This window comes from Cenococcum geophilum, assembly GCF_001692895.1.
Source record: "Cenococcum geophilum 1.58 unplaced genomic scaffold K441scaffold_45, whole genome shotgun sequence".
NCBI lineage: Eukaryota > Fungi > Ascomycota > Dothideomycetes > Gloniales > Gloniaceae > Cenococcum > Cenococcum geophilum.
Genome location: NW_027137603.1, coordinates 180,055 through 230,789, shown reverse-complemented (window position 1 = coordinate 230,789; position 50,735 = coordinate 180,055). Strand labels below are relative to the sequence as shown.

Genomic DNA, 50,735 nt, shown 5'->3' with positions numbered 1-50,735 from the left:
TAGTTTAATTCTCTACTGCGCCCACCTCCTATAGGAGAAAAGGAAGTGCTGTATTAATTCTATAAGCCCGTAGTTGTATAACGCCGTCTCTAATACATTAATTTTATAGAGATATTTCTTTAGAAATGACTTGCCGGTCTATAGCTGCGTAAGGATGGCTACTTCGGAGCTGATTAGCTGCTAGTATAATCCTACCGCCCTTCTAAGGTGGAGTACTGCGTCAATCTTCCTTATAAATTTGCTAGTATTAGATCTTTCTAATAGAAGCGGTCCTGTTATTATCTCGGCTCTTTTTAAGGCTTGCGTTACAAGGTACTATAGGAGGCCGTCCCTTTGTAGTGGCTCCTTACTCTCTAGTCTTATCGCTGCTTTAGTAAGCTTGTCGGCCTTTTTATTTCCTACAAATCCCGAGTGGTCTAGAATCTAGTATAGCGTGATATTGTTTAGCTAAAGCTTCTTTAAGATCTCTGCGATTACTTCCTAGCATACTCTAGCCCTCTAGCTCTATACTAATAGCAACGCTAATTACAAGTTGGAGAATATTCTTATACTAGAAGCAGGTATTGGAAAACCTATTTAGTTGACAGCCGTGCACGTAGGGTTCTATAGCTAGTTAGCTGCCTCGCTAATTGCTAGAAGCTTTATAAGGTAGGCGTCGGCCTAATTGGAGCTTGCTACCGTTTTCAAAAGCATTACTTTAGATAGCGTAGTATACACGCCAACCCCTGCCCTACTATTATGAACCGATGTATTAATATATATATTAACCTGTCCTGGCCCTCTATCTCGACGTATATATATATATATATATGTTCTATTATAGCTATATACCGTCTAACTTAGGTATAGGCCGTTACTAAGCGCTAACTAGAGTAAACTAATATGAATTATACCGGCTTTAATTTAGTAGCTAACTATAAGAGCTATTTCTCCTTCCTTTAGCGCTGTAATTAATATAGGAAATAAAGGAAAGTAATATAATACCGTTAAAGTATAGTAAGTTAGAGTACTATTTTACTCTATTTTAGTTCTTCTAGATCTTAATATAATCTCCTATAAGCCTAAATAAACGAAAACTGCGTGTATAGTTTATACTTCGCTAATCCTATATAGAAGGATAATAATTATATTTAATAATATAGCTTATATTATAAGATCTAATAAGGTTTACAATAGTGTGCAAAAGTCGTATAAGACTAGTGTTAGGGGGATTTCGTGTAGAGTAATATAGGTGCTAGTTATAAAAGGGGCTTAACTTATTTTAGAATTGGCGTTCTAGGTTATATATAGAGAGGATAAGTAATAATATATGTGGTAAGCGGCGCTGTAATAGAGTAGTCACTGGTACTAGTAGGGAGGCTCTAGAAGTATATAGTATAGTTATTAGTGCTAGTAGTGTAGAGGCTAAAGATTGACGAGGCTTCGCTAGCGGTAATAGTAATATTAGGTAAGAGCAAGACGTAATAGTAGCGTATAAGGGACGGACAGGAGAAACTAGGCGAGGGAAGAAGGGCGATAGCTAGGTAGGTGTATCGGTTAAGGTAAGAGGGGAAGGAGTAGTAGTAGCGTATTTTAATGGGCGTTCTTAGAGCGGGCTTATAAAGGGTAGTAGTAATAGTGGCGATAATATTGGAATATTATTAATTATATTGAATATTGTATCTACTAGGAGGCAATTCTCCTTATAAAATTTAAGGAGGTTATTGTTGCTCTATTCTCCTAAAGTAACTATCTATTATATACTTATTACTTTATTATAGACATAATAAAAGTAAGTGTTTTTCCCAGATTTTATAGAGTAGGAAAAGCCGTATATCGCTAGCTGCTGTAGAGGTAGATTTATATATATCTATATTAACAGATAGTTTTCTAAGCGTCTTATAAGGTTTCGAGATAATATAGAGGTATTAGATAGTAGTTATAACGCGCTTCACAATCGTTAGGACGCATTAGAACGTGATAGTGAGTTGCTTTAGCTTGCTGCTGGTGATAACCTAGGCGATAATAACGGTGCGAAGCGGTTTAATGCTACTGCTGCTGCCATTTATACTATAAAAACGTATATATTACCCTCTATCTTAACAAAAGTATAGCCAGAGTGGGTCGGCTACCCTCCCTACTAGTAGTGGCAATATATAACCTAAACTAACCTTAAACTAATACCTTCTATATACTCTAAGGGCGCTTATATACTAATAGATAAAAGCTAATCTATAACCTATTAAAGTACCTTACCTATATACTGTTTACTACTATACGCTAACTAGGATATATAAATAATAGAGTATTATACTAACCTTATACGCGCGCATCTTATAGGAATAAATAGCCTTTAGCTATACTGCGTTTCCTAAATTAGAGACGAATAGTGCTTAAAGCAAGTAATAGTAGTAGGATACTCTAGGCTAAGTGTATATTTATATCCGCTACTTGCCCTTTAATATAGTACTAAAGCAGCTTTGTATTATTGCTGTTAATAAAAAGGAAAAGCTAGGTAGTATACGCTGGTTAGTATATTGGGGTGCTCCTTTCCTAGCGCCTTCTCTCTTCCCTTTAGCGCCTACTAGTTTATCTCCTCTACCGCTTTACGCTTTCCCTAATATTATAGCACTGACGCCACAATGCTAGTGCTTATTAGGGTATAAAGATTATTACTTTCTACTATTCTCTCCCTGGTTGTTATCGCTTTCATTGCCATACTCTTAGCTGTTTATAGCTCCCCTTTATCTATATATACTATATAGCGTTTACTTAGTAATTACGCCTAGTTTCCTAGTAATTCTTTATTAGCTAGTTCGCCCTCCAATATAGACTTAATGTGGGGAAGTAGCTTCTAGCACTTCGTCTAGTTCTTAAATCTCCCGTTAGGGAATTCTCTTACTATTAATATAAAAAACTTCTATCTCTATTACTCTACCTTATTAAATGACAATAGCTAGACCCTTGTGCAGAACTGCACTAACTAGTGTATTTCGCACGCATCGCTTTCTAAAGCTGCTATTACCAGCAAATAGGCACGTAATGTATCTAGGTCGTTATTAAACTCGCTATTATTATTATTGTCCTTGTCCTCGTCCTTACTCCTTTCTATTACATTAGTTAAATAGCTGTGCAGTACTAACTCTAGAATCCCTTGCGGGTTAAAGAAGCTTATTAGTGACAATAGGTTAGCAGTAAAACGCCTCTCCTTATAAATGTGCTTAAGTAATATCTGCCGGGTAGTTATACGTCAGGTAGTTTTCGTATCCCAGTTTCCCTTAATGGCCTCCCTAAATAGATAATCGTATTGCCTAAGCGAAGGTAGTAGGTAATGTAGTTATAATATAGCCGGCGTATTAATGAAATTTTTTTATTACGCTAACTTCGCACCCTAGCGAGTATTAAGTAGTTTATTAATATTTATTTAATAGTACTCTTAAAGGTGACCTGCCTTACTAGGAGAAGGCACTGGAGTGAGAGTGCCGCCATTAGGTCGATAATCTGGCGCGCTTTCTTTTTACTTTAATACGATAGCACTTAATATAAGATAGCTTGTTTTTAATAGGTATGTAGTAAAAAACCAGCTTTTGCGAGTTGTATTAAGGAGACTTTTATATAGATCTAGTTTTTTAAACGTCTAATAGCGTGCTGTAATCGTTAAAAAGGTAAAGGAGGCGATTTAAAATAGTAGAGGTGACGACTATAGCTAAGGCGGAGGGCGTAACGATGGTATAGGTTTTAAGGCGATATAAAGTATTAACAGCGGATCAAATTGATTAGAACTTGGCCTTAAAAAGATAGATACGAAATTCTAGCGGTGATCTCTGTGCTTCCATACTCTGGCTGCGTGGAAGCACTATTTGGCTCTTAATTAATAGTAAGGATCTAGCTATAGCCCTTATTTCTATAACTAAGCCAGCTACGTGGTTTACTGGCTTGGCGTTTCAGTGCCACGCAAAAAGGCTGTTACCCGTCTACTTAAAGCGTCTCTTCCCTTTAACAGGCGTCCTCTTAACCGTTTAGCTCCCAATCTAGTACCTAGGTTTATTATACTACGCCATTCCCTATATGCCGGGGATAAGCGCTTAGCCTTTCTAGCGATATATCTTAAAACTCCAATACCGTTTTGCCAACGGTCAATCTATCTAATATTAACGTCACCGCGCTGGAATATAACACCATACTAATATTAGTTAACTATATAGCCCTAGCCGGATTTATCGCAAGTAACGCGGAGCTTACTATTTATCGTAGATTTAATAGCAGCATAGCTTAAATTCTTCTCTATTTACAGAGCGAGATATAGTAAAACTAAGATCTTTTAAATAAGCTCAATCGGTATAATATAGGGGGGAAATCCGCGGCATTGCTAGTAAGTTATTGGGGAAATATGAATAATAATAATAAGACTATCGAGTCTAAAAAGAAAGCACTTCTCCTAAGTATAAAGATACTAATAAAAGATTACTGTAAGTAAATGCAGCATTCTAGTACGGCTTTAAAGATAATAAGACTAATAAATATTATAGATGAGATATTAATCCTCCAGAGCTAAGTTCTAAAATTTTAGCCGCTAGTTAAACGCGCTATATAAACTTTCTTCTAATAGCTAGACTGTAAATGCGCTTCCTTACGGTATAGAACTAAAGTGTTCACTAAGCATAATAAGGCAGATATAATAGCATTAAGACTAGCGGAGGGTGATAATCCGTTTTTATGTTTCTTGAGGGATAACTTTAGTAGGGTACTAAGGGTAAGGCTACAGTACCTATATATAGTTAATGGTTAATACGCTAACCGAAAGGCAATATAATAGAGAAAGAATAACAACTCTTAAAAAGACACTAAGCTAGATAGAGAACTTTACTATATTCCAGAATCTCATATTATAAAGGTTGTGACGGTAATAAGCATCGCTATTACAGCTATTATACTAGTGGCTGCGATTATATTATTATACTATGTAAGCTTACCGGGAGCTAGGCTAGGTATAGTTACCGCCTATACGTTGGTATTTGCGGTCAGTATCGCTCTATTCTTAACTATATAAAGAGTAAAGGTTTTCGCGGCCACCGCAGCGTAAGTTAAGACTTTAATTTAAGTATAAATATCTCTCCTAAAGTGATTTACTAATTATATATCGGACTTACGCAGATTTGGAGCAATCTTAGTAGTTTTTATAAGCGGGAATTTTGTAAATCTAAAATAGTAGTAAGCATTAGTATGGGCTTGCAAACTTAGTTGGACAGAATGTAATCTATTTAGTAATTAATTTAATATGCTTTCTCCCTAAGTAGGGGTGCGGACTGGGTAATTATAATATATATATAACACTTTTATTTTATATTTTACGTATTATTAATCGATTTTATAACACGTACTAATTTAATATATAAAATAGACGTTCTAGACAGGCTTTTAATGTTAAGTTTAGTAGTAATAAAAGAGATCCAATTATATAGTAAATTAAATAGTAGGTTTATTAGCTGGCGCTTTTTTAACTTAATGTAATCTTTAGTAATAATTACAGCCTCCTAGTTAAGCCTTTCTTAATCGGTAAGCTGCCTGTGACGGTGCTAGGGCGCGTTACCTGCTATATTGCCGTTTTAGGGCAATTTGCCGCATTTCTGGGCAATCTGTTAGCACTACTTATAGAGCTAACCAATTAGGATTTTCCATGCCCAGTATGGAAAATCGCCATTAGCTTACTTACCACTAGCGCCTTAGTAACCCCTTATATCTTATTAGTCTTCGACAGTCTTCTTCTCCTTCTTCTCCTTAGCTTAGTATTCTTATATAGTAGTAATCTACAAGCTTCGGTTTAGAAGCATTTATATAAGCCCGTTATACTACCCCTAGTTAAACGGTTTGTAAATATATGGGCCAAACTTAGCATTACGTAACCAGATTTAACCTTCTTGCTATAATTACTTAATACTAAATCTCTATTGAATTTAAATTCTATAATATATAATGTAAATGTAATAAAGTGGGAAATACCGATTTTATATATAATAATACGTATTAAATCGCTATTACTATATAACGCGTACCCCTATCCCTAAGATATATAGAAGAATTAAGGTATCCAGCCTAAATGTATCTAATACTTAAGAAAATGCATTATATAACAAAGCCTTATAGGAAATACTACGGTGGACTTGTTAATAGGCTAGGTATATAGGTAATTAAACAATTAACAAGAATATAATATAATTGGTAGAGTGGTTGCCTAATAGATTAACTCTAATTATATTTTAAGATTTACTACAAAGAAGAGAACTATCTAGGTAGGGACTGTGGTCCTTTAAATACACATCCTATCTCCTAAGAAATGCACTTAGTATGTTGGTACGTTAGGTACGTTCGCTACATAAGTATATTCGCTACGTTTAGTACATTAGGTACGTTCGCTATATAAGTATATTTGCTACGTTTAGTACGTTGGGTATATAAATATATAATGTCCTATATAACTTACTTAGCCCTTATTAATCGCTTTAAGCGCTTCCTATATTGTAATAACTAAGTTATCTAAGTCTCTTCTTAGTAGTTCCATTACTGCCGTTATAAGGTCCGTAATATATTAGGTACTCTATATAAATATATCTAAACGCCTAAGAAATGCATTAGGTACTCTATGCAAATGTATCTAAACGCCTAAGAAATGCATTAGGTACTCTATGTAAATATATCTAAACACCTAAGAAAATATATTAAGGAATCTGTTGTATTTCTTCCTTATTAAGGCGTAGTTTTACTTACTAAGGACGGTATATAAGTATACACAATAAGGGAGCAGTCGTGCGAGTATATATAGTTGGCTAGTGTGATTAGTTACGCAATATATGCCTAAAAAGTGACATAAACTTCGCCGTTAAGGTACAATAGATCTTTGCATAGCCATCTGGCAAAGAGTAGGGTTTTATAGCAAATATAACACCCTAGGCCCAGCCTCCTATAGGGGGGTTAAAATGAAAAATTAGCAGGGTACTGGAATTTGCAATAGGAAACCGCTTTTCCTAATTAGAAAGGCGGTCATTTGGCAGTATTTTAGTGTTCTGTTATACATCTTAGATCTTCCTAGGCCCTTACATTAGGGCGTTCTAGGAATGTAGGTGTCGGTATTATTAAGCCATTAATGGCTATAACACGTCCTGCGACGCTATAGAAAGAAATTTCTGTCATGCGGAGCATGTACGTTAGTGGTAACCCGTCGAAGCCGAACTGGGCGGCAATACGCTGCGTATAATTAAACCCTTGTCCCGGAAGCGACGCGGAGAGTCAATTAACGAGCTGCCACGACAAACCGGCGGCTAAAACTTTGCCGTTTTCCCCGATCAACCGTTGCACCTCTATGAATCTAGGGTAGTCCACGCCTAAATCCGTCTCGAACTCACGATAGGTATAAGCGGGCAGCGTCCTAAATGGGCCTCCATTATAGCGGCCACCGACCTACAACCCTAACCCACTAGGTGGACCGTTATAACCTAGTAACCTACGTTAGAATTCAACCAAATAGTCGCCTTAGAATTAGATTGGAGCTTTAGATCGACTCCATTTTAAAGCCCTTATTTTAATCTAAACTTATAACTAAATATACCCTTAAATCAACTATGCCTTACTAGCTTCTCTACCTTCTCTCACTATCCTCCCTAGACTTTTTTATTGTTTCTTGGCCTACTTAGGCTAGATAGAGATAACTTACCCATTTCTCTATTACAAAATATTTAAAACTTACCCGTTTCTCTATCGCAAAAGATTTAAATTAAGTATGCCTTACTAGCTTCTCTACCTTTTCTTACTATCCTCCTCTAGTTTATTTGCCTAGCCTACCCGCATATCTTTAATATAGTGGTGTACTTTATAAAGGAGGAGACGAGTTATTACCCCTATTAGGAAAAGCTCGGCCGCTTTTTTTGCTTCTCTATATCTAAAGGTCTTAAAATCTACCCTAGAGCAATCTAACTTAAACTTATAATATAATCTAGCGAAATTGGGACTAAAGATTGAACTATCTATTATTTCTAGCGAACAATTAACTGCCGAGGGTTATAATATTCCTGCACTACGTCCTGGCGCCCAATAGCATTCGCCTAGTTACCTCAGCCTACCCCGCACATTAGATCCTGCATGAAGCCATTTTAGGGTCCCACCCACAATCTAGGCCTTTAACGACTTTTCCTTAGGATATAGTAATCGCTCTCTACAGATACTAAGGGTGTGTTTATTTTCATTTATATAGAGTACCTAATACATTTTCTTAGGTGTTTGGATGTATTTATATAGAGAACCTAATATATTTTCTTAGGTATTTAAATATATTTGCATAGAGTGCCTAATGCATTTTCTTTAGTGTTTAGATACATTTATATAGAGTACCTTAATTCTTCTATATATCTTAGGGAGAAAACATATTAAATTAATTACTAAATAGATTATATCCTGTCTAACTAAGTTTACAAGCCCATACTAATGTTTATTACTATCTTGGTTTTGCTAAATCCCCACTTATAAAAACTACTAAGATTGCTCTAAATCTGCGTAAGTCCGATATATAATTAGTAAATTACTTTAGAAGAGATATTTATACTTAAATCAAAGTCTTAACTTACGCTATAGTAGCTATAAAAACCTCTACTCTTTATGCGGAGAATAGAGCGATGCTAACTACAAAGACTAATATATAGGCGGTAACTATGCCTAGCCTAGCTCCCGGCGAGCTTATATAGTATAATAATATAATTATAGCCACTAGTATAATAGCTGTAATGGCGATGCTTATTACCGTTATAACCTTTATAATATAAGATTCTGGGATATAGTAAAGTTCTCTACCTAGCTCAGGTTCTTTTAAGGAGTTATTATTCTTTCTCTATTATATTACCTTTTAGTTAGCGTATTAGCCATTAACTATATATGGGTACTGTAGCCTTACCCTTAGTACCCTACTAAAGTTATCCCTTAAGAAACGTAAAAACGGATTATTACCCTCCGCTGGTCTTAATGCTATTATATCTGCCTTATTATACTTAGTGAACACTTCAGTTTTATGCCGTAAGGAAGGGCATTTATAGTCTAGCTAATAGAAGAAAGTTTATATAACACGTTTAACTAGCGGCTAAAGTTTTAGAACTTGGCTTTAGAGGATTAATATCTTATCTATAACATTTATTAGTCTTATTATCTTTAAAGCCGTGCTAGAATACTGCATTTACTTATAGTAATCTTTTATTTATATTTTTATACTTAAGAGGAGTTCTTTCTTTTTAGACTTATTAGTCTCATTATTAAAAAGATTTTATTTTTGCTATATCTCGCTCTATAAAGAGAGAAGAATTTAAGCTATACTGCTGTTGAATCTGCGATAAATAGTAAGCTCTACATCGCTTGTGATAAATTTAGCTAGGTCTATATAGTTAACTAATATTGGTATAGTGTTGTATTTTGGCGCGGTAACGTTAATATTAGATAGATTGGCCGTTAGTAAAACGGCATCGGAGTTTTAAAACATATTACTAGAGAGGTTAAACGCATATCCCTAGTATATAGGGAATGGCATAGTATAAAAACTATAATAAACCTAGGTACCAGATTAGGAGCTAAATAGTTAAAAGGATGTGTGTTAAAGGGAAGAGACATTTTAAGGAGTAGATAGGTAACAGCCTTTTTACGTAGCACTAAAACGCTAAGCTGGCAAACTATATAGTTGGCTTAGTTATAAAAATAAGGGCTATAGCTAGATCCTTACTATTAATAAGAGCTAAATAGTGCTTCTACCTAGAGTATAGAAGTATAGAGATCACCGCTAGAATTTCATATCTGTCTTTTTAAGGCCAAGTTCTAATTAGCTTAATCCGCTGTTAACACTTTATATCGCCTTAAAACCTATATTATTATTACGCCCTCTACCTTAGCTATAGCCGTTACCTCTACTATCTTAAATTACCTCTTTTACCTCTTTAACAATCGTAGCACGCTATTAGTTATTTAAAAAGCTAGACCTATATAGAAGTCTCCCTAACGCAACTTACGAAGCTGGTTTTTTACTATATACCTATTAAGAACGAGCTATCTTATATTAAGTGCTATCTTGTTAAAGCAAAAAGAAAGCGCGCCAATTATCGACCTATTGGCGGCACTTTTACTCTAATACCTTCTCCTAATAAGGCAGGTTACCTTTAAGAGTAGTATTGGATAAACATTAACAAACTACCTAATACTCACTAAGGCGCAAAGTCAGTGTAATAAAAAATTTTCATTAACGCACTAACTATACTATAACTATATTACTTACTGCCTTTGCTTAGGCGATGCGATTATCTATCTAGGGAGGCTATTAAGGGAAACTAGGATATAAAAACCACCTGACATACAACTACCTGGCAGGTATTACTTAAGAGAAAAAAGTAATAATAAGGATAAGGATAAGGATAATAATAACAATGGCGAGTTTAACGACGACCTAGATATATTTACGTGCCTATTTGCTAATAACAGCAGCTACGAAGAGCGATGTGTATAAGATGTACTAGTTAATGCGGTTCTGCATAAGGGTCTAGCTATTGTCATTTAATAAGGTAGAGCGATGGAGATAGAAGCCTTTTATGTTAATAGCAAGAGGATTCCTTAATAGGAGATTTAAGAACCGGACGAAGTGCTAGAAGTTGTTTCCCTATATTAAGTCTATATTAAAGGGCAAACTAGCTAATAAAGAATTACTAGGGAACTAGGCGTAATTGTTAAGTAACGCTATATAGTATATATAGACGAAGGGGAGCTATAAATAGCTGAGAGTATAGTAATAAAAGTAATGACGACTTAGGGAGAGGATGGTAGGGGGTAATAATCTTTATACCCTAGTAAGCACTAGCATTATAGCGTCGGTACTACAGTATTAGGGAAAGTATAAAGTAATAGAGGAGATAAACTGGCAGGCGCTAAAGGGAAGAGAAAAGGCACTAGGAAAGGAGCACCCTAATATATTAACTAGTATATACTACCTAGCTTTTCTATTTTATTAATAGTAACAATATAAAGCTGCTTTAGTACTATATTAAAGGGTAAGCAGTGGATATAAACGTGCACTTAGCCCGGAGCATTCTACTACTATTACTTGCTTTAAGTACTATTTATCTCTAGTTTAAGAAACGCAGTATAGCTAAAGGCTATTTATTCCTATAAGATAGTTTATAAGGCGCGTATAAAGTTAGCATAATCCTCTATTATTTATATGCCCTAGTTAGCGTATAGCAATAAGTAGTATACTAGTAAGGTTCTTAAATATATTATAGACCGGCTTTTATCTATTAGCGTATAAGCGTCCTTAAAGTATATAAAAGGCGTTAGTTCAGCATTAGTTTAGGTTACACATCGCCACTACTAGTAGGGAGGGTAGCCAACCTATTCTGACTACACCTTTATTAAGGGTCTACTTCCTAGGATTAAAGAATAGAGGAAATAGGGGAACTGTAGTTGGTGTTAGAATAAACGGTCTTAAGTATAGCGTTATGGCGGTAATGCACTACCTCCGCTGCTCGGCGTTTAGCTTAGCGCGGTTACTAAGTCAACTAAACTATACCAAAACCCCCAACCTATATCCTCATCAACGGATACACATTAAAGGTATAGGCGCTCCCGTAGGCGGGTCTTCCATAGGGATTAGCACTAGCCCCATAAATTCGGCGTGGCGTCTCGTCTTAGCTAAGAGATGCATTATATAGATGCTTGGCGTTTTCTTAACTTTGCTAGTAGATAGGAAAGCTATACGGAAATTTTATCGCTAGATTGGGATTTTTTACGCCATTTACTTAAAAGGAAAAGTAAAGGTTAAAGATAGGAGCGAGGAGGGTTCGGGGGATTAAGTAAACCCTAAAAATAGAGTACCTAATTTTAGGCGCTCGAAACATCCAAAATTAAGACCCTCTTAGAAGCTAAAAATAGCCCTTCATTTATACCTAAAACTAAATACTCAATTCTCAGAGCTTACTTAATCCCCCTCTTTCTTTCTCTCCAAGTCCAGGCAGCAGCCTTAGATATAACTTACATAAAACAGCACAGGGCAACTTATTAAAGCATAAGCCAGTAAGGCTTAGCAAAGCGTACCAACCAATTAAAAGCCGAGAAGCTGAGGACAAAAATAAATCCTAGCGATTCGCCCATTTATAGAAGCCCTTGCGGTACCATTCCCTTACAGTTCCATTCCCCTAGGGTTCCATTCCCCTAGGGCTTTATTCCCCTAGGGGTTTATTCCCCTACGGGATTATTCCCCTAGGGGATTTTTCCCCCAAGGCTTTTTTCCCCTAGGGGATTTTTCCCTCAGGGCTTTTTAACCCTAGGGCTCTTAATCACACCTACACTTTTAAATTCGGCGCCATTAACGTATTTCAGACTAACCCTTTTATTTATAGCTGTTGGAGCAGAGTTCCTCTAGGCTTCGCGGAGCTACCTCTAGGGCAATCTCTTATAGGAAAGCAAAAGCTGTACAGGAATACAAGCCGCAGGGGATTAGTTCCTATAGGGCGGTAGAATACATAGGCATTAGCACCCACAGGGGATTCGTTACCGTAGGGGATTTGTTACCGCAGGGGATTTATTACCATAGGGGATTTATTGCCGCAGGGGATTTATTACCGCAGGGGATTTATTACCGCAGGGGATTTATTACCGCAAGGGAGTAGATCCCGTAGGGGAGTGGATCCCGTAGAGAATTTGTTAAAGTAGGGGATCATATCCCGTAGGGGATTATTAGGAGTAGGGGATTAGTTCCTATAGGGCGGCGAAACACGTAGGCAATAGCTCCCGTAGGGGATTTGTTTAAGTAGGGGACTTATTTAAGTAGGGGATTAGTTAAAAGAAGGGATTAATTCTCCTACGGCCTCTATTTAGGCGGCACAAGGCGGCTTCTAATAGGCTAGAAAGTGGATTACATATTTTATAGAAACATAAAGCCTATATAGGATAGTAGGGTATAGAGATCTAATAATTTGGCGGAAGATTAGGTTATCCGCTTTCCCGGGTTTATTTAGCCCAGGCAACTCGCCCTACGCTATTTTACATACGTTTTAACTAAGGCTGCTACCTAGCCTTAGCCGCCCAAATCTCTATAAAACTTTAACTTATATAGTAGAAGACTATAGGACAATAAAATGTTATTTTATCTACTCTACTAACACCTCTAAATCCTTCTGTACTTACTAGAGAATATCTTTTATCTAAAAATAAAGCGCCCTATCTTCCTTCTCCTACCTACTATCTATTAGGAAAACCACCTTCTACAGCCTATTAACCTACGGCTTTAGCGGTTAGTAATAGGGTATAAATACCTCAGCTATATAGTTAAGAAAATAGCCTTCTCTGCTTACTAGGCCCAATTTTAACTTAGCTAGCTTTATAGTATTCTTATAATTCTAATACTTAAACTTAGTTAGACCGATATCTTTACCTAACCTATTATAGTGTACGTATATCCAGAAAAGTACCTAAAAGAACAACTCCAGATTATACCTAAAGGAATATTTCTCGCCAAGAAGCACTCCTATAGCCATAAACGCTCTTATACTAGTCTTGCCCTATACTCCCAAAGGTCCTTCCCGCTTCTCTTTAATCGCAAGATTAAGATTAATTAAGAATAACTTCTAGAAGGGATTATCGTCTTCCTCGTTCATTAAGAGGTTGCCTATTAAAACGTCGTATTAAAGGATGCCGGCCTACGTATATAAAGACTCATATCCTTCAATAATACCCTCTAGTATAGCAAGCATTACAGCCTAAGAGCTTACCTTATAAAGAGCCTTCCTATAGTTATAAGTAATAACGCGTTAATATACTCAATTCTATATAGGGAGCTTATTCGGAGAGCTTAAACACGTACGCTTACTAGGCGGTAGCTTAGTATAGCTAAAAGATCTCTTTTTACTAGAACTTCTACCTTTCCTTATACTAATTTATACTCTAGTTAATCTTAGAGGCTTTATTAAGCCTTCTAGCTTATAGTTTATCACTTTTATAATATCCAGCCCCTTATAGATATTATAGATATCATCATCTTATCCACCTATATAAACTGTCTCATAGTGATAGTACCTAGCCACATTAACCACTTCTTTCCCCATCACTTTACGCAGCAGTTTACCTTCTTCCTTACGCTCTAGGTACTACTACAAGTCTTTAATAACAAAGGGTATCTTAAAGGTGTCGCCCTCGCGGTATACTTTCCAGCAAGTAATCGCTTAACCAGCGACACAGGGTACCCGCTTTATAAGTTTATTAAGGATAAAACGCTCGGTTTAATCATTATATATAACCTTAATATATTATTTACCATCTAATGTTAGAATAGTAGGGTTAAACCTAAGCTGCTCCTTATTTATTTAGAGAAATCCTAACATCGCTAAGGTAAATTATAGTCCGTCTTTATTAATATCAAATAATAATAATGCAACGCCTCTTACCTAGTTATACTCCTATAACCGCATAATAGATCCATAGAGGGTAAAGCCTAGAATAAAGTAACAACTATCCTAAGCGGCAAATACTTCCCTTATATATTTCCCTAAATCAAACCATACTTTCAAGGCTATATTAGTATTTAAATTACTCTTTAGCTCTCCTAATACAAGTATATACAACTAATAGCATTAGGAGCTTTCGCCGGTTATTAGATTATCCACAAAGCCAATATCTAGCTTTTAGTCGGCCGTAGATCCTTATAAGGGCTGCTAAGTATACTCTACTAGTCTTTATTATACCTTTAGAACAAACCCATGCTCCTTTATAAAGTCTAAAAATAATATAATTAGCTTATTAAACCACTTTAGGACTCCACATTCTTTCGCGCCTTTAGGCCAGTTATGCTAGCCGCCCTCAGCGTATAATAGATTGTCCCCTTCCTTATATTTCTTAAAAACGGCGGCGCTTACCTCTTTAAAACCTTTAACTCCCCTAAAGAATGCTTTATATAAGCCAGGAATCCCCACATAAAGAGGGCCTAGCTCCTCCTTTAGAACATTATCTACGTATTTCCTGTATTTAGACGAGTTGGCAAAGCTACTTATATTACATTAATATAGGGTTTAAACGTAGAATAGTAGCGGTTGGGGGGGAGGCGTAAACTCTATAATAGTAGCGTACACCTTTTCCTAGATAACCTCATTAGGTTTAATTTAAAGGATCGCATTTAGAAGAGGCAGGAACTGCTTAATATCAAAGTCGTTAGAATTAACTACTAAATTAAGTCTTAACAGATCACCAAGGAGGTTTTTATTGCCGCTGTTAGACGGCAATAAACAAAAAGTAGGAAGGCTCTGTAAAGTAAGTATTAAATTAAGCAAAATATCCTTTAGTCCTATAGGCGTTAAACGAAAATTTATAACAGGTATATTAACAGTTACCTTTATTACGTATCTAGTATAACGAGTCTAAAGAGCTAGGAATACCCAGATCCTAATATATTAAGTTAAATAAATCGCAAAAGTCATTTAATCCTTCCCTAATAGGCTTCGTTTTAATTATCTTTAATTTAAAGAGATTCGCTATTGCGGGCGAATGCGCTAAGAGCTATATTGGGAGGGCTAGCGTGGCAGGCAGGTAGGCAGGCGAGGAGGGGATATTAAAGAGGCTAGGATATAACGAATGGTATAATGGTAGAGAAGTAAATAAGTGCAAGGAGGTTAAGGATACGTCACATGTCTTAAAATAAGGATATAATAAGGAAGAAAAGTATAAGGAAGGAAGCAGAGTATAAGCAGAACATAAGGATTGTAGATTAGGCGCGGAAAAGTTAAGCTAATCCAATGTGGCTTAGACTAAGGCTTCGCGGGGCTTAGTTAAATATTAAGCTACAATGACCTAAAGTACAGGGACACCATTTATAGTCTTTGGTTGTATAGGCTAAAACATAGTACGTATATAGGATTCCAGTATTATTAGAAAGCTACAGGTAGCATTTATTAGTCTATAACTAATTATAATTATCAGCTTTAGTTTGTTTTATAATACGTAAGGCTTAAATAGAGCGAGGCTCTAATGCAGTAATGCTAAAGGCGCCAGGCAAGGTGCAGCTGCGAGAGTAGGTTGATTATTGGGTTGGTCGTGCACGCGCCTATAATCGATTACGTAGCTAATCTTAAAACGAGCTAAACCTAACATGCTAAATATAGATATAGGCAACCTCTTTTTACAGCAGTTAATTGACCTGTTTTCCGAAAACTGGATCCCGTTCCCAGAACTAGATCCAGTCTTTAAAATTACACCCTTTTTATAGTAGTTAATTGGCCTATGCCCCAAAACCAGAATTAAGATCGCAATTTAAGCCAGAACTAAAAATAATCCGATTAGCTCAATACTATATCTTTTTAGTCACACTTAGTACGTCTAGGACCCAGAATTAGGATATAGCCTTTAGAATTAAAATACGGTTTTTAGAATTGGATCCAGTTCTTAGAACGAGATCTTGTTTTCAGTTAAAACTTAGGCTAATATTAAGGGGTAGATTCTATATTTATTCTTAATATTCCCACCTTATTAATATACAATTTAGAGCCAACTTGCACCCTAGTTACCCTACAAAACGCCAATAGGCTATTAATTATCTACTACTACGGTAATATGTTTAAAGTAAAGGTTACTACTAAGGTCAAAGCGAGCCATAAACGAGAATTTTTAAAAGTAAAAGGAGACCTTTTTATAAAAGGCTAATAGATTAAAGCGAGACTATAACGTAGATTGCTATATCCTAATATAGCGCAACGGTCGATTTTATACCTATACGTCTATAGATTAACCTTTATAGCCTTTAAACCTACAAGATCTAGTAGGCCCTCTTCTCTCTATTACTATACGGACTACTAACTACTTTAAAGGAAAAGTTCTATCCTATACCAGTTAAGAAAACGCCAGCACATTTTAATAAGCTAGAAAATTGTATAACTAAGGTGATTATATAACCGAGGTAATTTATTAAGACTAAACTAGTATAATATAGGTTTAGGTAGGGCATCCCAAGGGATATTTCTCCTTAGGATGGCCTAAAATTAACTATAGTAAAGACTCTTATAGAGATCTCTAGTAATTACTATAACTTAGCTAAGAGTTACATTATAATTAAAGTATCTATTTTCTAATTTATAAAAATAAAGCGATATAAATACTAATTAAATAGCATGCTTTTTTACGAAATCCGTAAGTAAAATACGTAAGCTAAACGCCAACTATTTAGAGACAGCTAATGAAAACCGGCCAAAGGCATATCGCTATAGGCACTCCCCGTTACTCCCAACTATTATAGGTACCCACCATTATAGGTACTCCCTAACATTATAGGTACTCCCCGTTACCATAGGCACTCCCCTTTATCGCGGGTACTCCTCATTGTTATAGGTACTCCTCATTATCGTAGGTACTCCTCATTGTCGTAGGTACTCCTCATTGTCGTAAGTACTCCTCATTATCGTAGGTACTCCTCACTATTAGGAGTACTCCCCATTATAGATACTCCTTATTGTTGTAGGTACTCCTCATTGTCGTAGGTACTCCTTATTGTTATAGGTACTCCTTACTATTAGGAGTACTCCCTATTATAAATACTCCCTTCTATTATAGGTGTTCCCCGTAATTATAGGTACTCCTACTTATAGGTACTTATCAATATCGTAAGTATACCAAGTACTGGCTTTTTACAGCTATTCGCTTTAGACTAGGGTTTATTATCCGCTAAACTAAATTTAATTAAGTGTTAGGTGCCCCATTACGGGCACCCAAACTAGCCTTACTTATTAACAACGTGTCCTTTTTAAAAGACTTTTAAAGTGTACGCCACGAAAACGTATATATATACACCACCTTGGCGCATCCGGTTAAAAGCGCGTATTAATCACGCTAATTAAAATGCCTAGATTTATACCTAAAAAAGGTAAAAATATATTAAAGTGGCCGTGCGTATTACTTTAAAAGGTATAAAATCTGCCGTTTAACTACTAAGATTAATATACGCTTTCAACCGGATATACCAGGGTGGTGTATATTCTATTATAGCCATACATACGCCACGAAAACAAGGGTATAGCCTATGCGGGTCGGCCACCCTCCCTACTTATAGTGGCAACATTTAGTACCAAATCACTTTTATTACCGTTAGACATTACAGAGGTCCCTAATAAAAGTTCTTACACCTTTCTAATTAGGAAGTTTTAAGAATAATAATACTTATTACGGCTTTCTATATTTTTATATATTATCTTACTAAGTATAAATTAAAAATATAATAGGGAATTTTTATTATATATAGTATTAGGCTAGTAAATTAATATTTAAAGTTTGCGTACCTTAATATACGCTATATAGACTCTAGTATACGCTACGTAGACTGTAAAATACGCACCTATACTTGCGCGTACGTCAGTCTAAAACTTCCTAATTAGGAAGGTACAAGAACTTTTATTAGGGACCTCCGTACTTATCTCTTAACCTACCAGTTCTAGCTCTTAGTTATTAATAAAACTTTAGCCAATAAAGAGCCCTAGATTAGCTAAAGTCTTATTAATAACTAGGAGCCAGAACTAGCGGGTTAAGGGATAAGCATACTTACGTAGCTTAACCCATTCCGCGTTTGCACTAGCTTTAGGTTACTACTATAAATAAGATATATAGGGCCTATGCGAGCTCTATTAACTAAAGGTATATTTAGTTGCAAATCGGCTCTATATTATATTTGTTCAATTTATACGTATTTTAATATCGCCCGTTCTATAATTAGTAGCGGCTACTACTATAGCTTGTTTAAATCTATAATTAAGTCAATTATTTGGTAAGCTTCCATATAAGGCTCCAGATTTGGCTTCGCATAATACGTGATTAACGTCAGCGAGCGATTTAAGTGAGCTCCTCTCTGCCACCAGGCCTCTATCGCGACTCCCTACTTTAGTATAGTAATAAGCCTCCTCCTCAGCCAACGCCCTCTCTGCAATTAACGCTTTCTACACCTTTACCCACCTCCCGTATAAGCCGTAGTAGAGCTACAGCAATGCCTACGACGCCCTAGAAACAAGCTTATCGCGATCACAAAGGTTAGAATAATAATATTATATAAGGCATGTAAATGCAACAACAGTATCACAATTAGGGTGTTTGGAGTCGCCATATTATAAGAAGTCATTACTTTAGCGCATATATAAGACCTCTAGATTGGTATAGAATATAGAACGGAGGCTCGAAAGCAATATATTAAAACAGTGCCAAGAACCTCATTTTAACTACCGTATAGAGTATAGCTTGCAAATTTGACGCGCTTACTAATATAGAGGAGCTTCATATTTAAAAGTCGTTAGATTTACCAAATAACCACCTTATATTAAATATAAAGTGGCAACTAAACAGCCCCTAAATAACCTCTTTTATACTATGCCTAGGATACTTATAAGTATATAATATAAAATAAAGTCTCTTTAAACTCCAATCTCTATATTCTTTAGCTACCACTTATTTAGAGCTATAAGCAATAATATAGTATATAGATGCTAAGGGCCAAGGACCTATTTCCGTAGCTAAAAGCATTTTTCCATTAGTAAAATAGCCTTAACGTTACAGCCTTAGGCTTTAAACATAAATGCGAGATTGTTTATACTAGTTAGCGTATCTAAATACTCCGCCCCAAGCACCCTTAAACTCGTCTCCATTACTTACATAGACAGCTCTTCGGCCTCCTTCCACCGCCCTTAATTCCTATACATCAACGCCAGGTTACCCATGCTAGTCAGCGTAAAAGGATACTCCGCCCTAAGTACCCTCTTAAACGTCTCCATTACTTATACCTCTAGCTCTTCGGCCTCCTTCTACCGCCCTTAATTCCTATACGTTAACGCCAGGTTGGCCATACTGGTTAGCGTAAAAGGATGCTCTGCCCTAAGTACCCTCTTTCTTGTCTCCATTACTTGCACGTCTAGCTCTTCGGCCTCGTTCCACCGCCCTTAATCCCTATACGTTGACGCTAGGTTAGCCATGCTGCTTAGCGTGGAAGGATACTCCGCCCCAAGCACCCTCTTTCTTACCTCCATTACTTGCACGTCCAGCTCTTTGGCCTCCTTCCACCGCCCTTGATCACTGTATATCGACGCTAGGTTACCCATGCTGCTTAGCGTGAAAGGATGCTTCGCCCTAAGCACCCTTAAACTTGTCTCCATTACTTGTACCTCCAGCTCTTTAGCCTCCTTCCACCGCCCTTAATTTATGTACGTTAACGCCAGGTTAGCCATGCTAGTCAGCGTGGAAGGATACTTTACCCCTAACACCCTCTGTTTTGTCTCCATTACTTATAAAAATAGTTTCTCTACTTTATTATACCTCCCATCACTATAAAGGCACATGGCGAACTTCTAAAGGAGTTCTATTCTCTCTTGCATACCATCCTTTATATTATTAGATTTAAGCATATAACGCGCATGCGCCAAGTATGCTCTCTATACGCTCCTGTTCTTATAGTCGTGGTTTAAAAACACTTCTTCTAATCGCTTTATCGCCTTCGCAGCCCACCGTATTAGCGACTCTTCTCTCCTAAGCCAGTTCCGTATTGCGAGATGCACCAGTCAATGGACGTCGAGAGCGTGATCCCTAGGTCGCCTACTAACAAAAGAATAAGCGTCTAGCGTCCCGATCGCGTCCGTCTCCTTCTTCCGAGATTGTGCCGGCGGAAGAAGCGACTGCAGGATGTTCTTCGGGTTTACGCACGATATAAATAACAAATACTCGGCCGTAAGGGGGTCAAGCCGCCGGATGTGTTTAAATGAGATTAGCTATGTAGTTGCTATGGGATTCTTAACGTCCTAGTATCTCCCTTCGTCTTCAAAGTCTTCGCTAAGGAGATCGATAATGTCTTACTCTTACTCCTCTAGGAGCAATAGATAGTCCGATAGCGTTATTCCGTTCTCGTTAATATATATAGCTGCCTATATAATTGTAAGGGGGAGGAAAGTAAGTTATTGGAGTAGCTTTAGAGTATCCTCCTAGTGGTTGCTTAAGAGCTCCTAATTAATTAAGGATTTGCTTAGCAACTACGTGGCCACCTTTTTGTCTATCTTTAAGACTTTAATTATATTAGACTATACGAGCTTAACGGCAATTTTCCTACTTCGCGTTATAAGAATAACATACCCTTGACGGCTCCTTAGTAGGTAGTCCTTTAAACTATAGAAATCATTCTTATTCCCGCCTTTATTAATCCATATATCTATATTATCAGCATTATTAAATATAAGCAGCCACTGGCCCGTACTCTCCTGACTTAAGTAACGTTATACTAGCTTCTTTACATTAGCCTACTCCTCCTATAGTCCGGGTATTCTAAGTTGCCAACCAACGTTAAGGTACGCTTGTTAAAGGCTTTTAGTGTTAGTGGCTAGTATCTAGAAAATAGAGCATTCTGGATATTTTTCTCTTATTTAGTAGGCTAGCTTAAGCACGATCTGGGTCTTGCCTACGCCTCCAAGGCCGGTAATTGCAAACTTTAGCGATTGGTTTTTAGCGAAAAGGGTGTTTTTAAGTTGATTAAGCTAAGAATGGCGGCCCATAAATCGCTGATTCCTTGCGAAAGGAACGGTCTAGCAAGCCTTACGGGCGGCTAGATGGAAATTAACAAGGGTAACTTAAAAGAGAAAGGCGCTATACTTATATAAAGCTATATAATACGAATACTATATTCCTATATAGAGTGAGCTCCGAACTGATATAGTCTTTATCTTGCCTTATATATATAATAGCAGCAAAGTTTGCATCTGTTCTACCTAAACGACATTAGCCTAAGAATAATGGCAACTAATCTGCTACCTTAATATATATACTTTACTTCTGTCGTAGGTTCTAAATATAATCCCGTACTTGGAATTTCTGAGCTTAATATCTAAGGCATTTGTCCATTACTGCCTCAATCCTACCCTATTCCTTATACTTAGCTAGGCCAACTTACTAAAGTCCTTAATTAACATTAAAGCGGAAATAGCGATTTTTGTTAAAATGCTTAGCCTATCTAGCTACGAATTTCCTTTCTGTATCCTCTGTCTCGGTCACGATCCTAACTAGCGTCTTAGAGAGAAACTTAAGCATATTATCCTTAATCGCTTTCTTTCCAGGGTTTCCTGTCCTAATTAAGATAAAACACTTTACTAAAGGCTTTAAGTCGCCAGTCCTAGAGCACCAGATATTCGTAGCCTCTCCTTTAACCTCATTAATAGGATTATTTGCACCTAGGGCACCGTCCACGAACTGGCGCGCTCCGATAGAAACAGCGTCGAAGAAACCGGTCGCCGCGGACGTCGCAAGAGCTGCTTCGCAGATAGTAGCAGGAATATCGCGCTCGTCGGGTAAGGTATAGCTCCTTAGGCGTGTGATACCAACAGTTTCTTTTGCAACGGTGCATACGAAGCTGCTGGTCTATAAGCGGTGCGCGTGTCGTAGCTATGGTATACCTACGTTCGATACCCACGAAGCTTCCCATCATTAAAGACATCCACCGTAGAGGCGCCTTTGCTGCCTATTACTTCTTCAATTACGCTTTTTAGCCTATTTAAATTGAACTATGCCGTTATTCTACCTATCCAACTAACTAGAAGCCAGCTTAACTTCTCCTTAAACACGGCCTTTAAAAGTTTGTTATATACTAGAATGCATTTATCTATATCCATCTTAAGCCGGCCGAGCATAATAGCGATAAGCCTACTTATATTAGATAAAACCGTCGAAAAAGAGTACTATACATACCCTCCTATGCTAGTGCCTCCGATAAGGTCAAAGACTTCGCATAGCTTTACTAAAGGAAGGTTAGCAGCTTAACGTGCCTAGTTTAGTTAGGCTATAAGGCCCTTTAAGATATAGAGCGTCGATAAACCTTAAACTCCGCCGCTATTGAGCGATAATAAGCAGAGGCCGGTTATGTCGACTAGATTTGGCTCTCCGCCCTGCTCTTTAGCTAGCGTTAGTGCCAGCGCTTACTCCATCGCCACGTTCGCCGTCTAGGTAGACATGCGTTTTTTGGGAGAGTGTAAGAGCTAAGCAAATACTAGAGAGAAGGCTAGGTTTATAGCGGCTAAGGGCATAAAGCTACGTTATAGTGGACTAGTTACTCCTCTCTTAGCTCTATATCTAGCTTTAGGTCCTAACGCCTACAGGGTAGCGCATGGGACGCGTTATAAGGCGCCGGCTACACTTCTGCTCTTTATGCACGGACTCTAAGTTTATAGTTACTGAAGAAGATTTTATTTAAAATAAAAGGAATATCTATTTACATCATAACACTTCAATATAATACGGTTTAATTAGGCTGTGTTTGGTTGCAAAATTTCAGATTAGATCTAAACTAAAGGTCTAGTAGAAAAGGACGCGTTCCTTCCTCATTTAGTACGCGTTTGTGGCTTTATAAAAGCATAGGCATATATAATCTAGAGACTTTAGATTGAAACTAAATAGGGTCTAGAACTTAGACCTCTAGATTAAACTAACGCTAAGACCTTCAGTTTAGAAGCCGTATACAGTAAAGTTGCCAACTTTTTAGTAACTTTTAGCGTGTTTTTTAGGCGGTTAAAGGAACATCAAAAATTTATAGCTAAAGTTAAGTTGAACTGGAATTCAACTAAACGGTCGCCTTAGAATCAGATTGGAGCTCTAGATTAACTCTATTCTAAAGCCCTTATTTTAATCTAAACTTGCAACTAAACGCACCCTTAGATAACTTGCGCAGTCGGTATAGGGGTCGCCTCCTAGTTTCTTACACCTCAATATTATAGCATTCTTTTGTAATCAGCTAGGCCCTATATAGAAGGCTCGGCGCAGTATGCAAAGCCTTGTCAAATTTGACATTTTGTAACCGTTGGTAAGGAGGCGTTCTATATACGGCTTAGTAGTAAGCAATCCTACAAATTCTGCAGACCTGCAGAGCTCTACCAAATAACCTTATATCGCTCCTACCTACCTATCTTATTATTATGGATTTTAACGACGACGACGATAACAACGCCGAATTTAATGCAGCTACTGGAGCCATCCTCGCTAAACTTCTACCACTGCCACCGCGATTGCCACCTCAATCCTACCAATACTGACGGAGCTTAACGGCTCGTCAAGCGGCGAGGAAGAAGATGGCGAGGATAATGAATAGCCACAACTTCGACGCGCAGAAAAAGGTAACCTCTTTATTATCCGCTCCCTAAGTATATAAAAGAACAGCATAGCGTTCTTACCAACAAATTCGACTAGGCTGAATTCACCGTCATCTTTAAGCCGCAAAAGACGCATAAGGAGAGAATTATTAGAGAGGTCTAGCTAAGGAAATTATTAGAATAGATGTAGGCAAGATATACACAGGTCAAGCAGTTAAAGAACTGCGGACTGTGCTAGCTAGCTAGTAGATTCATAAAAGAACACCTTAAAGGAGCGAGTTACAAATAATGGTAGGGGGCAGTGCCTATCTTATAAATTAGACTACGCGCATAGGCGGGCATACTGCTCCTTATTAACCAACGAATTCTCCACTAAGGGTCTAGGAGTAACGAGGCGTCAAAATACACCAAAAATCACATTTTTCACTGCCGTATCTCGACCCTTTTATAACGTCTAGTTATTACAAAAATACTACAAGGTAGGAGCTCTTTAGCTTCTCTATCTATTGCATCAAATAACGACGTTATAGCTGTATTATATAAAATATTAGATATAGGCAGTCAGTCGCATTTAATCAAAAATTTATCCAAAACTCATTAGCTAGTTTTTATTACAATCTTGCCTCACTGCCATACCTTATATACTTCTCTACGTCTAATTATCTCTAAAATACTATAAGCTAAAAGCTCTTTATCTTCTCTATCGCCTCTACGTTATAGCGATATCGTAGCTCTATTCTACGAGAAGTTAGATATAGGCAGTTAGTTGATTTAAACAAAGCTACGTTTTAAAATCTAACTCACATTCCATAATAATATATCTCGCCCCTTAATATTCTAGATATAGGGCTATAGTATATATTTATAAAGATATAATTACCTAAAGAATCTAATACATCAACAAAATATATAATAACCCTCGTAGTTAGACGTAGCTCGTAGAAATATACAAAAATCGATTTTAAAACAATCTAGTTTATACCAAAACGACGCCTATAAGCTCTGACCCTCGGTAAAGAATTTGTTGGTTAATAAGGAGCAGTATACCCGCCCGTACGCGTAGTATATATACTAATAGTCTACTAAGGGTCTGATTTATAAGATAAGGCAGTGCAAAAGTAGCTAAGCTTAGACATTACGTAGCCGAGTTAGCGTGCTTATAAAGTAATATCGGACAGTAATAGAGATGATTTGGCACTTGATGTTGCCACTACTAGTAGGGAGGTTAGCCAACCCGCTCTGGCCACACCCTTGTATATATATATATATGTATATATATATATTCTATTATAGCTATACACCGTCTAACTTGAGTATAGGCCGTTACTAAGCGCTAACTAGAGTAAACTGACACGAATTATACCGGCTCCAATTTAGTAGCCAACTATAAGAGCTATTTCTCCTTCCTTTGGCGCTATAATTAATATAGGAAATAAAGGAAAGTAATATAATACCGTTAAAGTATAGTAAGTCAGAGTACCATTTTGCTCTATCTTAGTTCTTTTAGATCTTAATATAATCTCCTATAAGCCTAAATAAACAAAAACTATATATACGGTTCGTGCTTCGCTAATCCTATATAGGAGGATAATAATTGTATTTAATAATATAGCTTATATTATAAGATCCAATAAGGTCTGTAATAGCGTATAAAAGTTATATAAGACTAGTATTAGGGGGATTTCGTATAGAGTAATATAGGTGCTAGTTATAAAAGGGGCTTAACTTATTTTAGAATTGGCGTTCTAGGTTATATATAGAGAGGATAGGCGACAATATATATAATAAGCGGCGCCGTAATAGAGTAGTTGCTAATACCGGCGGGGAGGCTCTAGAAGTACGCAGTGTAGTTATTAGTGCTAGTAGTATAGAGGCTAAAGATTAACAAGGCTTTGCTAGCGGTAATGGTAACGTTAGGTAAGGGCAAGACGTAATAACGGCGTATAAGGGACGGATAGGAGAAACTAGGCGAGGGGAGGAGGGCAACGGCTAAGTAGGTGTATTGGTTAAGGTAAGAGGGGGAGAAGTAGCAGCAGCGTATTCTAATAGGCGTTCTTAAAGCGGGCTTATAGAGGGTGGTGGTAATAGTGGCGACAATATTAGAATATTATTAATTATATCGAATATTATATCTGCTAGGAGGCAATCCTCCTTATAAAATTTAAGGAGGTTATTATTGCTCTATTCTCCTAAAGTAACCATCTATTATACGCTTATTACTTTATTATAGATATAACAAAAGTAAGTATTTTTCCTAGATTTTATAGAGTAGGAAAAGCCGTATATTGCTAGCTGCTGTGGAGGTAGATTTATATATATCTATATTAACAGATAGTTTTCTAGGCGTTTTATAAGGTTTTAAGATAATGTAGAGGTATTAGACGGTAGTTATAACGCGCTTCGCAATCGTTAGAACGCGTTAGAACGCAATAGTAAGTTATTTTAGCTTACTGCTAGTGATGACCTAGGCGATAATAATGGTGCGAAGCGGTTTAATGCTGCTGCTGCTACTATTTATACTACAAAAACGTATATATATCGGCTATATCCTTAAGAGTATAGCCGGAGCGGTTCGGCCGCCCTCCTTACTAGTACTAGAGATACGCTACGTAACCCTACCTAAAATTAGTAAATTAAAGTCTATAACGTAATAGGTTAAGTACCTGGTATATATTATCGTATATAGCCGTTATACTTTATAATATATAAATTCTATATATTATATCTATTAAATATAAGCTTTAAAAGGGAAAATTTGGGAGATAGGGAAATAAAAATAAAATAACTCTATACGTTATTCCTTGTATCTAAATAGGCTTAACAGTTACTAAGACTTTATCTCCTCTACTATTAACGAGTAATAGCTAAAGCATACTATTTCTTAACCTACTAGCGTCCTACCAGAAGCTAGTCCGTGCTTAAACGCTAAAATAAAAATAATATATATGGCTAATTACTACTAATAATGCTTTCTAATTATACTTTTAATAATATAAACCTTATTTAACCAACTTAATATAACGTTTAGCCGAATTAATATACTAAAAAGCCACCACCAAAGCCATGGCCGCTGCCCGATTTTACTCCTATAATAATTCAATTTGGTTAATCTAATTAGCTAGTTCTTATTAATAATAGTAGAACGCATTCTAGCGGGTTAAGGGATAGTAATAGGATATTGTAATCTAAGAGTTCTGTTATAGCTATTATATACTCTCTAGTAAAATTTAAATATAGATTTACGCTACTCCTAGTAATAAAAGAGAAAAGCTAGATAATATACGCTGGTAAGCGTATATAGGTACTCTAGCCTAAGTATCTTCTCCCATCCTAGTGCTTATACATCACTTCCGCCTCTTTATACTTACTCTAGATTAATAATATTGACCTAAGCTTACTAACGCTAGTGAGCGTATATAGGTGCTCTGGCCTAAGTACCTTCTCCCTACCTTTTAGTGCTCGCTAGTGCATCTTTTTTGCCTCTTTATACTTACCCTGCCTTAATAATACCGACCTAAGGTAGCTAACGCTAGTAAGCGTATCTAGGTGCTCTAGCCTAAGTACCTTCTCCCCGCCTTTTAGTGCTCGCTAGTGCATTACTTCCGCCTCTTTATACTTACCCTATCTTAATAATACTAACCTAAGGTAGCTGACGCTAGTGAGCGTATATAGGTACTCTAGCCTAAGTACCTTCTTATATCCTTTTAGTGCTCGCTAGTATATCGCTTCCGCCTCTTTATACTTGCCCTAGTTCTCTAATACCGACTTAAGGTTACTAACGCTAGTAAGCGTGTTTAGGTACTTTAGCCTAAATACCTTCTTAGATCCTTCTAGATCTTACTAGTATATCGCTTCTACCTCTTTATACTTACCTTAGCTCTTTAATACTGACTTAAGGTAGCTAACGCTGGTAAGCGTATATAGGTGCTCTGGCCCAAGTGCCTTCTCCCTACCTTTTAGTGCTCGCTAGTGCATCGCTTCCGCCTCTTTATACTTGCCTTACCTCGACAATACTAACCCAAGGTTACCGACGCTAGTGAGCGTATATAGGTGCTCTGGCCTAAGTGCCTTCTCCCTATCTTTTAGTGCTCGCTAGTGCATCCCTTCTACCTCTTTATACTTGCCCTACTTTAATAATACTGACCTAAGGTTACTGACACTGGTGAGCGTATATGGGTGCTCTAGCCTAAGTACCTTCTTATATCCTTTTAGTGCTCGCCAGTGCATTACTCCCGCCTCTTTATACTTGCCCTACCTTAATAACACTAACCTAAGGTTACTAACGCTAGTGAGCGTATATAGGTGCTCTGGCCTAAGTACCTTCTTATATCCTTTTAGTGCTCGCTAGTGCATCGCTTCTACCTCTTTATACTTGCCCTAGCTTAATAATACTAACCTAAGGTTATAGACGCTAGTAAGCGTATCTAGGTGCTCTAGCCTAAGTACCTTCTCCTCGCCTTTTAGTGCTCGCTAGTATATCGCTTCCGCCTCTTTATACTTACCCTAGCTCTTTAATACCGACCTAAGGTAGCTGACGCTAGTAAGCGTATATAGGTGCTCTAGCCTAAGTACCTTCTCCCTTCTTTCTAGTGCTCGCCGGTATATCGCTTCCGCCTCTTTATACTTCCCCTAGCTCTCTAGTACTAACCTAAGGTTATTAACACTAGTGAGCGTATCTAGATACACCTCTCCTAGTATAGCCTTTCTGGACTTAAATGTTCTTTAGTATAGTTTCTTAGCTTTAGCATAGCGTCTTTAATGGCCTAATACTTCTCTAAGGAGCTTTAAGGCATTAAGTGTATTGATATTATCATTTCCGTCTACATTTCGGCGACCTTCTACTAATCTACAAATCACTTCCTCTACGGACTTGCATCTTCCTTGGTCTATAAGCATATTACCTAATTTAGATAATATGCCTAAGGTTTCAGAGTGGTTAGTTCTATACAAAATTTCCATTCTAGGTAGTTCTTCTCGTAGACACTCTTCGTCTATTTGTTTATACCAATACCATATAGAATCTGTTATAATATATCCTATTTCTAGCGGTAGCATAGATCTAGGGAGGTACGGCTGTACTAATGCTAATTGGCCTGGGAAAGCGTCTAGAGAGCCTGGAAGCAAGCTTGGAAGAGATCGATGGATAGGAGCTGGACTCTGCCTAGTGAAAGTGCTGCCTTGAGGCCGAACTATGCTGGACACTAAAAGGGTAGGAGAGAAAGGTTGAGGACTCTGTATAGCAGAAAGAATGCCTCCTGGTGGGAAGATTGGGGCTGAATATGTGGGACTTAGAACCGGAGAACCGCGTTCGGAAACAGTTCGACAACATACAGCTGAAGGGGTGGCTTTAGTATGTCAGTAGTTGTATATAGGCAATATCCGTCACACGTTAACTTACATACGGCGGGGCTAGGGGCATACAAGAAGCTTCCAGGAACGTCGTTCCTCTTTATCCATCGGTTGATCTTCTGCGGATCCACTATACTGTCCCTAACTGTGAAGACCAGCTCCCTTTTGTCGTCCTTAACGAGTGTCCTTCGCTATCTTTTCCTAACAATTGCTTTCATCTCCTCTGGCTTAATATTCTTGTCCAGGTCCCATTGGCTTATGCGCGTTCAATATTATTGTAGCCTTTAGAGCACAATCGTATCAGCATATAAGCCTGTCTTACTCTATCTTAAAAAGAGTAATATACTCAGCGGTAAATCCAAAGTCCCTCTCAATCGTCTTCTTAACTTCCCGAAGCGGTAGCCCTTGCGTAATATAAAGCTCTATAATTTAAGCTTTGTACGGCTCCCAAGTGTCGGCATATAATGTTAGAGCCTTTCTCTTTCTTGACTTAGGAGGGCCTATGGGAGTTGCGGGTATAACTTAGGTTTCGCTAAAGGGTTCTGCATTATAAGGCTTACCCGTGTAAAGTGCCGGAGATGGATTGAACAAATACGATACGTAGCTTTGTCCAGTGCTAACTAGTCTACTGTCTATTAGCTAGTAATATATATATATTCTAATAAATTTGTGTTATATAGCTTTAGTATAATATAAATAAATAGAATACTTATATTATTAGGGGGTATATAGATATATATAAGCGACCTTAAATCCAAATGTATACTGGGATACTGTCTTATCCGCTATAAATAATAGGGCATAGCGCTAAGCAGGCTATTCCACTATGGGTTTAGTTAGTAAGCATCCTAAGAGGATATTTCCCCTCTAGATGCCCCGGCCAAGAGCTTAAATGTTATTAAATATTTTGCTAAAAATAATAGGGCTATATAATAGGAAAGGCTATTAGAAATAAATTACTCTTAGGGTAATGCTCCTAGGCCATAAGTTGCTCTTAGGCGTAGTGGCCGTATACTTTCTATAGGTAGTATATTTCTTTAGCTGTATAATTTTTATAGGCTGCTATTACTAGCACTCGGCTCCTAGTTATCTGGGTAAAGCTTTTAAAAGGGCTTAATGTCTAAGAGATTTAATCTTGGGAGGGCTCTCGGTCTAAGAGGGCCAATTCTAGAAGGGATGTAATCCTAGGAGAAATAATTATTCCGTTATAAGGTGCTGTGGAACTCCTAAGAATATATTCCCTAGGAACTTAAGGCTCCTAAAAGACTAATTCTCCTAGGAGCCTTAGGTTCCTAAGAGCTTAATTTTAGGTTTAGGACTACTAGGAGACTATTACTAGGACTTAGCTACTTAGACTTAGAGGCTCCTTAAAGAATTAATCCTAGGAGCTTAAGGCTTTTAGGAGACTAAAAATAGAGTACCTAATTTTGTCGTAAGGTTAAAAACATTCTAAATAGAACCCTTTTAGAGACCACTAAAAATAACCACTATTAAAAATCACATCCCCCTAAAATTAATCCCTTTTCTCTACCGCTCTCTTCTCCTAGCCCTTACTATATATAAGCTTAGATTAACTATAGAGAACCTTATAAAAGTCTGCAATTAAACTGCCTACTCCTAGCATAAATATAACGCTAATCGACCCTTAGACGCCCGCGTTAATACTAGTAAATATATCCGCTAAGCGGATATTAAGGCCTCCTATTAAGTGCGAATTAGAATTATCTACCTTTGTAGATCTTAGACCCTCCTATACAGCTACTTATATTAGCAGCTAAGGGTGTATAGATATACCCTCTCTAGAGGGCTAAGTGAAAACTAGACTAGCTTAAGAAAAGGGCCAATTAAATATCTATTAGTAATTTACCGTAATAGGACTAGGCTCTAGGTTCTGGCCCCTAAGTCTTAAGTAAACTTGCCCTTTATTACAATTAAAGGTAATAGCTTGTCGGCGTTTCCGGTACTTGCACTGCCCGCCCTATTATAAATGGTTAGCGCTATATAGTTCTCGCAGTTCTTAGTAAGCCTTATAAAACTTCGTATTATACTTTTACACAATCTCTTCTAGGACCCTATATTAGTCGTTAGCGCAAAGTGCAAAAATCTACTATAGTATGTATAAAAATCGGAGCCTGATTCGCAAGCAATTATATAATAAAAAACTTAGAATTCTAATCTCTTTTAGACGGGGTGGTTCCTTTAAAACTTATAGCTGGTTTAGCTATATTAGCCCTCTTAATAGGGGGTATAGACTAATATATAGCTACTATATAGCGTTATATTATCACTCTACTTCGCTCTACTTTACTTTACTTTACGTACCTACCTACTTTACCTCACTTTATCTACCTTACTTCACTTTACTTTACTTACTTTTCTTCTCCCTACTATTTAAGCCTTTCTATAGATGGCTTTATGGCTTCTACCCCTACGCTTATAGACTACACTAGCCTTATTGCCGTGCTCGACAACGGGATTTGGAGGGTTTTAAGCGGATTCTCCCCCCTAGAAGATCTTAAGGAAAATAGGCTATTAAAGGTAGTAGCTGTTATTAGGGAGGACCTAGATATGATTATTGGCAATAATTACTATAAAAAAGCTAGGACGATCCTTGTTAAGCTCTTATCTATTTCCTTTAAAGTCTTCTTCCTATGCGCTATTAGTACTACCCTAAATGCGCTTAGTAAATTATGCTAAAACCTACGCGGTAAACGGGCACGCGCTATAACTACTGATATCTACGCTAATGCTATCTCTAATTAGTGGCGTACTGTGGCTAAGCTAGAGGGCCTGGCTTGGGCGATTAAGTACTACGCCGCTTGGCTCCCTATACCGCTAAACTGGCTAGAGAGCCTAGACTAAGAGATAGAACGCTACGACAATCTACCCTATAGGGCGATGCCGTAGGGAGGGATGTCTCTAATAATGCCCCTATATGATTTACTAGATTTTTTAAAGGACAAATATATAGACGCACTAGTGTAGATTAACTGCTTATTTAATAAGTGCTTTTTACCCTCTATTAAGTTTAGACTGGCGGAATAGGGTATAAGGATGAAGTTCGGCCTAGGCATTATAAAGGTAGTTATAGAGCACGGTATATAGAGGGAGGCTACTTATATTTAGCCAGCGGAATAAAGCTAGTAGTATGTTTTATTACATTAATATAAGATAATACGTTGGCCTACCTAGTGTTATATACTAGTTGCTAGCGTCTATAACAATAAGGAAATACTCGTCCTTAAGATACCGCCCTATCTCTATATTTTCCGTTTTAACGTTGCTGTATATCTTACCGCCTACCTATACCGCGCCGTTCTCGCTATGTACCCTAACTACTACGCCGTAAAGCTTTCGCCCCTGCGGAAGGCCCTTTTAAAGAGAGGAAAACTAACCTATTCTAACCTCTTAGTCTCTAAGTATTATAGGGTTAGTAGATGGGAACTAACGTACTAATTATTGGTGCTCTTTAAGGGGGAGGGGTATATAGGGAATAGGGGTTTAAGATAAGACTTACCTTATTTTAGATTAGCTACTAAAGTGCCGTATTATTCTGTATAACGTTATTCGCGACTAGCGTCTTTCTATCTATACTAGGACGTAGAAGCGAATCTTATTAATAGAGTCTTAATAGCCGCCGCTATAGGTCTGTGGCCCTAAAGTAACTTAGTTAGTTAGTAGTATTTTATATATAGAGCTAAACCCTAAAGCGACTACAACCCGTAAAGATTGGAAGTTTTAGACACGGTTTTACTAGTAAAACGGGCACTTTTTAAAAAGTCCTAATAGAAAGGCAACCACTTATATAGCTACCTATAGTAAACTTTTACTTTGCTAAGTAGGGCGATATATATACTAGATAGGCGCGATATTAAAGGTATAATTAGGTCGGTTAGGTAAAGTAAAGTAAAGTAGAGTAAAGTAGAGTATAGGAGAAGGAAAGTAGTAGTGTAGGGGGGAGGGGCATATGCCGTACTATAGGGGATAGGAGAAGTAAAGTAAAGTATAAGTACGTAAAGTAAAGTAAAGTAGAGCAAAAGTAAAGTAAGGTGGGGACCTATATTATTAACGAATTAGTGATGTCCGGCTTTAGCCTTATATGTTCCGGCTATAATAATAGGCTAAGAAGCTAGCTAGTAAAGGCCCTAAGGATTTAAAGATCCTTTTCTACTAGGTAGATTCTAACTTATTAAGCTTAAACCCTACCTTTTATAGTACCTAGGGCAGGGTATGTCCCTAGTATTAGCTTACCTTACTTTAGTAGAAGGTAAGATAACCGCAATACGCTAAAGATGCTATATATAGACGTTTTATATCTTATACCTACTAAAGGAAGTAAGATTAAGTAGTTATAGTCTGGCTGTCTCTATGTTACGGAACCGCTAGGAAGGGGTTCTATAATTAGTAGTTATATTTAAAAAGGTGTATATTTCCCACGGCATTCTAAAGCTTATATCCCTTATTAGAGTCTGCTATAAGCACCCTATCTATTATTAAATATTAGACCACGCCTTTACGTCCCTTATACTTATGAATGCCCTTACTAAGCTAGTATTTAGCAATGTTTATAACGCCCTTATGTCTTGGCGCTAGAACAACTAGGTAGATAGCGCTTAAGCCTAAGTAGATATATAATAATAAGATAGTTCGCCTTTAATGTAAGATAGAACGCACTAAGTATAATATTAATAGTAAAGCGAGCGAAACCCTTACGGAGCTAGATATTAATACTAAGAAGTAGCTTTAAAAGCTCGGTATAGTCTGGGTTAGCTATTATCTGCTAGGGCTATAGTCTCTGCCGGCTATACTAGAGAGGGGATAGGTGGTAGGAAAGAGCCCCTTAGAAAATATGCCCATTAACTTACTCCTCTGTACTAGGTCTTTTATAAAGTCGTATAATATTAACCTCCAGAACCCCTATATGCGGTTTAACTTCTTTCCTAAAAGTAAGGGCCTTTATATTATAGGCTGTTCTAGGTCTCTATTGGTGTAGCTAATAGTTAATAGTAATATAGCTACGTGGTAGCCGTATTACTTAAACTAGTATAGTATAAAGATACTGCTTAATAAGCTTAAATACTACTTTTAGTAAACGGAATTTGCTACTAAAGATAACTTTAAGGAAGCGCGTAGACGCTATATAGCTCGCGCTCTTAGCGGGCCGGCGGCTACTAGTATTAATATTAAGATGCTAACCCTACTCCCTAATAAGAAAATAATGGGTAGGTAGACACTAGGAGATGTTTTAGGTACGGGCGGTTATAGAAGAGTATTCTTTACCTTAGATTAGTTAGCCAATGTGGCCGCTATTAAAGTAGTAAAGTGGACTTTCTAAAATTGTTATAGTGTGGATAAAGAGATTAAGATACTTTGGGAAGTGACTAATCTTATATAAAAGTTAGATGATGGTAAGCGAATTCTGTGTATAGTAGAGGTGATCTACTCTAACGGTATAGAGTTCTCCTCTAAGATGGCCTTTAATAATATTGCTATTATCCTAAAGCTAATAACACCCCAGACCTTTAGCGACTTAGTAGGGACTTAGAGTAAGGGGTAAGCCTCTTATATTCTTAAAATTATAATTTAAGAGAATATAGCTAATGTATAAGCTTGATAGAGGGTATAAGGGTATAATAATAGAGGCGGTAACTGTATTCCGCGCTGTATTACTAGGTATTAAAGTTATATATAATGGACGCTAGCTGTACCGCGACCTAAAGCTGACTAATATTAGCCTTATTGGCAAGCCGCTCCGTTCCGTCCTGCTAGATATTGGCATATCCAGGCATATTTAGGTAGGTGGGTTATTACGACCTAAGCTAGGCATAGTTAGTATAATTAGCTATTTCGCTCCCGAGCTTAAGCTAGAGGATTATAACTACTCTATTAATATTTGGTCTATAGGCATTATCTTATTTAAGCTAATGTATAACTATTACCTATAGAAGTTCTCTATTAACCTATAGCGCGATAGTAAAAATAATAAGAAGCTACGCCCTTCCTTCTAGAAGAGTTATTAAAATATTATTGATAAAATAGCTAGGGATTATAAGAGTGCGTACGCGTCGCCGGCTAGAGGCTATATATATTATAAGTGTTCCACATTATAGAGCTTTAATGGCTTTTAGTAGCAAATAGGCTAATCTAAACTTATAGTCGGCGGTCTCTTTATTAAGATAGTAAGATACTAATAGGTAGTAAATAACTATACGTAGCGCCCTAATATTAATAAGGTTCTCTAGCACCTAGCTTAGGGCCCACTACTACCTAAATCTCCGTAGGTAAAGAGATAACGGTTAGAGTATAGCCTTAAAGATAGGGAGGTATAAGTAAGTGTTATTTAAAAGGCCGCTTGGCTAGTATATTATAGTTATATAAGAGAGAGACTAGTAGCACTAGTATATATACCGTATTTAGTGCCTATAGTAATTAAATTCCCATTTCTCTTAACAATAATGCCGCTGCCCTATATTCTATCGCTTCTAACTATACTTAGGCCTGGGTTTATAAGGAAAATGGCCACAACTAGTTAGGGATTCGTGCTACCCCCTTATTATACCCTATATATTAGATCACGTAATAACGCCTTTTCGCCGCGCCTGTGCTGACTTATGGATTTCTAACCTTATTTAAAGGCTTACCTTCCTAACCTCTACTTAAAATAGCCCAACTTGTAATATCCTGCATAGCTATTACTGGCTATAATATCGCGGCTAGATAGCCCACCTATTACCACGGCCAGCTAAGATCTGCTTATCGTAAGCCTATATCCTTTTGATTTAGTTTTGCATTACGGCCTATTAAAATAATAATAGTGCGAACTTGTAGGACTGCCTTAACATTGTTGCTACTTAAGGTGCCTACCTTATTTCTTACGCGGGTATACCGGTATCCTAGAAAGCCTATAATAACTAATTTACTACTGTACTTAAATAGCACCTTAATACGGTTATTACTAAATAGATATATAGAAGTATTATATATTATAGCGCCGCTAATAAATAGCCTATAGGGCACACGCCACTAGAGGTTAAAGAGAAGCGTAAGGCCAAATTAAAGGCGCAGGAAGAGTTTGAGGGGGCCACTTCTAATGATGGTAGCGATAATAATAACAATAATAAAGATAAAGGCGGTAATAATACTAACGCTAGAATTGGTTTAGGGAAACTAGTAGTAGCACTAGACCAGCCCTAGAGGCTATAAAGGCCACGCTAAGTAGACTAGCTCCTAATACTACCGCTATTTACTAAAAGCCCTCTAACTATACTATATAGGAGGAAGTGGTAGAGAATATCCGGGGAAGATAAGGAGGAGAAAGAGCGCCCCGCTAAAAAGTACGTCAGCTTTGCCTAAGAAGTCTCCGCCGCTATAGAAGATGCTATACCTAATATAGTATGGCAGAAGGACTAGAAGCGGTTAAGTAAGGTATAAGTTACTATTACTTACCTTAGCAGTATATAGCTGTAGAGATTATAACTATGGCTAAGATAACTAGCTAGTTAATAAAAAGGCATTACTCCCACTATAAGGACTATTCGCTTAACTTAAGGACTTAAAACTGAGGCTTATTTAAACTCTTAGGGCTAAGACTGGAAGTATTTTAGAGTGGCTAGTGCCGGTAAGGTTATGGAGTGTCTTTATAAGAAAGTAAGGAGGGATTTCCTTAAATGATACTATACTTAATATAGGTTTAGTTAAAGGATATAAAGGCCTTTTATATCCTACTCCTCTCTACTACTTAGCTAATAGAAAAGCTGACGGTAGGCTCTGCTTTAACTATACCTTAAAAGTTGAGCCGATTTACTAACTTAGGGATACTAGTATAGTATTATAAATATATTATAATATAGCCACGATAGGAGCATAATCCTTCCCTATCTATACCCTACTTTGCTATGCCTTTATAGGAGGGTTATATTAAACGGTAAGGGCTAATATTAACCCCTTTCTTTTAATTATTTCAAGACGGCGATATAGAGGCAGCTGGTTAAGCGTTACTTTGTATAGTAATGCCTATCTAGTTATATAGCTTTACTTAAGCCCTATTATACGCCTTAATGTAACTTCCTATCGCCTTAACAAATTAATAGCTAATAAGTCTAGCCTAAGGTTAAGATAAGGTAAATAGGTAACTTAGCTTTTAGATAGCCCTAATAGTGTAGGGTTTAGAGGCGTTTATATGAAGTTATAAACTAGAACTAGAAGCCAATAATGACCCCCTAATAACGCCTTACCTAGTAGGAATAGTATTATATAATCCACTTCTAACGCCCACCCTTTATAGAGCCGGACACTGCTTAAGCAGTAGACTTATCTTAGCTAGTTAACCTTATATATTTACTCCCCATCTATAGTAAAGGAGCTATTAGTATGTTATAGGGTGGTTTAATTAGCATTTTAGCTAAGCCCTTTATAAGCGCTCCGCCTTATATAGGTGGTATAATAACTTTTATTAATCTACCTTGCGTTAAGGGAGAACTCTGCGTATTATATATAGCGGTTATTTGTCTATTTTAGTGTAGTGGGGTAGGGTAGTTAAGTTACGTGAGGGGGCTTAGACTTATAGCTACGCTTATAGGGCTATTTACCGGATCTGGTTTTTAGGATTATAATTTAAGCTAGAACCTAGAATTGGAATATAGTCTTTAAAATTAAAATATGGTTTTTAGAATTGGATCTAGTTCTTAAAACAAGATCTTATTTTTAGTTAAAACTTAGGCTAATATTAAGGGGTAGATCCTATATTTATTCTTAATATTCCCACCCTATTAATATAAAATTTAGAGTTAACTTGCACCCTAGAATGGGAGGATATCTAGATTTAGAAGGCGGTAAGCTAAGGTAGTCAATTTCTTGGCGGCAAAGACTTTTAAAACGCACCTCTGTATTATAAGTAAGTCTCTCTAACTTTAATCTAATATGTAAAAACTTGTTCCTTTATACGTAAATAATAACGAGATATTCTTAATATAGAAGTAACTAGATAGAAACAAAATACTAAGCTAAAGAAATCCTAATTAACGCCTTAATTCTTAATAAATGCTAAAAGATAAAATTATAATTATAAATATCTTTCCTTATAAGAAATCTCTTATACCTTAAACCTCTTAGGATCTCTATCTATAGTAGGATCCACCTTTCTCTTATATACTTTTCTTCTTAATATCTCTTTTAATAAATCCTCTAATGCCTTTCCTAATTGATCTCCTTGTTTATACGGTTTGCTCCTTTTAGCTATCTCTATTATAATATCTTTAAGTAGTTTATATATTTTAGTATAACGGCGAAAGAGACGGGGGTTTTTAGTATAGTATAATATAAGTCTCTTTAGTAGTATGTCTATGGCTAAAACCTAGGTAGAATACTAGTATATTACTGTGATAGGGCTAAACGTAAATACGAATGATTTATAACTAGGGCTTTGGAGATGTCTTAAGTCCTTTTTTATATAATAAGAAGGCAACTACAAGATAAGATACTTTAGTTATCTACGCGAAATTATAGCATCGGAAATCGTTAATACTTTAGATGGGGGAGACGCAACTCCAAAAAACGTCGTAAGATTAGCTAAGCTATTCTCTACTTATTTATTAGTATTGCTAAATAAATATAGGGGTCTTATAAATATACCTTAAGTTATTGGCAAAACGTGTTTAGAAACCGCAACTGTATCTACTAGTTAAGGTAAGTCCATCTTAGCCTCGCTATAGTCCTTTATTAGCTTATATAAGCCTATTTTAGCTTCGCCATTACCTTCTAAGTCCCTAAAGTAATTAAGGTATATTTTTTATACACCTCCCCAAACCATGTCCTCTTATATATCGCCCTTTATATTATCTTTGTTTTTATAAGGATTGTCTTTATTAGGTATTTAAGTAGATATATAAGGTATCTATTTCTGTATAGGGTTAGAAAGCTATAATTATTTCTCCTCCCCGCTACTAGATGCTATATCTTTGTCGTTAATGCAATTCTAGGATAATTTAAGGTTTTTAGTAGGTTAATTAGGTATATTACCCTTAGGGTAGTAGCATATAGTAATGTTTCTATAAGTACTAATTAAGGACCTATAGGTTATATTAGCAACGTATCTAAGCTTAGTTAAGGTAATATATATAATATCTGGTATTCCTATAAAGATCGTAAGGGGTATATAATTAAGAGGTTAGGTTTAAAGGTAAGTTAATTTAATAGTATATAAGAACTAGGAGTATGACGTTTATATTCCATTTTTCTCTTAAGGTAGAGTTAGAACAGAAAGTAGAAGGGAAAGGTAAAGTATACTAGCCGCCCTTTTCCACCTATATAGTATCTATGGTACAATATTTAGCGGCTATAATTACTCTTAGCTTACGTATTATCTGCGCCTAAGACTATAGGCGCCTAGAGTGATCTATAAGTAAGGCATTATTAGGAGTAGTTATTAGCTAAGCTATTGCTGAATTTAAATAGCTAACAATCCCCAATAGACGCCGCATGCCTTAGTAGGGTTTAGAAGCGTTTGTATGAAGTTATAAACTAGAACTAGAAGTTAATAATAACCCCTAATAACGCCTCTCTTAGTAGGAATAGCATTATATAATTTATTTTTAACGCCTATTCTTTTTAGGGCAAGACACTACCTAAGTAGTAGACTTATCCTAGCTAGTTAATCTTATATATTAACCCCCTATTTATAGCAAAGGAGCTATTAGTGCCTATAGGGTAGTTTAATTAGCATTCTGGCTAAGCCCTTTATAAGCGCTCCGCCTTATATAGGCGGTAATTAACTCCTATTAATCTGCCTTGCGTTAGGAGAGATTTTTTACTTAAGGTATTAAGCAGCTAGTACTTAGAGGTCTATAGGCTTGTTCTATATCCTAATAATATTAACCACGATTTCTCCTTAAGTGGTATCCCGTAACCCTAAGTACCTATAAGTATAGCGTCCCTAAATTGTTAGCTAGTAAAGAGGCGTTTATAAATAGAGAAACCGACTTTAGAGATAACAACGGCAACGTAGAGGCGTTAGTTAGTTAGGAAAGTAACTTAGAATGGGACGCAGAGACATTATATAACAGAGAAAATAGTTTTAGTACTAAAGATTAAGAAATAGGGGTAGACAGCAATAAAGAGATATTAAGCGATAAGGCTATATAGGCGACGGTTAAATACAGTAGCCTTGACTTTATAGTCTTAAATCTGTAAGTAAAGAATAAAAATATAAAGAAGAGTTCTAATAAAAGCTGGTAAAAGGGTTAAAACTTTAGCCTTTCTTTATTTAGCCTATTGTGAAATAAAATAATATTTTACTATTTCTACTAAAGTCTCTGCCCGCTTAACTTATAGCGAGCTATAAAGTATTTATAATAATCTATGCTTTTACTTAGAAGAATTTATTTACTACCTTAAAAGCGATAAGTAAGTAAGTAAGTCTATAATAATAACCTAGGATTTTTTAATTTTCTTATAGACCTAGGATGTATGCTATACTAGCAACTATTAGTCATATTTAAGACTACGGTACTTATAGATTTATATCTTAAGGATATAAATATATTCTTTTATAGTGTTTTCCTTTTATTTAAATTATTTCTCTACTTATAAAATATAGCGGTTATTTATCTATTTCGGTATAGTAGGGAAGGGTAGTTAGGTTACGTAAGGGGGCTTAAACTTATAGCTACGCTTATAGGGCTGTTTATATATAAACTTCTCCAAGTATATATAAGGGGGCTTTAAGTCGTTATAAAGTTTATAGGAGTCTTTATATAGGAACTTCTTTAATATTTCTAGATCTAGGACTTATATATTTCCTTTTTTTATAGTTCTAGTATTTTCCTAATGTTTGCTTCCTATTTACAAGCTAGGCGTTAATAGAGGGCGCTAGGTTAGATCACCCTGCTTATATAATCACCCTGCTTACACGATCACTCTACTCGCACGATCGCCTAGCTCGCACGATCACCTAGCTCGCACGATCACCTAGTTCGCACGATTACTTAGCTCGCACGATTACCTAGTTTGCACGATCACCTAGCTCGCACGATTACCTAGTTCGCACGATTACCCAGCTCGCACGATCACCTAGTTCGCACAATTACCCAGCTTGCACGATCACCTAGTTCGCACAATTACTTAGCTCGCACGATTACCTAGTTCGCACAATTACCTAGCTTGCACGATCACCTAGTTCGCACGATCACCTAGCTCGCACGATCACCTAGCTCGCACGATCACCCAGCTTGCACGATCACCCAGCTCGCACGATCACCTAGCTTGCACGATCATCCAGTTCGCACGATCGCCCAGCTCGCACGATCACCTAGCTCGCAGGATTGCCTAGCTCCCACAAGCACCATGCTTGTACGGTTACCTAGCTCGTAGGATCGGCCAGCTCCCACGAGCATCCAGCTCGCACGATTACCTAGTTCGCACGATCGCTTAGCTCGCACGATCGCCTAGCTCGTAGGATTGCCTAGCTTCCACGAGCACTATGCTCGCACGGTTACCTAGCTCGTAGGATTAGCTAGCTCCTATGAGTATCTAGCTCGCACGATTAAAGCCGAAGTTATTAAACCTATTAATACCCTATTTACACGCTAGGTATTAATTAGAGGGCGCTAGGTTAGAACTACCCTACTTGTATAATTACCTACCTTATAGGATCCCCTAGCTTCTACGAGCCCCTAGCTCCTACGGATCTATACTATAACCCTACTTAACCCCGCTAGCTATTCTTGTAGCTCCTATACTTACTATCTCTATATCTAGTATAACTTATTCTTACGGTAGTTTAGCCTAAATAATATAATAACTAAAGATAAGAGCGTGCTTTATATATATAGCTTAACGCGGTAAATCTAGCAAGTTATACCCTATCTTAATATACGATAAGTAATAAAATAATAGGTTTAATAAAAAATACTTTTAATTTAGCGGACCTAGTAATATCTACTCTTTAGTTAAGTTAATCGCTATACCTAATATTTTAGATCCTTACGGCGTATTGCTAAGCTAAGAAATTATATTATGGTACTAATCCTAAATATAACCCCCACCTATTCTAACGCGCCAAATCGCTAACCTTCTACTCCTCCCCCTGCTTTTCTATAACAGCGGCTATAAGGTTAGTATATCTACTATAAAGACTAATCTTGTCTAAGAATAGCGTCTAAAATCTAGGGTAAATAATAGATTAGTTAGTTAGACACTAGGATTTTGCCGCCCCTTTAAAGCCCTTATATATTTAATATTAACTACTACTTTAACACTTATAGACCTTATTATAGTGCCACCCCCTAGCTGTAGCTGTAAGAATCTTATTGGCTAGGGAATTTCGGGCACTATATATCGCGACGAACTTCAAAATGAGGTTATTAAAGCTCTAAACAACGCGAATTCTTAACGCTTTATTAAACTCCCCTATAGGAACCAATATCCTATAGCTTCCGTTCTCCTATTCCTAGATTTATAAGTAATTTACCCGCGCTATAGCCTACTGTATAGGCTTTATTATTACAGGAGTAAAATTAATAGAGAGACATCCTCCTTATAAAGGTAGCTCTTATATTAGCTAAGTAAAACTTAAAGATAATATCTACCCGGCTAAGTCTTCGTCCTTATAACGCTACAGCTTATGCTTTACCTATTCTATAATTTCCTCTCTATTTTCTATCTTTTTAACTATATTTAATAGCATTTTACCTAGCTTCTACGACCCATTTAAAAGAAAAATCCTAAGTAGGGTAAACCGTCTCCTGTATAGGGGGGAAACGCTTAAAGTAGGGCGGAAACTAATTATATCTAAGACCTATAAAACTGTTAACTTATAAAAATCTATATTATTTATAATATTTACCTTAGCTTACTTAAGTTCGTTATTAACAGAGACCTATTTAAAGAATTTTTAAGAAGAAGGGGCATTTTTTATCTAAAGCCAATTATTCCCATCCTCTACCTTATATTCTACCTATTTAATTATTTCTAGCCCGCCTTTTATAAGTATGAGATTACCTAAGAATACCATGCGTTTAACTACCAAACTATTAGAATTAAATATCCCTAAAAAAATACGTTTACTATAATATAGGTGTAAGCTATAGTGCTAGTACTGCTGTATATAGCAGAGGGTAAAAATATCTTTAACCTATAGAACTATTAGACTAATATAAAGGGTATATAGTATCTTTTACCTTAATACTGTTATAATTAGTATTAGGTTTATAAAAGCCCTATAGGAAATCTTAAGGAGAAATGGGAGAACAATCTAGTCTGAAAATTAAATTGTCCTTTGTAATTTCTAGCAGCTTTATTACAATGTTATTCTTAGGGGGTAAAAGCGCTAGGTAAGGTTAAAGTAATAATAATAGGAGTAGAGGTCTAGTGGCCTCTTTATATAGGACTAGAGGATATATATTTATATACAGTCTATAGCACATTCCCTTTACCTATAAATATTGAGATAATTTCTATAAGTTGCCTATATCTCTTCTGTAAGGTGCGTTAATGCTTAGGCGCGTATTGGTGTGATAACGTTTCTTAAGAACAGGCGGTGTTATATAGGCCCTGCTTAACCAGAAATCAGCCCTACTAAATAGCTTTTATTTACTTATGTCCGCTACTTATACCTTTAACTTAGCAATATCTAGGCTATAGATAGCTTCTAGCATCGATAGTAAAGATATAGATAATTTAATAGCCTATATAGCGACATAAAACTAAGAGAATTCCTCTTTAAGGATATCTAATACTCTTTTCCGCATTATACCCGCCGTAACTATAATAGATAAATATATTAATCTATACTTAGAGGTTAGTACTAACGCTAGAAAAGGTATAATAGTATACTAATAAATATAAAGTAGAAAGCTAGAACTATCGCTATAATAATCCTAACTATAACCCCTAACGCCGTTTTACTTAAAAAGTTAACTCTAGTATAATATAACAATCTATAGACTCCCCGTCTATATATGCCCGCATAGAGTGTAAATAAGGCTATAGTAATATTAGCCGTTGGGCCGTTAGGTTTAAGTAATAGACTACTAAAATTTAAGGTTTTGGCAGACTATAAATCCTTTTAGCTAAAGAGTAGTAAGATATTAGGTGCTTTATATAACACGCCGTAGATTTTTAAAGGGTATAGAGGTGGAACCGCTTATATATCTGTATAGGTTCGCAAAGTTACTGCCTTATAGTAGCCGTTATAGTTTAAGGGTTAAATTAGTATTCTAAATATATAGGAGGTCCCCCGTTAAAAACGGTGGAATGTAATAGATCTTATGGGCTATAATGGCTATTATACTATGCGTAGGGGACTGTAGTATAGCAATTAACTATATTATTTATTACCGTGCTGTTTATGCAGGTGGGAATTTATAGAGGGCCTAGGTATATATTAAAATAGTCCTAAATAAATTTATATTAAATTGGCGGAAGGTTTTAATATATATTAAGAGGGTTAAAGAACTTAGGAAGGTCCTAATAAATATTAAGATAGTCCCTAAAATGGATTAGCGGAAGGTCTAAATATATATTAAGATCGTCCTAAGGGAACTTAGGGGAAATTAATGAAAGCTCTTAATACATATCGGGATAATACTAAAGGAGCCTAGGGGGAATTAATGGAAGATCCTAATATACGTCGGGATAATCCTAAGAGATTTTAACAGGCGTACTTTCCTCCTCTATACTAAGTGGCGAGGAACTGTCTAATCTAGGGCGCTTTTTTTAGGAGTGCTTAATTTCCGCTAGCCTTTTTACTCTATTAGAGCTCTAAGGGGCGTTCTAAGCTTTGGGTTAACTTATTAAGTTAGTATTAGCGCAACCAAGATATATATCCTTTAGTTGCTTCTCTAAAGAAGCTAACTTTATCTATTCTAGGTATTACGGTTAGGTCTATAACTAAGCATTTAAGATAAAAAATTCTCCTAAGGTTATATGCCTCTTAATACTATTAAGAGTTAATTACTAATATAGTAAAGGCCTAAGGAAGAACTAATATTGTGCTATAGTCTATATTGCTGAGACCAATACGCACCTTAGGTTTAAAAAGATTCCATTTCTAGCTAGCAATATCGTTATATTTTAATGCTTCTCCTCCTAAAGAATAGACTAACTTCCTTACTATACTCCTAAGGCTTTTACCATTTTTAAGCTTCTATTTTGCCTTTTTTAATTACTTCACTATAATATCTATTCTCTTAGACAGGATAGACTTTATTAACCTGCAGCTAACTAGATTTTTATTATTTTTAAAAACATTAATTAGGTTACAAATTATAAGCTTATTATTATCTCCTACTAGTCTAGTATATAGTTCCTATAGGGCTTTAGTTAATCCGCCCTTAGCTAGATTATAGAGTAAACGAAAAGTATCCAAGTTATTTAGGTTTAGGAATAGAATTTTTACGCTAATAGTAATAAGTTGCTGTACGGCTATTTGTGGTAAGGTCTCTAGTTTTACTTCTCTACCTTTATAAAGTGGGGTTCCTACTCCCTTATAGACTAAATTTCCTCCGCAAAGTAGGGCAAAGCGTTTGTTAGGAAGTAGGATTTCCTTAGGAACTAGGAATGATAAAAAAAAGTTATATAGACCTTTCTAAGTCTCTAGAGTTATTAAAGTCGCTAAAGCTACTAGAGCTATTGGGGCTGTTAAGATTACTAGAGTCTTCCGAACCCCTAAAATCGCCAAAGTATTACTTAAGCTAAGCGCCTCTATTTAATTGGTATATCCGATAAAGAAAGCTTTTAGGAAATTCTCTACTACTCTATTAAGAACTTTAATTCCTTTAGTTTCGCTAATAAAGCGTAGGTATTATATAACCCGCTTAAGCTTATTTAATAATAACTATTATATATAAGTAATACCTTAGGAAAGAAGTATTAGAAGGTAAACCTATAGAAGAATAAGAATTAACGGTGTGAGCTAGCTGTAAGAACGCATTAGGAAGGACTACTTCTCCCTTTTATAGTAAAGAATAATTAGCTTTAGGTAAGAAAGGACTATAGAATAGAATTACTATAGCGCTAATAAGCGTCTTATTACCCTGCTACTAAGACATAAGTATTATAAGCCTATTAGGTTGTTTAACCTAATAAAAAAAGGCAGCTAAGCGTGAGAGTGGAAGAAGTAGGAAACGGTATAGGGGGGTTTTATTATAATTGCAACGAAACCCCCCTGTAATATTAGCTTGGCGTACATTAGCCCCCTCGCCTTATTATCCCTAAGACGCTACTTTATTCCAAACCTACTACTATAACTTATGCTTCTCTAAAGATCTAAGATAAAAAACTAAATAGCTAATTAAAGTAAGAATATGCAGCTATTTCCCTAGCTAATTAAATATAGCTTACCTGCTATAAAGTCTAGAAGCTTTTATTAATTTTCTTTTTAATAATATAATAATGCGTCCCATAAGAATTATAGGCTAAAACGCCTTAATAAACCTAAGAATGCTTTGGATCTTAAGGGTATAAGGTAGGAATAAGTAATATATAAAGCTGATTTCGCCCTATTACGCTAGGGATGTATAATTGCCTTTACTATCTACTACACTAGTTACCTTATCGCTTTCTTTTATAGGTCTTATTCATTACTACCCTAACTTCACTATTTTTACCGCTCCTCTTAAACCATTCCCTGGTCTATCTTATTTCTATTAGCTATTTACGGCCACTTTACTCTTTAATATAGATGCTGCTTCTTAGATAATTAGCTCGCCCTTTTAAGCCGCAATTCGCTAGATCCTACTAGTCTTAGAGTGGTATATTTAGCAGCCTCTTATGGCTTTTATAGCCTATAGTAGGGATTAAGATTCTAGATATAGCGCCTTATAACCTATTAGTATAGATCTAGAAAGAGCGCCTTTAATAATATTAGAAAGGCATCCTAGCTTAACTACTTTGTGTTAAAGCACTATTTCATCGCATAAATAAATTACTATAGGCCTAAAAGGCTAGTAAAAAGCATATCTAAAGGAATTTTCTATAGGCCTGTAATACTAGCGCCCTATTAAACTAGTAGAGGCTATATAGTATAAAATTCTTTATATTTACCTAAATAGGAGAACTACGCGTAACCTCTTCTTTAACTTAATTAATCTTTTCCCTAAGACTAAAAAGGAGATTCTTTATCTTCTTTAAGAAAGAACTAAAGGACATTAAATATAGGATACTATCTATTTAGCTTTATTGTTTAAATATTTATGGGATTACCCTAACGCAATTATATTCCAGGTACGTTTAATATCTCCTATAGTATCTATTCTAATTAAATTATAGACTCTAATATAAGACATTCTTGAAAACTTAGAGTGGTATATTAAGGAGGAAGGCGTAGAGAGAGTTATTTTTTAGAGGCCGTGTCTACCTAGTATGGAGTCTTAACAGTAGTTATTTATATCTAGATTAGAGGGTATTAAGATTTTGGTATACAATTAAATTTAAAGTCCCTATATCTTTGGGCCCATTTACACTATAATATAAATTTGCATCCACGCGTATAAGACCCTTAAAATCACAATATATATAGTAGAAGAAACCCGTAACGGTGGCGTTATTATCTTTATTAGCTGCATAGTGCTCCATTAAAGGGTGCGTTCCGTTAAATATCCTTATACCCCTAATTAATACTTCCTCCTTCCCTCTTAACAATTCTATATAGATGGAGGGCTATTTTAACTATTAATTGCTCTGGTAGTGCGATTTACTATTATTAGTATTAACCCGCTTAGCGCTAATAATATTACCTAGTTCGGCGTCTTCTAGTTTAGCATTAACGATATTAATTAACTCACCATATTAAACTATCTAGAAACTATACCTATTGCTAGCAGCTAATAGAAAGCCTTTTACGCATTATTTAGCGAATAATTAGGCGAATTGGACTGTCGGAGACCGATTATAATTAATAAATATAACTTTTAAGGGCGGCGATAGTTGGGATAAGGTTGCTTTTAACCTTAAAAAAAGCGTATGGGCTTATTAGAATAAATATAACTAAATTTTTCTTACTATTAAAGCACGTAAAGAATAGATAGATAAAGAATATTCAATTATATGCTATTTAAGGTTACTTAGTTGCTAATACGTGTATATTACTAAATAGGTACTATATTCGCCAGCTTATATTTAGGAGCTAGATATATACATCTTATATTTATTCTCTTAATCTTGCTTATATCTTAGGTCTTAATAGAATAGTAAAAAACCCGGTATACTAGACTTGCGTTTAATAGAGGTTTGGCAGCTATTACTAGTTAGTTCCCGTTTTAAATAAGTCTATAGTCTTATCCTTTCTTTTACTAATATGTTATAAAGATTATAGTTATAAATAAAACCCTCTAAAACCTAACCGCTTCTAAGAAGCAGGATAAGTAGTTAGAGAAGGATAAGGCTCTCCTCCTAACCCTATATAAAAAAAAAAGCCATAAAAGGAAATCGTAAAGTATTTTCTATATAAAATACTATAGTAATATAAGCACTAATATAATAGTCTAAGGCCTAAAGCGGTGGAACAATAGATAGCTAATAAAGAGACACTCCTTACGAGCCTACGTGAGGGAGGCATGGAATGGCGGGATATCTTAAGATAGTTACCCGGAAGAACGCGATAGTTATACGCGTAGCATTATATGGATATATTTCCCTATAAAGCAATAAATAGAAGCAAGCAGCGCTATATAGGTAGGACTGAGAATATATTACTTAAAGGCGGGTATAAGTTTATAGTGGTTGTAATTATTAAAGATTTTATACTTATCTTAGTTAGGTTTTAATATTACGTATAGGACAATTATATAGAATAGAATCGTTGGTAGGCCTCTAGCTATGCTAGCACAGCCTTATATTACCTCTTCCTAGTACTAAATTTTAACTTCCTACCCGCTAGCCTACTAACCGTATCGCAATTGAATTAACTCTTAACTCTAAAACCTGCTATACCATAGTTTCTAAAGATTAGATAAAGGAGTTTAAACGTCTAAAGTAGATGGCGGAGAAGGTTTAAATAGGTGTTAACGCTGCCAAGCACTTTTTAATTTTTATAGGCGTAGGTCTTATTGCGTAGTGGGTTAGGAGCTAGCGCTATTAAATATGGTGCAATGAATTAAACGTCAAAGTCATTCTGAAAAGGATACACATTTTTCACGGGCTGGTAGATGGTTACTGTGGGGGGATTCCCAATATATTTTTGCGCTCTTTCCCTAGGTTAAGAAAGGCCCTTTTTAGTATTAGTATTACTAAGGTTTTAGCGAAGGTTTTAGCGCTTTTTGCAGTCTAAGTTACTATTACAGTAAATAATCGATAAAAAGCGCGGATATTACTTTTACTGGATGGATAGTGGGGAATAGGTATAAAAGTGATGGTATGTTATTACTTAATGTTAATAGTAGTGAAAAGGGGAATTCAACGCTATCCCTTGTATTGATAAACGCGTCCTCAAAGCTGTGCTCCGTGCGCACCAATTAGGAAGCTGCACATGCAGGCGGTCGATCGTTCTGCCGGATAACGAAGACCTCGTAGATATGGCCATAAATATGTTAAATTTCGCATATATATTATATATAGAGCTTTATTCTATAGTGTTAAGTCGATCTATATACTCCTATTAACACGGCCCCATCTTATAGAGGGATGGTGGTGTAATTAATTGATAAAGTTATCTATTCTCTGCTTGACGTAAGGAAGTTTAATATTCTTTAGTCGCGTGCACGGGCCACTTCTCTAAGTACACTATTAATGTAAGGGATATTGCTTAATTAAGACTGGTAGAACACCTAACGTACGCCACCTATATAGTTCCTAAGTTTCTTAGCGTTTGTATAAAACAGCCTATCTTATAAAATACGAAAGAAAATTTCTAAGACTACTTGCCGTAATTAATCCTTAGTGTTAAAACTAAAATTGCACCATTTATAGAGTAAATCCATGTTCTAAACAGTTGCAGCACTCTATAAGACCGTACCGTGTATATTATCGGTATGTCGTTATAGGTGCATCTTATGCGCTAAAACAACCTAACAGAGGTTATATTAGATCTTTTCCCCTTCCCTAATATTCGCAAGGTGCTTCCGCTTAAAGTATTTATTAAAATTACCTAGGGTATAAAACGAATATATACGCTGTTTAATTAATAGGTTTTTGTTACCTAAATAAAGGAAATATATCTTTGGCCTCTTCTTACTATATACTAACACTTTAGCTACTTCTAAGGCTTTAACTTAAGAGTTAATCTTAGCCTTATTTATTATCTTAACTAGTATTATATAACCGCTAGATTGTTTA

At 36.3% G+C, this 50,735-nt stretch overlaps 3 protein-coding genes across 3 annotated transcripts; all 3 read right to left on the bottom strand.

Moving 5' to 3' along the window:
* Positions 1-2,962: 2,962 nt before the first annotated feature.
* Positions 2,963-3,154, bottom strand: K441DRAFT_578186 (uncharacterized protein; the record flags this gene model as incomplete). Its single annotated transcript, XM_067644281.1, has 1 exon — positions 2,963-3,154. A coding segment is annotated over one exon (192 nt), but the record flags the coding sequence as incomplete, so codon positions are not given.
* An 18,836-nt stretch (positions 3,155-21,990) lies between these two features.
* On the bottom strand, positions 21,991-22,462 carry K441DRAFT_680105 (uncharacterized protein; the record flags this gene model as incomplete). Its single annotated transcript, XM_067651339.1, has 2 exons — positions 21,991-22,367; positions 22,438-22,462. The coding sequence occupies 2 exons, from the start codon at positions 22,460-22,462 to the stop codon at positions 21,991-21,993; spliced, it is 402 nt and encodes a 133-aa protein (XP_067500203.1).
* A 5,125-nt stretch (positions 22,463-27,587) lies between these two features.
* On the bottom strand, positions 27,588-28,748 carry K441DRAFT_519942 (uncharacterized protein; the record flags this gene model as incomplete). The annotated part of the gene is made up of 4 exons (XM_067642137.1): positions 27,588-27,707; positions 27,756-27,809; positions 28,260-28,370; positions 28,638-28,748. Coding segments are annotated over 4 exons (396 nt in total), but the record flags the coding sequence as incomplete, so codon positions are not given.
* Positions 28,749-50,735: the final 21,987 nt, after the last annotated feature.